Source organism: Taurulus bubalis (genome assembly GCF_910589615.1).
Source record: "Taurulus bubalis genome assembly, chromosome: 17".
Lineage (NCBI taxonomy): Eukaryota > Metazoa > Chordata > Actinopteri > Perciformes > Cottidae > Taurulus > Taurulus bubalis.
In genome coordinates this window covers 8,034,297-8,105,747 of record NC_136605.1, presented here as the reverse complement: position 1 = coordinate 8,105,747, position 71,451 = coordinate 8,034,297, and the positions used below count along the sequence as shown (strand labels likewise).

Genomic DNA, 71,451 nt, shown 5'->3' with positions numbered 1-71,451 from the left:
CCGGGGGGTTTTAAGTATTTGAGTTTAACTAAAATGAGCTTCATTCGAACCGTAAACCTTGCTATTTAGAGCTGTGAATGACTTCACATTAAAAATAAGAAAAAATATCAAGACAGTTCCAAAGCTTCCAAAATATTTTTAAACGTTAAGCTCAGGATTCAGCCAAATACCTAAAGACAGATCCAAGAATAGATATTCATGACTCATTTCTAAAAGTACACGTGTAATGATTTCATGAAAACAGATCTCTGATATAGCCTTGAATAAAACATGTGGCAACTGCAGACACAAACACACACACACACACACACACACACACACACACACACACACACACACACACACACACACACACACAGTCTGGGTTTACAGCGTATGTCAGTGTGTTTTATGGTTGAGCCATGATTAATTATTTACTCCTGTCTTTCTCAGGCCACAGTGGTGTCGTTTACCAGCACATTAACCCACCGCCTCCTCTCCTCAACTCCTCGTCCAGTTCAATACTACTAACCCTTTTCCCTCGGAGGCTTTGGGACATTTGCTGGATGGTTTAAGGGCCGCAGAGCCTCTCAAGGTTTCACCGACGGTTGCGTTGTTCTGGATACAAACATGTCGGGGATGAATAGTGAGCAGCTGCATCGCTCCACCTTGAGGATTTACTCGGTAAGCAACAGACACTTTGTGTGGGCTCCAGTTAGACAACAACGTACCCGAGTGACATGCTCTGTTTAGTCGTTGCTTTCCACAAGCTCCTGGGAAGTTGAAGAGTTTCTGGAAAACATAGAAACATGTCCTGGTTACTGAGGAGTGAAGCTCAGATAAACCTTCTTTTTTTTTTTACTACTTCTTTTTGCTATTCTGTGAATTCTGCCAAGAGAGCACGATGTGAATGCACAAAGTCATTTTCAATTTCAAGGATTAGTTCCCCTGCGCGAGTCAGAGGTTGTCTGTGCTCCGGTGTTGGGAGAGGGAGCCCGGACTCATAAATACAGATTAAATTAAAGATGGATTTGATTGATTCTCCTTTAGGCGGGTCTTAAAGCTCCTGTGACTTTTGAAAACTCAACGGAAACTGACGTGTGTGTGCGTGTGCGTGTGCGTGTGTGTGTGTGTGTGTGTGTGTGTGTGTGTGTGTGTGTGTGTGTTTCCCAAACAGAGCTTGGTGGATGAGTTCAACCCAAGCCTACAGACACTGGTCTCACTGGGTAACAGCTACGTCCAAGCTTTCCAGGGTAAGACTTAAAGCACACACACAACCTGCTGAAGAGACTCTCTCACTTTCCGGTGATTTGCGTGTGACGTTTACAGCTACTTTTAAGAGCGCAATAAACTAAACAAACTCAAATGTCTTTCCATGGAATATGGGCGCTGTCAGGCACATATTCTGGACCTAATTCTAAAGTCTATATGCTTTGGAGATATCCAGGTGCTGTTATATTCTGGTAATGAGCCCATAACCAAGGCCTGCAGAGGCGGTTATGACTATACTGCCACCAGACCAACACTATACGTTTTCATATGCAGAGGCAGGGATTTAGGACACTGAACATAGTCTTGAATTCATCTGACTGCGTGTCATTTGAGTCCTGTGAGGAAGAGAATATGTCAGGATGAATTCATATGAATCCGAAGGCACAGTAATTGCGTCTATATTCCATGTCTTAATTATCCACATCATAATCACCTCTAATCCCCGTGCAATGCATTAAATGTGAAAGGCTGACATGCAGATGAAATTCAGCAACAGAAGCAGTTTTTAACCACGTCGTATTCCACTACAGGTGTTTGTTTAATATATGCGAGCGCAGTAATGTTACATCCTCAACAAATGATTCAGTTGCAACCAAAAGTTCCTGCAATAGCCTTGCAGACTTAAAACAGATGATTATGTCTTATTAGTTCACTCTGTATGTTCAGGGGAGAGCAATAACCTCATGCCGTTAATGAGCTCAAAGAGCAAACACAGACCTAACGTTTAGATTCTGCTGATTCTCATACATTTTTAAATTCATCTATTTGTTAAATAGGTACTGGATGCAGCTCAGACTCTCCCTATATCCATTGTTAATGAAGCATCATCTCTTTCACTATTAAAATCAATTCGTCACACAGCCTCTGGGATTGTGCCGTCTGATTGGTTTATTCCAAAAGCAACTTGTCCTCACCTGCTGAAAAAAAAAGACCAGAAGGTCTCTGCACAGGGACCTAATTACATGCTCGACACCAGGCTGGAGATTTAATTGGGGTCAAGATGGGATTTGACCCCTTTTGGCTCCCACTGCCCTGCAATGGCAGGTAGCAGTAACTAGAGAAAGGCTGGGGGAAAGGGGTTGAAACTGTAGCTTTATACCAACCCTTAAATCAATATGATAATGTTATTTACACTCTAATGATGAATTACGCCTGAGATGTCGAAACATAGCTGTATTTATAGCTGGTGGTCAACGGGAGTGAAGAAGGATTTCATGGTCATTGCTAGGAAACTGAGCGATTGTTGTATAAAACTGTAAATCATAGGTTGTTTTATGAATTTTTTTTAAATAAAAGCCCCAAAACTGCTGTATTTGGATGTATTGAACACCATAAGTAATATACAAGTGAAATATATGGTTTGGTAAATTCAAATAGCATTCAAATATCCCAAATGGGCCCCAATGAGACATCGCCTGAATCTTCTGAACAAAAAAACCTCTCTAACTTTGTTCTGCTTCACTTTATCAAAGTCAACCTCTGCAGAGAGAATGTTCACACATTGTGCTATGATTTGGGAGAGCTTTAGACCTTACAGCTGCATCATTTCACATAAATAATCATTATGAAAGTGCTTTTTCTAGGCGGACCTGAAACCTTTTCATTTTTGATGTGTGTCATCTTCATTTACTCTTAACCAGTAACATATAGACTGATATTTACACATCTGAACAACATCTAACATGTGTAGACTTTTATTATAACACCACAATTATTCAAATAGCCCTAGTGGTTTAACTCTTTTTAGTTTGGGTATGCAATCTTCGAGGAAAAGCCAACCTAAAAATAGGTTGGTTTTTAAAAGGTTAAGAAAAATGTGATTTATCTCTGAACGAATGATTCCTTTTTTCGGTGAACATATTTCCATTTAATAACAGAAATATATGCGTGTCTGGAAATGTCTATTATTGAATAATTTCCTCTTTTTTTGTAATAAATGGCCCTGTTTACCTGCGCTTGTATTCCTATGCCAGGGAAAGGAATCGCACCAAATGAATTTGCATTTCAAATGACGACTGTGTTTGTGTTGTTTCAGCTCTGGCTGTAAAAGGCGAGGCCTACTTCACTGCACTTTCAAAGATCGGAGAGAATGCTTTCCACACCATATCTTCACGCTCCCTAGGTAGGCATGAACGCACAAACGATTACCGAGTGGAAGCACAAAGACGTTATTGCTGTACCTCCGATCCAGGATGTGAGCCTTTTGTCTTTGATGTGTTTATGGTCATTAAACTAATTCAACACTATAATTCAGCGTCATGAAGACCAAAGTGTACCTTCTGGCGGCCCTTTATTACTTTCACAATTTCCAGGACACAGTGCATGTGTAGCGAAAGTGTGTGCGTGCGTGTGTGCGTGTGTGTGTGTGTGTGTGTGTATGTGTGTATGTGTGTGATTAGCATACTCTTTGATGTGCAAGTGTGTTAAACATAACCTGCTTTGGTAAGTTGAATTAGTGTATTTTAGAGTGCTTTTAAAGGACTTAGAAACTTGAACCTGACCTGAAGCCTGTATTGGGCTCAAGTTAAGCCAAGAGTGTGGCAGAACTAACTAATTGGATTTCTACTTACTGTACGACAAAAGGAGGGTTCAAACACATGAATGTTTAAGACTGTTTTTCTGTGAGTTTGAGCCAAGAAGTGTTGGCAGAGTAGGGGTCCGATGCCAGCAGGGAGCATGAATAATCGACGACGACAGGCAGCGGGCCGTGCTCCGCTCACTTTCAGCCACTTAAAGGGGAGTCGTGTTCGCTTTAGTGGCTGGAGTAGAACATACAGTCCAAACTGTATATCATTAGTACTCCCACTGTACTGTTTCCTCAGTGAGGAAATGATTCCCAGCATGCATTTCAGGGACAGTGATAAGTTACTGAACAACGAGGGTGGATTTAATCAGCACAATGTCATTTTATTGTTTTATAGTTATATATTAAGTGATGATAATGATGTGACATGTAGCCAAATGAAATTGTTTTAAAGGAGATGTCCTGATTCAGATCTCTGACAGCCAACGACAACTCACGGGGGAGCTCCATGGAGTGGTGAGTTACATCCACACACTTATCATACATACTTAACTCTCAGGTGCTCCATTTCCTCTTGTGTTTAATAAGATTTTGTCCCTTTCCAGTTCCGCTGGTTCACTATGGAGGTCCTACAGGAGATGGATGCTAACGTTAGACTGGACACAGATTACATATCAGTGAGTGAGGGCCAAAGCAAAGGGCACAACATGATCAAAAGGGATTCTAACACATGGCGAGCCGTTATCTCATCGTCATTTCCAGGAAGCAACGTCAAATTAATAACCGCGGGGCGTAATTGCAATCTAGAATAATTGAGAAACACCTCATCAATTTAATTTCCACTGGATTTCTAATCGTGACCTGGGTGACTGGAATGATCGTGCACGGACGTGATGTGAATTGTCTCCAACAGGGCAGCAGGAAGCACTACGAGATGGAAGTCCACGACCAGGCAGCAGCTCTGGAGAGGCAGCTGAGGAGAGGAGGCAACCAGGTGTCCATCTGTCTCTACTTCTGCACCCTGGAGCAACCATTTATCACCGCTGTATACGAGTGTGTCCTTGTATAGTGTGTGTATGTATATATGAACTGCCTATCGTGTGTATCTGCAGGATTGTGGCGAGTATATGCAGTTCCTCAGGGAGAGCCACACCGAGGCTCTGAAGGAGGAGGAGAGGCGATATCGTTTCCTGTCGGAGAAACACTGCGGCCTGATCCAATCCATCGCCCGCCTCATGAATAAGGTATGCAACTTTCTTCAAATAGCATTTGTGAATTCAATATTTTATGGTTTGTTTTGGCTAATTGACTTCAGGTGCCAAGTGAGTCGGGTTTGTCTTACAACTCATTGCATTGGATCTCAGAGGAGCAATGATGGGAAGGCACTCAGATGAGAAGTCTCAATAACGTGTAATGATTATGAGACTTTATCTGTCCCTGTGGGGGAATTCCTCTCCTTCAGCAGGAGAGAAGCCACAGGGACAGTTGTGTTTAAACACAACTGTCTTAATAAAAATAGTATTAGAATAGCAGGCTGTCTGTTTGAACTCTGGACTCCCGTCTCAATCTTTATGACACCACTCCACTGACCCAATTATATAATCATGTTACTGTGACCGACACCTTTAGTGTCAGTTATCGTATTGAGGCTATCACCTTTGAGACTGCACCAGCGGTTCAGGAATGTTCTGACATGTGTTCCTGTTTGTTTCTCGCTGTACTCGTCAGCTAACTAGCAGCCCTCCAACCAAACTAGGTACTTAACATAATACATTAACAATGTAACTACAGGGTTGAAGTAAACAAATTCATAAAATAAACTACTTTAAAAGTCTGAAACACAAGATAAAAAGACAAAATAAAATAAAAAGTCAAGGTTATTAGATAAAAGCATCAACAGAGAGAAATAATCAGTAACCAGGTAAATCAAAATTCTAAGATACAAAAATTCAAAATGATGACCAAAAAATTATAATTATGAGAAACACAAATCCAAATTATTCAATAAAATTCCAGAATTTTGACTTAGTAGGTAGGAGTTTTGTCTCAGTCAAAAACAAAAATATTGGATTATAAATCTAAATAGGACAAATCTTAAATGAGTTTCCATATTTCCATAATCTCACATTTTTGATTCTGTAGCTTTAACACATTGATCAGACCGGACAAACACAAAGAGATGCCGGTCTAATAGAAATTGCACACTGGCGACTTCTTTCATTCAATATTTAAACAAAAACCTATATAACATGTATCATATGTATAAAGAGTTTACGTCTCTTGTCCTGAACATGAAATTATTCTATACATCTGTATGTGTGTGTGTGTGTGTGTGTGTGTGTGTGTGTGTGTGTGTGTGTGTGTGTGTGTGTGTGTGTGTGTGTGTGTGTGTGTGTGTGTGTGTGTGTGTGTGTGTGGCAGATCGGAGGATCCCTCCAGCAGACAGCTGAGGCCTGGACCCAGGAGGCCGATGCTACCAGAGGACCTGAGGCCAGACGACCCACTGCTGGAGTCAACTCTGTGAGTTCAGTTTATAGGAATCCGTCCTTTTCACTGAATTATTCAAGCACGGTCAGAGCTGAATGTTGCATTTGAATCTGTCAAAACTCCTGTTTTTGGAGAAAGGACTGAGGGAATATCTGTTTAATTCATGTTTTTTGGTTTAAAGTGAATTTGTGCAACAAAGAAAATGGACAATGCTCATGCACTCATGTGTTGTAGGGAAACTATTCTTCTTCCGATAACATTTGTGTTACTAGGGTGCCCTCTAGTGGTTTGAGCCTGATATACTTTTAAATCAGTTTCCTGTGAGAGGAAAGCCTTCTGAGGAGGATTAAACCTGAAGATGAAATAAGAAGACAGAGATTACAGATTGTCTGGCATGAAAGAAATGAATATGTGATTGTGATTGTGATGGGGCCTTTCTGTCCAAACACTAAGACTTTAATCAACATCTGAACCTCAACTGAATAAACGCATCAGTCCTTGAGTTACATCCACCTCTCTCTACAGTGGGATTAACTCTCGATAATCCCCAAAACTGAAACCATACGATTCTTTGTATGACGGCTGCAATTACCATTCAAGTAAACAACAGAGACGGCCCTGAGATAAACCCCGTCAGTTTCAGTGTTCCTCGTTGGAAGGCGACATGCCGACGAACCCCACAGATCCCACATCCTACTGTAATAACAATCGCAGGATTAACGTGGATTCCGTGTTTGTTTTGGTTTGACGTGGGATTTATCCTTCGCTTACAACAGAGAAAGAGAGAGAGAAGCCTGTGAGCTGCATAGGACAGATATTTGAGTTGTGCTTCTCGTCACACATGACATACATGACTTACATGACGGACAGGATATCGATGGCCGAAGTGCAAAACCTCCTATGCAAAATGATCCAGGAAAAGTGGAGGGAACCTCCTATCTGCACTTTGTGTATTTGTTTTTTTCTTTTGTTTTATGTATTGGGTATCCTTAACAAATAGCATTCTGAAAGAACACAACAAGTGTTGTTTAGTATTCTCAAAAAAGTAAATTTTTCAGATAGGAGTTTTTGCTCTTTGACCATCAATATCCGTCTCATCCTGGGCGCATGCTTTCTTTATTTTTTTGTTTGTTCACATAGGAATTGTGCCTTTGTGACTGCAGTGTTTCCTGAGATTTACAATAACTATTAGCATCAGGAAGAGATTACTGACAGGCTGTCTGTACCTGTGCCTATGCTTGTTTTACAGGTGGGGATGAAGGAGGAGGAGAGAAGGAGCAGAGAGGAGCTGCCGCTCGGCAACGTCCCGTCTAGGGGTGAGGGCGATGCAGCCCATTTAAGTTTGACTTCAGAGCCACATATTTCCTGTTATGTTTTTTCCTGCCTGTAATGCCTCCGTCAGTGCTCATTTTGATTTCCCTCCACCACCCGCTTTATCTTTCTTTAAGCCTTTTATCTATGTTTCTCTCTCTCCCTCTCTCTCTCTCTCATCCATCTTTCTCTCCCTCTTCATAATTTTGCACATCACACACTTTCATATCGCCCCATTTGGAAGTACCTGTGCATAAAGTTTGTCTAATTACTTGGCTTGCCTATCTATGGTAAAAAAAATAAAATAGATAAAGTATCAAAAACAGACAATAAATAATCGCCAGAATATTAAATAGCACTCATAATGTCTCAGAAGGGCAAAATCTGGATGTGCAGCAGGCTTGTTTGCCCAACCGACGCGAGAGAAAAACAAGGCCCCCGTCTTCGGTATAATTCATTGAAGTGCGTCTCTTGCCATCAAAGCAAAACATATTTTACAAAGAGAAAGATATTTAGTAGTCTGCTAGCCCCCTGAATTATGATTTCCAGGGCCATAATTAAAGAAATCAATCCTTATCGCTTATAGTTTTTAATGAATTACCATCTCACCAGAGATCCTTCTTGGCAATTTGCGCTGGGTTATCATCTAACTTGTGCTTTAACAAACTATCCTCAGTGAACTGAAACGTTTCATTTGTGATCTCTCCAGCTCCGTCTCCCCAGGGAAGCCTTTCTCGACCTCCAGCAGGCAGATCCACGAGGGCCCGGGTGGCCCACCAGCCTGGGGGCTCCAACCCCACCCTGCTGGCCTTCAGCAGGGGAGAGACCATCACTGTGCTGGTCCAACAGCCCCGAAACGGCTGGCTGTATGGCCGCGCTGACAGCAGTTCACGGTGAGTGTGTATGTGCCTGTTAAGGTGGGGTAACCACTGTCTATCTGTAGCCATTGTTAATATATCCGTTACAGAACAACATTGTAAATCAGTCTACTTTTTTTGGTTGTGCTTTCTGTTTTTCGCTGTCACAAACCTGGAGGTCTACTGACAGACATTTTACATTTAATGTTCTGGATACAGCTCCCTTTATAAGGACAAATAAAATGGGGAGAAAAAGTGATCGGAGCAACCATTTGTAAGGATTAAGAAACTGAGACAAAATGACTGGAGAGGCAATTAAAGAAGAATAACATATTAAAGGCTAAAAGGTAGCGACAGAAAAAGCAAAATAAAACATTATATAGCAACTCCAGCTGCTCCGGGACACTGTACTGAAGCACAAGGGTTATATGAGCTAATGCTAACATCAGTGTGCTAATAATACGCTGGCAATGATCATGCTAACATGCTCATATTTAGCATACTGCTTTCTATGTTAACCATCTGAGTTTAGCGTGCTAGCATGACACGTTTTCTTATTAGCCGTAGCGCTAAACTCAAGTGCTGATTTCATTAGTTTAGCAGGTATCTGGTAATAAACCAAAGTATTGGACGCGTTCAAATTTTGACCTTGAGTTAATTAGGATTCATCGTCTGGGGGCTGTGAATATCTGTACAAAATGTAATTGCCATGAACCGCCATTGCCCTTTACTTTGTGTCTCTTGTGTTTTCAGTGAGGGATGGTTTCCAGTCGCTTATGTAGAAGCATTGGATGATCCTCCAAAGATAACCAGCTCTGGGTAAACATCCATGAAAATGTATTAAACATGTACTCAGTGTGAAAAGTATGACAATAATGTCACACAAATTGCAGGTTGTTTGAGAAATTAATTGACATATTTTACTGCCATCATGGCGAAAGACAAGGTTTTCAGATGGTCTCCCATACTGTCAATATGAAGCCGGTTAGCTTAGCTTAGCTCAGAGCCTGGAAACAAGGGTAAACAGCTAGCCTGGCTCGGTCCAACAGGAACAAAGTTTGCACATCAGGACTTCTAAAGCCAACTAATCGACACAGGTAACGTCCGAAGCTTAAATGCAGACTGTTGTGGTTTTATGGAGGTTTGCTGGATTATACCCATGTTACTCTTTCTATGGAATATACTTGAAAATCATCTATTTGTGTTGTGATTTTTGAAGTGGGGTATTTCAAACGATGCTGCTTGTCTTGGTCCCACAAGGTTCAGCCTCATATTTGTATGTCTTACTTGCAGTTCCCACAATTCAAAGAAGTAATTCATTATTTATTTGCAGCCATTAAGAATGGATGGGGAGACTTTAAACCAAAAATGTGTGCCTTTCAAACACGATACAGGGCATATTTTGCTGCTCCCCAAGGCTGTTCTTATTTTATGGGTCCATAACTTTTAAAGAGGGTCAGTCCTGGAATAAAAACATTAACTATTTAAGATATTTGGGTGACCCATTGCTGTGAGCATAACAATAAGAAGTTTAAACTAACTCATTCACTCACTCATTCTGGACACATGCCACACATCTAAAAGCTTAAAATGTGAATTCACATGCACTGAGCTTATGAATTTAACAAGAAATGTGATATACTTCAAAATGGAAAACATGATTAAACTCATACTGTCTGTGTTCAAATCTAATATATTTTAAGTATGAAAGACAAGTATCATTTCAAGAGAGGAATGAGCGAAAAACAATCACTATACTTCTTTAATAAAGAAGACAACTGATTTGAAATTATAATCATTTTCTTTTTGTAACTTCACTAGCTCGTCTCTCCGAAGCAGCAGCAGCATGAGCAACCTGCTCGACCAACCAGGAAGCAGCAGCCACAGCGTAGCCCCGCCCCCTCCACCACCTTTATCTTCATATAAACAGTATGAGATGCGATCGATCACACCGACACCTGACAAAAGGGCCGAGTCTAATTCAGAAAAGAAGGTACATCAATATCAATAATTTCTCACTCTTTCCCTATTTCTCAAATTGATAACAATATGTGTCTTCTTCTGTGGTCTTTTTTAAAAGTTTTATGGGGACTAATTTTGAACGAGAAACCTTTTTCTATATTGTTTATATGACATAATTAATGTCTTCATGAATGAGTTTTAAATTAGCCATTAATAAGAACAACCTTAATGCAGTTTGAGACATTGGTAATCCATTTATCAGTGCTGATGGGTTTCTCACTTTCTCATTAACAATAAGTCAATATATCGTCAATAAGTAATCAGTCATAAAGAGTCCATCAAGTCTGCAGTTAAAGTGTTTATACGCTGTTAATAAAAGTTGTCACATGGTCACGATTTTTACTAACTGGCAACCCCAAATTTGCTCAATGTTATTGTCTTTTTTTATTGACCCATAGAGCATTAGTGAATGATTTTAAAGCCTCTCGTTTCAATTCACGATCCCTTCAGAGAAGGCACCTTATGCTGCAGTGCTGCAGTGCCACATTGATTTGTGCGTCCTTAACAAACGGTGACCTAAAGGGACAGCTCTGATAACTCATAGTTTGTATATCTTTGATGGTGTTTGCCAGTCTGTCCAGCAGGGGCACTGTGGCAAGGTGCTGTTCTCCACGGCTCCACTGCCATCCTTCTGGTGGATGCAGGGAGGAAGCTCCAGCTGCTGATGGTGTATGGCCGAGGAGGTCGTGTACGTGTGTGTGCGTGCGTGTGGATTTGTGTGTGTGTGTGTGTGCGCACGTGTGTGATGTTTTTTTTTGGCATGCTGTTACTTGAGACTATTAGACTGAGGACCTTTTTGAAGTACAGGTACATGACCTTTAGGTTGCTGCAGTGTGATAATACTTTGAATGTGTTTTCTCTTCGGTGATATTCAAGCACACAGTGGTTTGAATAGCGTTTCTGTTTCTGTTTGGGGACCTTTTTTGTTTTATAAAACCAAATCAGTATTCCAACAATGGTGGAGACAACAAGTGAGATAATTCTTTCACAAACGTTTAGGATGACCACAAATATCTGCTCATTGGTCAAAGCATTTTGATTATATTGCATTGTGGCATTGATGCATTGTCCTTGGTGTCTCTGCATGGTCTCTTCTGTTGCTCCGTTGTCAATCCCTATTGTAAAAATATGATTTAGCAGTGTGTGTCAACTGGACACACGCTGAGGTGTGTGTGTTTTTGTGTGTGTGTGTGTGTGTGTGTGTGTGTGTAGCTGACTGGCTCAACACATCAGCTTGTGGGAGGACCGACTGAAAGCAGAAGGGTGAAGGGGTCGAGGGCCTGAGCCCGCTGAGCCTCCATTAGTGCGTCTACGTTTTTTATGGTTTGGATTGGCCTTCACTCACCCATACCGTTCTCATATTTTTTTTCTGCAGAGATCAAAACCACACGGATCCCAGCCAGAACTCTTCCCGAGGTAAGATTGATGTCCCTTTGGCTCTCTCTCTCGGGTTGTAATATGTGTTAAATGGAACTCATGTTCTCTTCTTCAGAAAATAATGATATTTTTTGAAGAATATTATGAACCCATTAAATGAGAGAACAACAGATGAGGGCAGTGATCCAAATGGCACAGGAATGGTTTTCTTCCATTAGAGTTTGAAGTGCATTTTAGTGCTGAAGCCATTTCAGTCATGGCCATGTGGGAACCATGACAATCACTCTCACTCTCACTCTCACTTCAGGTGAACAGTTTGCTAGATGAGGCCTGAACAGTGTGAAATGAAGTCCTCATTTATCTCGCTATAACCTTCACCGTGAGACTCAAAGATGCTTTTCTCCACCTTCCTCCTCAAACGTCTACATCCCTCTCTCCCTCTTTTATTTTGAAGGGGCACCAACCCGTTTGCTACAGTTAAGCTGAAGCCGACGTCCACCGACGACAGATCGGCCCCGCATGTTTATCAACGATGAAATCTTCACCCCGAAACAAAAAGCTTTCGTTGAGCTTGACAGTTCATTCTTGACCTTTTGAAATGGCGAATGTGGAGTATGTGTGTGAGTGGAGGCTGTCTCGTGATTTCCTACTTTCCTAAACAACACTCCGTTTGCTAAGAGACACAAAGCTGGAGAAAGAGGACAGAAACATGGATGAATATTTTATCATTTTTGGGTTTGCATTAGGACTGTAGATGTATATTTTTAGATCTTGGTAAACTACAACAAACATTGTGTTTTTTTTAGGGTTATAATGGTTTTCATAATTGGCTCTGGTTTTAACATTTGTATGAAAGTAAGACTGAATCCCGATGAAACAATGTGTTCATGTAACATAAACTAATAGGTGCATTGATCGTACCTGGTTTTAAATCTTCATTCCTTCTCTGTGGTTTCTGACATTCTGACAATAGAAGATATGAGAACGACTTATATTGTCTATTTGTAAGTAAATGACTAGGATGTGTTAGTGTACAGTTGATGTTAGGATGTGTGTAATTTGTAATTTTCTTTTTGCGTGCTAAATAATCTTTTGTATTGTCATTGTATTGCATCTCAACCATTTTTCTCTGCATGGTCTGTATGCAGAGAAAATCCATTAATACATATTCATTGCATTACTAATTTACCTTGGAAAATGGCTTGTGGAAAAATTAAATGTAGTCTAGGCCAAAAACGTGATGAAAAATGCACTGTGTTCATGAATAATATAATACCGTCTTCATAGCGTCATATAATTACTTTAACCAATTTATTTAGCCTTTGCAGGTGGCATATTTTACTGATATCATAATGATGATATTGATCTGTCAAGAAATTGGCTTGAAAATAAGTTGTTACCTAATCAGAAATACTGACATTACATCATCAGTTTAAGTCCCTCATTATACTTGATTCCAAATATTTAGTATTTTGTCTGTAGCATTAAATATTGACAACTAAATAAGCGACTAAGTAACTTTTATTTTCTCTTCTTTGAGAACGACACCGAGCTGAGCAGTCTGGTGCCTCTCTGAGCTCAACAGTCTTTTAAGTGATACCCTCTAAGCTTCAGATCTGTGTTTATTTGCTCAGGCAGTAAAATGGCCTACTAAAGAGGATTCCCGTGTTGCCTGTTTGGGTCCACCGCTGGGGATACTTAACCCAAATTGAACCTCAGCGTGGATCCAATTCTGCTAATGGCTTGACAGCACGGCTCGGCTAAACTAGCACAGCACTTCTCAATAAAGACGCTTTCGCAAGTGGAATCATGTGGCCTCCGCCTCCTTTTCCTCTTTCAGTGAAGTGACATATATAATGCGCAGAAAGACGCTCCTCAGTGATCTGTTATGTGCAGAGTTTGTCTTCACTCAGTTTCCTTCTCTCTCATCACTGCTTCCACGACACAGCCGACGCTAATGAATACGAACAAATGACGCCGGAGGGTAATTTTGACCTTCTTTAAGAACATCCCTTTATACATTACTAGGTTGCTGTCAAGATACGCTTCGCTTGCTCTGCTTGATGCAAGTGGCGGAGAGATAGAGAGAGAAGGAGAGCTGGATTGAGTGTAGAAACAGATAAGAGCGTCACATCAAAAGGAGGGAATTAACAGAGGAGTCAGTGTTATCCAGGCTTTTTTTCTTCTCATTTGATTTTATTCTTTCACAGCTTGACCTCTTTCTTCTTTTGGTATGTTTTACAACAGCTCATTACCAGAGGAGAAAGGGATGGAAAGATAGATAGATGGATGGGTGGATGGGGTGATGGTGTGGGAGGGAGGGAGGGAGGGAGGGAAAGGTGCCAAGAGTGAAAACAACAGAGAGAAGAGAAAGACGGAAAAGAAAGAAAAAGAAGAAAGAGGGGAAGTGAGAAGTGTGTTGGCGAAGAAAAGAAAGAAGTGAAAGTCAGAAATACAGAAGGACGTTAGGGTCTTCCTTTATTTATCTCTATTTTCTTTAAATATCTACTTTATGCTTTAAAATGTGAGGTTTATTCCTGCAGGCATGTTTTATATCTATACATAAACAGAAACAAGAACAGTTTGTATAAAAAGGGAAAAATAAATAGGATGCCTATAGCTGCGGGGACAACTGAAGAGGAGTGTGGCGCGACACAGCTTACTTCCTATAGTGCAGCATTGCATTTCTAGCGAAGACAGCCGTGGGGGAGAGGCTGAGGAAGAGGAGGAAGAGGAGGGAGTGTAGCGGGAGGCGGCTGCAGTCCGGTGGGCTCGGAGTCAGGCTGGGGTGGTGAGGCTTGGGTGCAGGGGAGGAAAGGGGGTGCCAGCGGGTGTCGGGATGTAGCGGTGGCTGGGAGGCGAGTCAGTCACACCGGGTGACTTTCTATTCTTTCACCAGGGCAGCGAACTCTGCAAGAGAGGAAGAAACACAAATGTTATTTTCTCGCTAGATTTAAACAGTTGGCCACAGTAGGTGGATGTCCACATTATGTCAAGTCTAAAAATGTTATCCAAAAGTCACTGATGCTTTGGAAAATGCTAATAGTAATACATAAAGTGCACAGTTTGTAGTTAGGGACTTTTCACAAATTATTAGGCGTGAAAGTAGGTTAAAAAAGGGGAGGGTTATGTCTTTACTTTTTGCTTAACAAACGGTGATGTGAATTGTTTTCATGGTGCACCATTGATCATAAATGGTTTGTCATAATCCAGGCTTGTAATATATAAAAAGCACGTTATTTTTCAGTCACGCTAACTTTATTCCGATCTATGATGAAGTTAAACCCATCATAAAGAGTTAAACCTTTAATGTACATGCATGTTCGGCACAAGCCTAATGTGAAGTGAAAACACTGCAAGGCTGCGGCCTGTGTGTGCACCATTAGCTTATTCAGCACGGTGGTGATGATGGAGAGCATCTGCGATGAAGAGGACGCACCACTTGTTATGTTTACCATCATTTTGGCAGTTGCTAATTCCCCTCCCAACCCCAGTCATTATCACCATTCCGTCAGGTCTGTGTGTCTGTGTGTGTGTGTGTTGTCTCAACAATCATTTTTGCTTGCTGTCTGTTTGTGTGACCTTGTGACGCTCCCACTAATACAACAATGTTTACCATCGACTCCAATCTTGCCGTCACCATCCTTGTCGGCTGCTTTTAGAAATTCTTTGGTTTCCTTGTCTGTCAGGTCCCGGCCATCTTTGGCGAAACCCTTCAGGACGAATCTAACCAGGGACAGAAAAGCAGAATAGATACATGTCCAAGAACATTTGTTATATCCTTGTGTGTTGATGTGTGTTTTTGTTTGTCTCACTTGAGCTCCTCCTCCTCTATGAAGCCGCTGTTGTCGGCGTCCAGCACCAGGAAGACCTTCTTCACCTCGTCAAAAGACTTGGTCTTCAGACCCACCATCTCGAAAAACTTCTTATGGTCAAAAGAGCCAGCTACCTCACACACACACACACACACACACACACGGAGGCACACAGGCGTACAAACACAACGATGCTAATTGTCAATACTTTCCAAACATTTCTTAGTAATGCAAAAACACAGATTATCTGTCGGATACCAAAATGCTTGAAATGACAAAACATGATTTCTCCAAAGTGCAATTTCAATAATGTGCACTGTCGGCCATGACATAAACCCATATGATCGATATAGTACCTGGGAGAGTTACGTATTTCTTTGTTCTATAACAAAAGGGATATTGTTGAAAGTAGAAATATATATATATAATGGGAATACAGATTGGGGCAAAAAAAAAGAAGGAAACTTCTGGAACCAGCTGCCATTGGCCAGATCTGAAGGAATCAGCTCAGGTTGCCTTTACCTGCAAATGCATCGAGAGCTTTCTTGATGTCATCAGCGTTGAGAATGCTGCTCATTGCCATCTCAGCTGTTAAAGAAAATTGAGATGGAAAAAAAAGGACAGAGGAGAGAGAGAAGGAAGAGAAGGACAGAGGTTAAAAACAAGGTCGCCAGAGAGCAGAGACAGAACTCATTCTCCTGTTACACTGGTGCCACTCTAGAAATGGAGCAGGAAACCAGGACATGTGAGAAAGAGGTGACGAGCGACGGACTGAATCAGTGGCCGTCGAAGTGGAGCGACGAAAGAGAGAGCGAGAGAGAGAGGGGGGAAGGAGATGTGACAGAGCTGGAGAAAGGGGACGATACCGGAGCGGGACGGAGTTGAGAGCATAGGGGGGGGAGGAGGTTGTGGCGCTGTGGGACGTGTCAAAAATGAAGATACGGTGTCTTGCTTTTGATCCGCCTGATATCACTGAGCTGTTGCAGATGAAAGCAGGGCACCGAGTCAGCAGGGATTTAACAGGCCCTCAGAGTCTGCAGCTGTGTCTGAAATACCATCGGTGCCCGGGCCAGAGGGAGAACCGGCTTGTACACTATGAAAGGTGAGCTTAGCGGCCCTTTTGGCTTTTTTTACTCGGCGCGTGTGACCGAACTAGATAGATAGATAGATAAATCACCTGTCCCCCGACTTTGACCTCCTCTGTTGCTACTGCAAACACACGGCGACTTGAAGCTGAACACCGAGATGGACCAACACAAAAATAATCTACTGAGGCGCTAAGAAGGAGTGAGTGACGTGGATTTAGAGGATGCAGTGCTCCGATTTCACTTTGCTTTATTGTGGTCTGGCAAACCGTAATAGGGATTCGCTCGGGACACACATTATTTCAAGTATGCTGCTTGACAGATGATTGACACTTCACTCAGACTTCCACACAAACCGCACCTGCAACTAACTGAACACACACACACACACACACACACACACACACACACACACACACACACAGTGTTGAGCAGTCAGTCGTGTTTACTTTCATAAAAAAAAAGAAAATCCTTCTGGGAAGTAACATTTGCTCAAGCAAAATGTGCCAAAAGTGACATCTTCATATACATAGCCTGCTCCTTGGTCCAGCTGCCAGTCTCAATAGACTTTTTCCAGAGTAAAATTTCTTGACAAGACTAGAATCCATCTCTAAAGCGATGACATCAGCGGCACAGAAGCTGGTCTGAAGCGTCAAGTTCTTTCAACCAACTTGGACATAAATTTGACCGTTATTGTCCTCAGAACGGCCGTCCTGTCAACGGAGTCTTCAACAGACTGACTAATATCAGCCACACACATGTTTTTAAGTTGCTTATGAGGAGTATACAGGAAGAAAACCGTGTCACGTAGTGAGCTTGAAAAGACGAGAGTTCTCATTGTGAGTGTGGATGGATACGTTGATGGCATATCTGTTCTGTGAGTTGGGAGATTGATGGAAAAACACTCCTAAAAGGATTGCTATTTGGATTTCCTCCCCTCAGATATTTTAGTGGAGAACAAAGTGGTGCACTGACAGACATTGCCGTCCAGAGACGCACTTGTGCGACGTGGTCTGGCTTTTCAGGGCTACTGGAACCCTGTGAAGGAGAACGTAAACCCCGACGCCCCGAGCCATGGAAGAAGATAAGAAGTAGAAGGGACATGGAACTGTTCTCTGTAGACTCTGTAGGTTTGTTGTTAGTTGTTGCTGCGAAGTGTTGAAGCAGCGCCTTTTACTCCTTATAGTTCTATGCCCTGAGTTAAATTCACTTTAGTTTTTCTGCAGTGGACTCGAGAGGTCTTGGACAAAAACACACACACAAAAAACACGCTTACACCTTTCTGTTAGTGAGGGCCGCTTACTAGATAATAAATGAAACATCTTTCAATCTTTCATCTGTCATGTCTGCATAGCAGGGTTGGACTGAGATGTCTCATCGGTCACAGTAATGGCAGAGTATCATCCTTGTACCATCATCATTATGCTCCCTGTTTGCAGCCCATAATGCTGAGCTGGCCAATATCATCATCATCATCATTATCATCATCGCCCTGTCCTTCTCTGTGGAAATACAGTCCGAGTTGCCTGTACATTCCCCTGTTGTGTTTTGCTGAACTATTGTAATATCATCTGCTTCCTAGTCTGCAACACTGTGGATTTATGTGGCTGCATAATCACAAACACCCAAAGTTATTCATGTGGGTTCCATTCTACAACTGTTAAATAGTTACCACAGTGTGGGGAAATCAACAGAAATTAGGATATCACCTAAATGGTAAATATGTTATTAAAACAATGAAATGTATCCTGGATGGATCTTTAAGTGGTTTTGATATTAGATACCAACAGCTAAATGTAGTGTGCCTATTAGGAGTAGTTCAATGTTCTCTTCCATTGGTGTCAGACTCCCCTCCAGTGATGTATGAACTTCTTTATGGTGTTATCTAGTTCAGTAACATACTGCTACACACACAGATCAATACAGAACACTGCTTAACTTGTGTAGCCACACATCCAATCTTTTATCATTATAAAAGCACAACCTCCTTCTCTGACCTTTCCCACAAAAGGGGTCCGTGGGGAAAAGAGACAATTCGCCGTGAAATGAGGAGGATAAGATTGATTTACCGAGATATCTCAGTCAGAGTTCTGCCAGTGGAACTGTTTAAAGTACGGCACATTGATTTATTTAAAGGAAATTAGGTTTAAAGGACAATTGCATTTGCGCTGCTGTTCGTCTCTGCAGATATTTTAGGTCAGTCAGTCAATCCATCAATGGTTCAACTAGTTTAACTGCTAAATTCAGCGTCACGTGTCATTCAGTAGAACTCCGATTTAATATATCAGCAGTCACAAACAGAAAGTTCACTGACTTTACAGAGAACAACAATTCATACCAAAGTGTGTCAAATCACGTTGGCCGAATGAGTCAGTGTCTGTTTATATAATAAATCATGTACTATCTTTAAGCTTGAGTAGATGTTTACCAGTAGGCTTGGCTTCGTTTAATTTAATACTATTTCTACTGAGCTTTTACTCCGACAGTCGGGAACTGTTGAATACTTTATTTGCCTCGTTGTCATGCATATAAAATGTAAATTAACTTATTAAACAGACTTTTCACGATTCACAAATCTGTCTCCACAAAGCAGAACTCAAATTTAATGAAATCACATGTTATACAATTAGCGAAGTCGCGCCGGCTGACCATGTCTCGAGAAGAGTAACGTTATGCATCTTAAGTTTATTTAACTCAGTTCACTGAAGAGCTGTTAAAGTTGAATATATAGCAGTTATACAAAGTCATGTGTTATGATATAGCAGTATCATTTGTGACACGGGGACCCCAGATCTGTCAAATTAAGCATTGCGTTAATGTTTGTTTTAGGGCAGAGATCCGAACACTGATGTCAGATGTGGGTCATTTCCAGCCCTGTAACGTGAACGTAGCCTAAATAGACCAGAGAGGAAGGGTGTAACGAGGCACAGGTGACAGCAGGTCTAACGAGGGACAGGTGAAAACAATCAGGGAGAGGCAATTCATCACACAGGCGGGAAAACACACAAAGACAGGAAGTGTTCTGCAACGAGAGAGGTGGTGAGTATCAAAATAAAACAGGAAGCACTAAACAGGAGTGATTTACATGAAACAGGGAAAAAATAAACACCACTGATTGAATGTAGTGTGTTGAATTACAGAATAGGGTAATTTATATGGTATATATATATATATATATATATATATATATATATATCAGAGAATGCTAATATGGTCATATGTTAGTGCCAGTAATGTGTGGTTACAGTAGGTGTTATATTATGATATTAAGTCAAGATCAATGTTTAATGCCTCAAAGGTTACATGATTCTATAGATACACTGCGTTCTCTCTAAAAAAATTGCTGTCAATATTTTTCCAGCCCCAGATAGATAGGTTGACGTCTGCTGCACTGCTGATATGATGCATTTATTGTGTGCAGCCGTTGTCTCCAAGAACCATCTAGAACGTTCCAACGTTGTACTGGATGACCTTGCTTTTTCCCCTTCACTCTTTACTGCACTGACTTCTGCAGTCTTGAAACCCTGTCCCTGTAGTGTGTTGTTTACTTCGAGTTTAAACTCACAAGAAATCAACATTTTCATCGCTTAAGCAGAATGCTGAGGCTATAAATTATATAATGCCTGCTCAATACAAAAGGGAAAACAAAGAATGAAACAAAGCTTCTGTTGACAAACTCTGTATTCTTCAATACGGTCAAATTACTGATTTGTGTTTTTAATAGAATTACTCTTTATTAGTATGTGTCTTTATACATTTTTCATTAACAACAGTGAGGAAAGATCTGGTGATGAAACTGCCATTTTAGAGGGGTCATGTATGTGCTTCATACTGTATGGAGGGAAAAAAGGGAAGTAAGCGAACAATGTGTGACATGCAAAGCAAGTTATAAATGTTTCTGCGGATACTGATGGTATCTTTCCCTCTTGAGGCCTGTGAATGTACAGTATGAGAAACTGGGGTTTCCTTTGTGGGAAGTCCCATCACCCTGATGGCCTCTCTAGGTGTGGGAAACCTAACCATGCTGCTGGGCTGCCAACTGAAACAGCTGCATGAACGAGTAAATATGTATGTGTGTGTGTGTGTGTGTGTGTGTGTGTGTGTGTGTGTGTGTGTGTGTGTGTGTGTGTGTGTGTGTGTGTGTGTGTGTGTGTGTTACAGAGGGTGCCAAGCAGGCTAGGATGAAGAGGTGGAAGGCTTACAGAAGAATGTACTTGCATTTCAAGAAACCCGAGCCCCTTGTGTGCATTCGGCTGTTGTGTGTATGTTTGTGGGAGAGTCTGTAAAACTCAGAGACAAGGGTAGAAGGAGAAAGGAAAAAAATATGTTTATGTGTCTTTAGTATCGTTGTACGCTGTTTTTGAACGAGAAGTGAACTCTTGTCCTTTACACGAATGGGCTTTGAATATATTGTGTGTGGTGTTTTTCTCCCTCTATGCGGCTGCGTCAGTGTACTGTAATTGAGCATTGTGTTGTGGTTCATACACCACTGGAGCTTTATGCTGCATTAAGTTTAAATTGAGTTCACCAATATTGGGATTTCTTTGTAATGAAGGGCTGAAAAAGAACGTCTGTTCCTTTATATGTGTCTTTGGTCACTAATATAAAAAAACATTCAGCCTGGATACAATATTTAGAGTATTTTTAGAGATATAATAAGGTTTGGATTATTATAATATCAGTGGTCTCCATCAGAAATAGGCCTCCATCCATGGTGGAGTTGATAGAGAAGATGGAAATGACTGAAAGCTAGATTGTTCCCATTTAATAATAAAATAAATATTTTATTTAAATACCATTAACAGTGACACTCTGACATATTGCATATTTATCTAAATTTACACAGAGAGACCCAGCTCTCATAGATGCACCATTAATTAAACAATAGCTATAACATGCCATTTTCTAAATAAAACTGTTAAAGGTCGTACGTACATACATACATACACACATACAGGTACATATATGACATTTGGAAACAACTTGGGGTTCAGTGTCTCGCTCAAGGACACTTTGACATGCGGACAGTAGGAGCCCGGAATCAAACCGCCAACATCGTTAATCGTTAATGGACTACCCCGCTCTCTCCACTGAACCACAGACACCCCATCAAAGGTTCCCCAGTGATTTTCTTCCACCATAAAAGCTTTTTATCTGAATCGCTACTAATCTGCACAGTTGATCTTCGAATAAGCTTGATGGTTGAATGTAGCGAGAGCTACCTTTTCAGTGGCATTACATTGTCTATTGAGCCGTTGATAATGTACAATGGTGTTCATTCAAAAGCAAAAAGCAAACACACATGTGCATCCATGCACACACGAGCGCGCACATACTCACACACACACACACACACACACAGCGAGGAAAGACTGGATTTGATAAAAGTATTAAAGAGGCCTGAGGATCATCTGGCTATTATCACCACTGTCCACTGGCTAATCCTCTGGCAGGTACAGAACAGGATTAACCACACAGTTAGAGCTTGGCAACAACAGTGGTGCTGTGTCTGTGTGTGTGTGTGTGTGTGTGTGTGTGTGTGTGTGTGTGTGTGTGTGTGTGTGTGTGTGTGTGTGTGTGTGTGTGTGTGTGTGTGTTCATAACTGCACAGTACTTAATTGCCTTCCTGATTGACTGAATGTAAATGAGGTAATATACGATTTATTTGTGGAACAATTACATTTTACCGGCACCTCTCCTTCACATGATCATAGCCACATGGTTGTAGTAAACTGTAACTTTTTATGTTTTCATCGTTTCACATCAAAACTATTCGTATTGCCAGTGATACAAATTCGCAACAGTTGCATCACTTTTTCAATAAAAGCCTGGAATAGATGAGGACCAACTAGTGGGTCTGGTCTTCCTTTATCAAGTTTGAAAGGAGGAATAAAGTTTGCTGTCTGTGTTCGGACTACAGACCTCCGTGTTGTGGTGTGGTGTTCATGTCTTCGGCCATGGAGGCCTCTCTGTGTTCTTACAGCAGCGCTAACTGCTAATATCAGCATGCTAATATGTTAACAATGACAATGCTAAAGATGAAGAACAGCTGAAGCTGATCGGAATTTAATTAGTTTAAAAAATGTTTGGTCATGAACAACAGTACTGGAAAACAGTCGGGATCCCCAAAGTTATCTCAGTTCATCCTGAGGAGAACATGAATGTCTGTAGAAAATATCACGGCCGTCCATCTCTGGGGGTGTATGCAAGAAGCCTTGCCATGGTTACTCACTCCCACCAACCTACTGTGGGCACCACTAAGATTCATAATCTAATAAGGTCACAAACTCTATTGAGATGACTTTGCAAAACACACAAGCGTTGCGATGAAAGCGGTCTTTAGCGTACAGACTCGATACACATTTGCATAAAATATTACCAAACACATTATAGATGTAAATTCCATTTAATCTGCCATTAAAGCAACAGCGTCAAGAGTGTTAAAAAAGACAAAAAAAAACATACATATTTCATTGTGACACACAAAGAAAATATTATGTGTCCTCATTAATTAACTGAGACTGCACGCACTTAAAGTGTCGTATGAATATTCATCGTATATAATGCGTCTGCTGTATGCAAGATCTGTGATCAGCCGTGGTATCAGAGATTTATTCTCAAGAGGAGCTTCATGCCTTTCCCTGCATCAGCATTTTGACAAAGTTACACTTCCCTGGAGCACGGGCGGAGACTGTATTCAATCTCATTGGGTGCAATTCAAATTTGACCTTGAACGATAACGCAAAGCAAGCCCTGCAACGAAATGCTCTCTTATTTCGGAAGCCAACGGCTGCTATCAGAAAGTTATTACCTGGTTGATATACTGTCCCGATCTAAATCTCAACGCATACGATAAAGGAGCCTGAAAAAGAAGGTACATTGCATTTCTTCACACATTTCACGAGCTATCGCCTCCCTTATTGGTTTCATCTATCACTGCCTTTGATCACAGATTAACATCAAGAATAGATGTTGATCTCAACCACCCTCTACTTCTATGTCGTAATAACTCTTGTCCTAAAATGTGCCATCTGTCTGTCTGTCTGTTTCTTTCTGGCAAAGCTTTGCCCCTCTAAATAACATCTCACATATATATATATATTTGTCTTACCAGTTCACTTGATGACTGATGATGAGATGGGGGAAGGGCCAGAAAGGTGCAGGAGAGGACGTCCAGTAAAAAACTCAGAGGCTCCTTCTGTTTTATACATGTCCTCTACAACTATTTTGGAATGGCATGAAAAATAGGCGTCCAGTTCAGCACGGGGTCGCTGATGTTCGGCTGCTCAGGCCGGCCCCTTTCGTTTTCCTGACTGCAGTCATGCTAATCAAACATTACTATTAATAATGATCAATCTCCACCTCTGACACCAGCCACACTTCTTTTCTTATGCCCGCCCCTTCCTTTCTCCAACATTCCCTCCTTCCTCCACCTCCTTTTCTCCCACCTCCCACCCTCTGTCCTCTAATCCCCCTCTGATCTGTTTCTCCTCCCTTCTCAATCTCTTTGCCTCTCTCTCTCTGTCTCTCTCTCTTCTCTTCAACTTTTCATTTGCACTTTTAATTCTCATCTACCACTTCCTCCTCTAAGGCATTTAATATCGTCAGTGACAAATGAGGAGGCCCTGACCTCCTCTACCTTTATCATTAGTCTCTACCTTCTTACCCTTATATTATATTTTGCATGATCATTTGCAGTATTGTGGCTGTGGGTCCTTACTTTCAAGATGTTAATAGCTAAAATGACAATTGTTGCTTCTAGATTGTATCAGCTGCAGCTAGCCAGCTAATGAAGCTAACGCTAAAGTCGTGTGGACATGATGACTACATATATTTCATCATGTTAAAACACATCTGGGACACCGGCTTCTACACAGTAGCAAGTTGTTATTTTTAATGACCCCACAAATGGATGCAACCTGGTTGATAATGATGTGCTCCCCGAGCTTTAGCTGGGTTACTACTGTAAACATTAAGCTAATGGACATGTTCACTCACGGTCTGTGCCCATTTTGCCTCAAGGGTTGAATTAAAGTGTGTTGGCTTCGAGTGTGGGAAATCAATAGCTTGACTAAGATGAGCCGAGATCCAGAAAAACTCCCTGGTCCATTATGCAGGATGCAGTGGCTCTGCAGAGAAAAATAATCTGCAAGGGGCCCCGATACGCTTCATTGCGGACCTAAACAATAAACCCCTCTGGCATTGCCAGACTATACTTCCCTCTGGGACAGTGCAGCACTGCCTTCCCCGGAGTCCTTCCTGAGGCTCACTTAGACGTGAAGTGATCATACATCACAGCAACATCAGCTGTTTCCACCAGTGGTATTACAGAAGAGCCGCTCACGCTGACCTTTAGGAAGGGTTGGTCGGGAGAGGCTGATGAGAGACTTAACGGCTACTGTCCTGTACGTGGAAGCCATAAACAAGTTTTCTTGGGAGGGATGGGCTTGTATTGATTCTCTGCGTTGGTGCTGTGAATGTGGACTCAAAGGAGTGGGCGTTCTCCGCTGTGGAGCGACTTTGCAGAACGGGATGAGCTCAATTAATGTCAAGGTATTAATTCACGAGACAGCTATCAATTTTTAGGATAGACGTTTTATTGACATTGGATGTTTTTTTTAAGCCAGAATCATTTTGAAGGTGGCAGAGATTTATTATCTTTGCAATTTAATCATGAAATGTTCTGCAGAAGTTGACCAAACACTTAAAATTACTTCTGGTCACTTACAAAGAACGTTTAATTGTGTGTGGCTTCTCTCAGGTATCTGGACCACAACATATTTTGTGAAAGAATGACATGGGTTGATCTGCACAGCTCTATTAAACTTGCCGTTTACTCTCTCTTTCTGTACTTTGCTCTGTATTCCCTTTGGCATAACTGCGTAGGGACATCACTCCCTGTCCAATTCACAAACCTTCCCCTCAAAGTTCTCAATCTTTTCAACCATTAGAGGCCCCCCACTCTTTCATCTGGTGTTTCATTTTGGTGCAGCCTTGTGATAAGTTTTCTCTCAGCTCGTTCTGTTCATTTGCTGCGAGATCCCTCTAAATGTATCGGAGGGGGTCGCCTTGGTCCCGTGATGCACCATGGTGCGTCAGGAGGGGGGAGGGAGGAATGAGAGGAGAAGGTGAGTCCTGACAAGCGAAGCCAGCAGGGAGATATAAAGTGGATGATGAAAGAGGAGGAATTAAAAAGAGGGATAGCAAAAGGAGAGATTAAAAAGAGAAAAAGAGAGAAGTAAAGAGGGAGGGTTGAGGCCAGTGAAGTGGCAGAGGTTGACAATGGATCTCATCAGGGAATGCTGGTGTTCGATGACGCATAGACGGGGTGGAGGGCAGGGAGAGAGAGAGAGAGAGAGACAGAGAGAGAGTGAGACGGCCAAATGACTGAAAATGAGGACGAGAAATTCACATCATGGGTGTCTCACCCACAGCAAAGAAAACCATCAGGGTTGCTGCCAGAGACAAAATCGAAACCTTTTATTTATTTTTCCTCTATTCTCTTATCAATGGCAACATGGAACACAACACCGCATCAGAACAGTTGTCCCACTGCTTCATAGAAAACAAACTCCTGGTCTAGCCTTGTTTTCAATCACAGGTTCTGAGTAACACATGAGATTACATTTATATTACATTCTCTAGCTGAGAACAAAGGAGTTATTCTCGAGATCAACGATGAGGATGAAACAAAGTCCCAGGAGGAGAAGAGAGAACAAGTGATGGGAATAAGAAAAGGCAGTAGACAGCAGAGAGATGCTTTTGAACCTGAGTCCAGGTAAGCCAACATAATACAGACACATTGGGAACCTATTTTGAGAGTAACTTCAAGAGACAGAGAGAGGAGTGGGATGCCAGCCATCTGGTTTCTGCACAGTTTGAACACAATGTCACATTTCTGCATTACAATGTCTAAAAACAACTAGACCTAAGTAGTATATGTTGTTGAGTTGTGTCCTTACATTATCCCAAATGTTTCTAACCATTTCCAAACCTAGAGACCCATCAGTAACCTATAACTTTGATCAAGGTCACGGTGCGTTTCATTTGGTCGCCATGCAATGTGCTCATAGTCCCTTTGTACATGCGTCAGAGCTACAACCTCTGTGGATAACAAATTATATGTTGTGTTTTTAATACTTTGCCCGAAGGTGATAAAGGAAATTGTTAAATTTGCTGTCATGTCTTTGACATTCTTACATTCATGGGTCTTTTACAATCCGAGCAATGGAGTTTGGTAGAAAAGGTGTCTTTCTTTACTGCATGTGCTCTCCCTGAGGGCTTCAAACCTTTGCTTACCCCTGTTCTCAATATAAACCAGGTCCCTTGGCCTTGACATAACATCTCAGGAATCATCCTACCATGTTGTTGCCATCTGTCTCATACCATCTTTCCAGCTGATATTCTTGTAGGTATGACAAGCTGTACTGCTATGCAGATGATACTCAACTCTAATCCTTGTGTAGGATGATAAACATACTGTATCCAGACTAGGGCCTCATTAAGAAGTCTACATAACTATGTTTTACTCCCATCCATAACAGTGATATTAGCGTGTACTACCATTCCTCTTCACTGAATCAACTCTCCATTTGCTCCGCGCCGTGTCTTTGGTTATTACACACACATTACTGAGGCAACTGGACTAAGTCACTGGATAAGAACGTGTGCTAAATGCTGAAATTGCAAATATCGGAAACTGATGTTGCAGGTCTTTGACTTCACTTGTCATCAACACTGTGAAGGTCGTCTTCACTCGGTAAGAAGGCTTTCTTTTTCTAACATCTAGTCAAATTATGCTTTTAGAACAAAGTCAGCATCTTTTTGACAATCTTTTACATTCAGAGAAAGTCAGCCTGCTGGATTTATTTTGGTCGGAGTGCCGGAGTTTGTGCAAAGTGACAGGCGTCATAGACACAAACATGATAGAGGGAGGAAGACATGATAAAAGAAAACGATAGCATGGAACAAATGCTGAAGGAGAGTCTGACTTCAGCACAAGTGTCATCCGCAACAATAGCAAAGTACTTCTGAAAGAAAAATTATTTAGATTTGATGCTAGTGGATAAATAATGCCATGGGCCATTTGGGTTGCTTCAGTATGCCAATACTGTGAGGAAATATAATATTTTACTTTAAGCCATCAACAAATCAACTCTATGTGTCGTGTCAGCCATTGCGAGGGCCATAAAATCCATGAAAAAAGAAAACTCAAGGAATATGTGACTCATGACAGGTAAGTGTTTGTGAGAGACAGAGAAAAAAAGAGCTGTTATAAGGTATCATCTCTATATTACTCTGTCCCAGCAGTTATCTTTCCATCTGTCTCTCTCACTCTGAAGAAGGTGCAGATTGAAATAAATGTGTGGAATAAGAAAGGCAGAGATGGATGAAAAAATAAAGAGGGAGAGAATAGAAGAAAAGTGATGGATGGATAGATAGATAGATAGATAGATAGATAGATAGATAGATAGATAGATAGATAGATAGATAGAGGGGGGGACATGGTACTTGACAGCAAAAATGAGAATGAGACAGGCGAGGAGAGGAATGATTTGCCTGTTAATAGGAAATCCAATCCAATCTCGTTTGCTGTCTGTTTCTGTGTAAGTGTGTCCGATGTGTGTATGTTTGCCTGATGCGTGTGCAGCAGGATCCACCTGCTTAAACATTGTTCTTTTTGCATAAAGATTAGAGCATCTCGACATATACCCCCCTCTTACACTGTATAATCAGACCCTTTAGATGCAAACGAGGCAGTCCTCGCTGTGGGGCCTGCAGATATCAGATGTGCAAAGATACCACAGAGGACAGAAAGACTGATTGACCTGTCCGTATACACGCAGAGGAGTGACGCATCGAAAGAGAGAGGGGAGATAAAGGGAAAAAGAGGGGGCGAAAGGCTGCCCAGGGGGAGAGAAGACTCGTTGAAAGTGCTTTAGGGAGGAAGATGTAGGGAGGAAGTGCCAGACGTCTTTCTATGCGTCTGTCCGTTTCTCTGGACGATGAGATCTCTATCAAAGCCATCAACAGCACCTTTATCACCTCCAACTTCATCACTATCATCACTTTATCTCGGCCTTCAACGTTGATGTGTCAATGTTTGAACGCTGGCTTAGCAGGCCAAGGCTGCAGGCTACACACATAATAAGGAACAGCGACACTAGAAGATCAAGAGCTTCCAATTCAAGGGACGTCTTTGACAACTTATGTTGTCAAATGTTTTATACATTTTACCATCTGTCTTACGGTGCTTAAGTATGTCTCATGAGATCTCGGGATGTGGTGACACTGGTACATACATGTTACACTCTAGGGCGAATGGCATGAGAAGTCAGATCAAGTCATCCAAACAGGTCTGTAATTGAATATGCTCGCTCAATCATGTCCATTCAGGTGGAAAAATCTTAAATCAACATGTCTACAGCCATTAGCGGTGCTGTGAGGCTAGCACCTTGAGCTAAATGCTATTTGCGGCACGCGAACATACTCACAAAGGCAATGCTAACATTTTTTAGGAGGCATAGTGTTTACGATATTAGCGCAACAGAGACTACTGGGGACGTGATTGGTTCGCAGGTGTTTTGTCATAAACCCCAGATTAAAATGTTCGACCTGATGATGAAGTTGAGGGGTCACCAGATATATTACATTTGATACAGAGGGCGATATGAACGTGTCTACCAAATTCCACGGCAATCCATCCCATTGTCAACACATTTCACTCAAAACCACAATGTCAACCGAGGGATGGCGGATATACAGAGCAGAAACAAAGAAGATAATCAGCTGAAAAACACAGTTATGATGGCATGAATACAGACACATATAGAGCCAAAATAAATCTAAAATTCACCATCCAAATGGATTTAAAGCACAAACGTGCCAATACATGGACAAACACACACAGCAGGAATGGTGAGCGGAGCTACAGCCTATGAAGTGCAGATTCTAGATGAGAAATGGAGGGGGGGTGATTGTGTTATTCACACAGTATCTGGTGCCGGCCTTGGCTGTCAGAACAGTGTGAACCCCGACAACAGGTGTCAGAGAATAGTTGAAACCGACTTCAGAAGTAATATGAGCTCCAGCACCTTGTGATGAGAGTTGGTGAGAATTCAAAGACCCAGAAAGAGAGGAGGACAACTTTTTAACTGAGTTTGAGAAAAGTTTTCCACCAAAGTAATACATGAAGTTAGAGTTAAGGTTGGGGTAGATATTGATGTTGATGATAAATATCAATATGATAACTTGATAAAAAATACACTTAATACCTTTTATTTAATTCCTTCAACGTCTTCACTACATATATGGAAACTACAAGTTGACTGGTTGGCAGAAGAATACAACTGGAGATGAGATTTGAGAGCTATACGTGAAAGGAGTTTATGAGGGCCATGGCGGCCATTTTGCAAACCTAGAATTTAAAAGGCATGCTATGCAGGAATTGTTGCTAACTGTTAGAAAACACAACATTCAAAGTTGGCCCCTCCCGGCTAAGAGAGACCAGAAGCGCACATCCCTTCACCGAGGATGCCAGAACATAGACGAGTGTACCATCTGCAACATCTCGTTTTGGAGCCAACTTATTTGTCACATATTGTAACCGGAGGATTTCCTTCATCTGTATTCACATGTGAAGTAATCTAAATGACAGTACCGGTAAATGTTTTTATAAGCAACTGCATGGAAAGAAAAATTACTTTACTGCATTTAAAGAAAAATAGCCGATGGGGGAAAGGAATTCGCACATGCAACACACACTCACAGAAACTTTGCATACATACATACAACATGTGACCCACTCCTCTCAGTTGTAAACACCTACACAGCATATACGTGCAAGTATGCCATTATATACAAACGGCACGCAAGCTACACACACACGTATTCTAAAAATGAACAAAAGAGCGTTTGACCTTGAAGTTCGGTGTGCACGTGGAAATGTGTTCGCTATGGTATGTGTGGGAAGTGAGCAGTAAAGTATATTGAATTCCAACAAATAGCTAATGTCAGGCAATAAAAATAAAAAAAGAGAAAATCTCTTAAGATTATCCAACCCTTAAATCCTCTCAAACTTGAATCACGCCAGCAGCACATGGCCACATCTGCACAATATGATAAACACCAACGACGACTGTCTGCCTGACGTTTACGTGTTCCTTTTGTTAATCCAAGGGCGACTTGCTGTCACCACACTACTAGATGCTGCACATTATAAAAACATTAGGACGATAACAGGACCGGGGTTCGTGGAGAAAACAGCACCTGCTCTGCTCTCTCATCCTGCAGATGTCTGAGTTTATTTACTCTTTATGGCCAGCATAGGTTTCAGAGTCATTCCTAAGTGGATGGGCCATTAACACGCATTATGCTAACTGGCTAACCGTGTGCTGTGAAAGCCAGCCGCATTGCAGTTGAAATCTAATTTAAGTCAAGGACTCGCTCGGGTGAAGGATTCTCCTGGACAACACTCAGTTTCAAGACAGAGAGGAGGGTCTTCGATCATTATATCCATCAATCAGCTGAACAGCAGATTAAAGCCATTAGTGAACATTAAATGGGGGTCGTGTGTTACTGTGTGTGTGTGTGTGTGTGTGTGTGTGTGTGTGTGTGTGTGTGTGTGTGTGTGTGTGTGTGTGTGTGTGTGTGCGTTTCTGTATGTGTGGCCCCAGATTATTCTGAGCTCTTTTATTCATGTCCATAAGGCGCTCACATTTGTGAATGTACATCAACGCATGCGTGTGTGTGTGTTGCTGTTAATGTGTGTGTGTTCATTCCATTGATGTGTAAAGAGAACTGGATTCAGTGTTGGAGGCAGCTTCCAGCTCATTCCTATGAAAGTTGCTCAGTCAGTGGTGCATGAAGCCAAAATGGCTCAACTGCATAGTGATGAAATAAACGGATCTTCCCCCGCGCTCTTCTGCTTTAAATGGTGCCCATAGAGCAAGCGCCCTAGTGCTTCCTTTAACCCCGCCTCCTGGCCCTCGTTCTCTGGCTCATTTGAATGAATAGATAACCACTCTGGATTTGGCTATTCCTGCTACCAACTTAGAGGACCTAATGATTTACATTGACAAGTTGGGTCACCTAAAAAAAATATAAATCGACGAATTTACAGAAGTCTCTTTCCCAATATAAGGCTATGGGAAAAGACCCGGGCGCAATGCCTTCGCGTGAGAAACCCGGAAGACGTTAAGTTTCAATGTTTGGCCAGAACGAAAATCAAATGTTAATTCAAAGCCCGGTGCTCTTCCTGGCTTGGTTCATATTACTACCACGTTTAGCCAGCTAGAGCAGAAATACAAGTAATTCTGAATAAACCTGTCAATAAACACAGTGCAGAATATAGTACAATAACCAACTTCTGTTAGCATTGTCACCTTGGCAGCATTTCAATTTAAAAAAATTTCAGAGAAAGATATATCACTAAAAAAAACACAACGCAACCCCCCCCCCTCAAAAAAAAAACGTACGCTCTAGCGAATAGGAGCTAGCAAACCCTGCTAACTACGGCACAAAGAGGAAACGCCTGTCATTGATATGAATGGATTGACATTCAACTCTTACCTCCAAAATGAACATAAACTTGAATAAACACCTCTAAAACTAAGCAGTACAACAATGACTGATTAGCGTTAGCTAGGTGTAGACCTACATGTGTATCCGTGTGTATCCGAGTGGAGGGTTTGACCCTTGAGAGACACCATGATTAAGTCAAGTTAATGCACTGGCATCTCATGTGCATCGATCCAATCCCTGCTAATGTCCCATAGTGGCTTTACTTGTTAGACTTATTAAGTGCACACCTACAACTACAGTATGATCTGATTAGATCGGCTCAGAGGGCATTCACCCAACCTGCACGCTGAGTCATTGGTGCTGTCATTGAATGCAGCAGCAGCAACATTAAAGACGGTTTAATGAAGTCACGCAAATGATGGATTTTTTTTCTCCTGTGCAGCCCAGAAATGCAAAGTCTTCTCATCTTAGTGCAACGAGAAAAACGTCACGCTGCATTTCATTTCATGCCCTGCGAAAAGAGAAATTGGTTTAATTTTAATTCCTGGATTAAACAGAGTTCATTCACAACTAGCTGCAGTGTGTTTTATAGAGGCGATAGAAGCAGAGGGGAGTTATAATCGAGCAATTCTGGTGAAGTGTCTCCAAGCCTTTGAACAAACTATCGTTCATGACTTCTCGGGAAGCACACATAGTATATCTTTCGAAAGAAGGGCTCGCTCTCACCGTTCCCCCCTCGGAAAGACATTAAAGTCTTGATCAACAAAGGCTGCACGACTCAGCTGCATCAGCTTGGATGTTAGAACACTACAGACCATATTAGAACATATTTGTTAGAATGAATATGTGAAACATTAACTTCAGGCCAAGTTATTACGGTGGCGGAGTGTTGGTCACCACTGAAAGCGGTTAGTGCCGATATTATTGATGTTTGACAGCTAATGGAAAGTTTTAAAATCCACAACAAACAAGTTGTCCAGTGGACACTTTAAATATTTAGACAACGCCGTGTGTTTTAATAGAAATATAATTAATTATTTCATTTCATTTTTTTTAAAGAAGAAGAAAAGAGGGGATGAAATAAGGGGAGTTGTTTAAGAAAACTGTTTGATCTTCTCTTTGAAAAATCATCAAGCACCTCAAGAACAATTGCATGTTCAGCTTCTTTTCTCCGGCTCCAATGCAGAGCTCACCTTGGATCAAACAGCCTCCTCCAAACACGACTTTTTCCACCACTGGTTTACCCTTTGGCCGGCCCATCCCTCCAAAACACACTCACATCCACCAACCTACCTTTGCATTAACCTCTCTGGCCTGTAAACTGCTACATCTGCAGTAGCGCACATGAAGCCTGGAGACGCAAATAAAACAGCCACAAACAAAGTGACCATCCAGGGACCGGCCTTGGGGAAGCGTTACATAATGCACATCATAAAGGGTTTGAGTGTTTATGTGTAGGCATGTATGTATGAACATATTCATACAGCGATGTGAGTGGGATCTGTTTGTGCATATTTTATATGTAGGCTGAACATTATCATTAATGGAGTCCATCACTGTATAGCCCAAAGTGCAACGACAATGTAGGAGTGTTTTTCAGTAACATCACACCACAGTCCTTCCCCTGCAGAAGAATAATGTGTGTATGTGTGTGTGTAAGAGGAAAAAAAAAGACAGAAAGTACTTGTTCACTAACTCACAGAGCTCGTGAGAATGAATAATGATCGATACTTTGACCTTTGTTGCTGCCACCTGAAGGGTAGCTGCTGCACCCACGGGAGCCAGCGCTCAGCAGCCCGCATCAAAACTTAAACACCCCACTAGTGCGTGTCAGCATGTCAGTGTGTGTGTGTGTGTGTGTGTGTGTTTAGGTGCAGCACACATACAGCTGCAGGGGTCACAGTGCTTCCTACATACTGCATCGTATTTTAGAGTAGATTCTTTGCCCGTGTCATCTTGTAGAACATAAAGAAATGGAGGGAAGTCTGATCCAGTGAGACGATACGTAAGAGAGAGAGAGAGAGAAAGAGAGAGAGAGAGAGAGAATAAAGGGAGTGAATGGCAGGAAGAGAAGGAGCAGAAGGTGCGTTTGAGTAAGAGTGATTTCCTCCAATCCCCTCGCTGGGCTTTGGTTTACCAGGCATTCAACAGCGGTTTGTATGTGTCCCCTGCGTGCTTGGCAACATTAACAACACCTGCCAGGAGTTGGGACACACACGCATCAGGTCACAATCTCTCAAATCACATCTCACACACACACTTGCAGAGACACGCACACACTTGCGCGCAAACGGAGGATTTCGGTTGTAGTAGTTGTTGATCCAGGCCTGCCAATAAATGCTGCTGACATGGAATCGGAGGTGACAGATGAGGCAGGTGAGTCGCTGAGCGGGGAGGTGGGGGGAGGGAGAGGGAGACAAGGAGACGGACAGGGGGAGTAATTAGGAGAGGCAGGGGGATGTGGGGAGGAGACTGCAGAGATGAGACGGCTGGCTCAGAGTGGAAAGGTAGGGTGAAGGAGGGAATCTAACAGGACTGATGTCCCCCCCATTTAGTGGCAAGTGTGATTCGACTGCTGTGATGAGATGGCTGAGAGGCCAAACTATTGACGGTCCTTCTTCTTCTTCTTCTTCTTCTTCTTCTTCTTCTTCTTCTTCTTCTTCTTCTTCGGAGCCGCCTGGCTCCAGGGATGGCAGCGGCGGTCAGTTGGTCGGTCCAGCGCTTTGGATCAACTACTGGATAGAGTGACAAAACATTCTCACTCCCAACACGACGGATACTGACGCTTGGTTATGAGACAATGGGCCCCTGGGGCCCTGCTGGGCACAGACCACCATCTGAGCGGGACACACACTTTTTGTTGTTCTTTTTTGGTCTCTTTGTAGGCGTTTGTGGTTTAGTGTCTCTTTGTAGACATTTTGTATGACTTTGTGTTTTTTTTGTCCCTTTCCATTGTCTTTGCATGTCTCTTTGCAGCTTTTTTTGCATCTCATTGTGTCTTTTCGTCTTTTTGTGTCTCTTTTGTCGTTCATACTTCTTTGTGGTCATTTTGAATGTCTTCCTTGTTGGTGCGTGTCTCTTTAAAAGTCTGTAGGTGAAGGCCAGGGGGTGCCCTGACACAGGGGCCTAAAGTGGCCCTATAGTTCATACTATGATGTTCTTGGGTACTAGTTTTGGACGCGTCGTCACTTCCCGCTTATTACAATCTGTCTTTTTGAAATAAACTTTGGTTTTCACAGGAAACCGACAGTTTCCATCAGTGACATGCAAACAGTCTCTTATAAACATAGGTTTACCTCCTTTTTGGGGTTTATTTGACTCTCTTCCTTATAACTTTTTTCTTTCATCCCATGTCTTCTCTTGTCTTGCATTCCTGTCACGGTAACATCTAACTCCAGGCCACAGGAGTGTGTTCTTTCTTTGGTCCTTCTGGGAGAAACATCTGTCTCTCTGCTGAGCGTTGCCATCTGTCGGTTTCATCAAGGTCTCTGATGGTTTCCTCATCTCTCTCGTTTCATCATCACGCCATTCCCTATTCAGGTGAGACGAGTCCAGATCAGATGCTGTGCTTCCATGGGTAGGTGTGTCGTTGCATCTCAGGTAGCTACCGAATGCTACATATCAAGCAGACATCACCAAACAGCTTAAAGCGAGAACAAGAGAATTCTTAATTGGTCTTTTTTTTTTACTGACTTACAGTTTGACAGAAAAAGTATGGAAACTTATCCTGAGAGGAAGCTTTGAAAAGCGCTGTTACAATCCAAACTTCCATCAACCTTATGCATGTGTATATTATGGATATAAAAGGGCTCATTCTAAGCAGGACAATTGTCAATTTGACACACGCAACCTCGTGAACAGGTGACATTCATCCGGTTGGAACCAACACTTTACTTGTGCAATTAAGATAATTTGGTGATACACAAAATGTTCTTCTCCCACACGTCATTAGTTTCCATTTCACACCAAAGTAAATGAATCAACCTGAAGAAAAACTGGGAATCCAACAGCATTCTCCATCCAGTGGCGAGTGCGATTCAACTGCTGTGATGAGACGGATGAGGGGCCAAACTGTTGATGGCCCTCTTGAAATCATTCGTTTCCATTTCACACCAAAGTTAAAAGGATCAACGTGAAGACAAACTTTCAACAACGACTGTTGATGGGCTGCTTATTACAGAGGGATTACACACTGCATCAGCCTGTCTCTGCCAGCCTCACAATTTAAAAGATGCTTTTTTTCAGGGTGAGTGAGTTTGTGAGTGGGGGAGGGGGGCTGTCCTTGGAGCTTGGAGCTGTTATTCATTTAAAGCCAGAGTGATGATAGAGTAGCTCCAAAGTAGTGCTCTGAAATCAAATTGGGACTGGAGCCAGACTGGACAGCCAGAGCTAAACGCTGACAAGCAACACTATGACGCTTCATACCTGTTCTTTCTATTGTCTGTTTTCTATCTTATTTAAATTACAGTGTGCTCTCATTCTCTCTTCCATTCTTGGTTTTTCTTTTGTTGATTTTGTTTTGTTTTTTTAATATTTAATTTCCCCTCATTTGTCTGTGTGGCTCCTCTCCATCCTCTTGAAGCTGCAGAGACAATATGTCCCTGCAACCCAAATTAACACTGCCATCCATCTCGTTGCCTCTCCATCCATCTCCTCCCTCTCATTTGGCCGTCTTTCCCTGACTCCCTCTCACACACACTCCTTCCTATCTCCCCTTATATATTCATTGTACACATATCATTTCTTTCTTTCCAACACACATCTATGTTTTGGCATCGTCCTCTTCTCCTGGCACATATTGCATCCCCCATTCTCTCACCCTTAAGTCCTTGATTTCCCCTCCCCCTTCCTGAAGTTTATCTCTTTCCCTCCATTCCTGTGTCCCTGCATCCGTCTGGCAGGATCATTTGGCCGCAGCAGAGGCACTCTTGTGCTCCAGGTGCGGTGCATGTGAATGATGACCACTGGAGGACCAGGAAGTGGGACACACACACACACACACACACACACACACACACACACACACACACACACACACACACACACACACACACACACACACATACACCAGTATTTTTCCTTTTTTCCCCTTTCTTCTCTTTCCAGGAATCTCATCTGTCATGTTTTGCCAGTCAGCCTTTGCTTTAATGCCTGATTCAGATAATAGTGTTGTCACACTGTGACTAATGCATGGGCGTAGATAATATATAACTATATATATTTGGTCTGTCAATAAGCGTGGTTCAGTCCTTTTGAGCTCCATGTGACAAATGTGTCTCCATGCCATCTCCTCGTCTCCTGGGTCCTCATCCAGGCCATTACTCTCTCCTCTCCTCTCATTCCACTCTCATTCCAAATGGATTAATTCATCCAGCCGATTAAATAGGCAGCAGCATCAATAGTTTTCCAAGACTGTGCTATCATAATTTTGCCTCGAGGCTCAATGAGGTGTAAAAATGGCTATTATAACTTGTTGGGAGAGACAGACGAGTCATTGTGTCTCAATAGGAGTTTGTGAATGGAAGTCATCTTTCACGCTCGAAATCAGAAAGACATTTTCAACAGCCGAGGAGAATTTCTGAATTAATCACTTTTCCTATTGATATTTGTGTGAGCTCGACTTGAGGGACAGATTTATGCCTTTCTGCGTTTATCACAAAAATGGAAATAGCTCCATTGTTAGCAAGCTCAAATCATGCAAAGTAGATAAAAGGGTTTGAAATGCTGCAAAACAACGCAGACATGATGAATTAAATGTCTAACCAGTCCGCACCTCTACAAAAAAAAGAAAATATATTTACTCCCAACTGGATGTGTCAAGTATACAAGGTGTTATTGCATCAAGTTATTTGGTATTCAGGAGAACGTTGTACTTAACTAGCGGTGCAAGGAGGCTCCGTTTGAGTCGTAGCATAAACTTGCACTGGCCTTTTATCCTGGGGCAAAGAACAAGAGACATGGGCTCTTCTGTGTCTCCACAAGCAGAGAAAAGAACGAGTTTAGGACGTACTGTGTGGGAAGTTGACAGTCAACCGTCTCCTAGGGAATTATACATGACCGCCTCATCTTCTCCAATGCAACTGTTTTAATAATGGAAGTAATTCCATCCCCATTGGCCTGCCCACAAACATTTTAAACCCGTTTTTATTTGCCTATTTACTTGTTGGAGCTGCAGGAAAAGATGTGCTGCTGAGGTTGAGTCTCTGCAAAGCATGAAAGTATTGATCATAAAACCGCTTTTACAGAGTTGGGTTTCATTCATCTTTTATACTCGCTTTCAGGGGCACTGGAGCCAATCCCAGCATGCATTGGGTGAGAAGCAAATTATCCTGAACAGGTTTGAGAGTCCATCATTTTTTGGACTGTGGATGAAGGAAACCCGCTCTGACCCGAGGGATACCACCAAACAACATCAAGTCATTAACCTTGCATTTTGTTACCCGCTTTGAATACTGATCCGAATATGTGCACATTGAGAGTAGGATGTGATGCTTTCCCCAAAAGAGTTTAAATGATACACATGCCGTTGACTTGGACTAATTCTCTGTGAGCTCTGTCACCGTCCTGCAGGCTCTTTACTGCGCCGCCTCATCCTTTTTACTGTGTTCTCGTTTTATTCGTCAGAATTGCAAGAACCTGAAGACCAGGGTGCTGCCATCACACACACACACACACACTCATGCATGCATGCACCCTGAGAGAGCAGTTACTGCACATGTGCACACATAAAACACACACTTAACTGGACGAGGCGGTGACCAAGTCAAAGCACTGTCATACAAAGTTAATTTCAACATATCTTATCAAGATATATACTTATCTTTGGCACTGATGGATTCATGCAAAGGAAGAAGAAGAAGAAGAAAAAAGAATCAAAGTACCTTTAACCTTCACCAGAAGGAGACATTCATGCTTTTTCTAACCAATTTACACTCTCCGAGATAAGCATCTTTGTCACTGAAGGTGCGGCATTATAGAGATGTTGTTTACTGTAGTTTCTATAAAAAGTATCGGGGCCATAGTGTGTGTGTGTGTGTGTGTGTGTGTGTGTGTGTGTGTGTGTGTGTGTGTGTGTGTGTGTGTGTGTGTGTGTGTGTGTGTGTGTGAGAGAGAGTTTGTGTCTGCCAGCCTGAAAATACTGCAGTCTTCGTCATGCCTGGCTGCCTCACAGCAGTGTGATGTAAGGGCATATTCTCTCCTTGGCTGCTTTAAAGTGATGGAGTCCAGTGGCGCTGTGCTTTGTTTAGGGAAGACACTAAATCAAATGAGACAGACATTGATCGTGTGTGTGCTGCTGTGGCACTTAGGGCAAGACAACACAAAAAGTGTGTAAGCCCTGAGAAAATGGGGAGCACCCAATGTCTCCTTCTTGAAACATACAGTGGTTTGGACACACACTGAAACATAGGCGTCCACAATCACACAAACAAAACACCACTGGCCTTTGGGTGCCGATCATCCCTTCTCCCTGCACCCACTTTGTTTTCTCTAATGTAGTAATGTTGCTCTCTGCCAGCCGCCCCAGCAGAAAAGCCAGATTGAAGCGTGGACAGTGTTAACCCTTCCTTCCATCCAGCGGACAAAGCGAGGGGTCCTCCGAGGTGAGTGGCCCCCGCTCGTGGCCCTCGCTTGAGGCGGATGAGTGTTTGTGCAGAAGAACAGTCACTATTCCCCACGGGTGCCTCTCCGTCCTGCACAGGGGTTACCTTCACGTTCAGTTTGAGTTCTCCATTTGCTCGAAGGCACTGAAGGACACGCAGACCACCGTTTACACACACGGTGTTCAATTTACTCGTCAACAGGAGGACTACTCAGGCAGGGAAAACCGCCAGCTCATAATGCAGCTTTCGGCACAGTGATGGGGAGACTTTGTATCATTGTTGCTTGGAACAAACAATGAGCCACATCTTTTGAAGACTATTCAAGAGCCCGTCCTTTATTAAACACATCTCAAGTGCACCCTCCTTTGTCATCATTTTACCTTAAGTCTTTGTGTCTTTTTACCCTGCTCTTGTATCTTCCATTCATCTCAACATATTCTCTCTCACTCTGCATTTCTCTATTTCTACCTCTCTTTGTCTTTTTTTGCCTGTCGAGCAGCTTTGCCGCCTCATTGTCGCCTCCCTTTTCTTATGGTGGGACGCATTCACTCCCGTCTCTCATTTTCCTCTGGCCCCGCAGCATTATGGGCCACCCAAATAAAGAAAGGAAAACACAATTTGTATTCTGGACCACGTCTGTGATGTGAGAGGAAAGCGGAGAGGGTAAGAGAGAGAGGAGGCAGCGAGGAGAGGAGGGATTGTTAAAGTCACAGTTTGAAGTTGGTTAAATTCATCGGACATAGAGTATCTGGGGGAGCGTTCGCCGACATTGTTTGCGGATTTCTTTCTTCTCAAGGAGCGAAGTTTGACCTTGAGTCATCGAGGCAAAATACATGTCAGGGACCTCACTGTCATCCACTTTAAATCATAATTATGAATCCCACTTCTGCTGCTACTTGCAATTAGACATCCATCTATGAGAGTATTATTCATCCAACTAATGTAGTGCATCATTACACCAGTGGTTTGTATATTGATACATGACTTGACTGCACTGCGCTTGGTGGTGGTTCAGCGTCGCCTGAATCTAGATGGTGTGCCCTCACAGTTGGATAATGATGCGTTTAGCGGCGTGCAAGAGTCTGCGAGATCCACGCATCAACTCAAGCGCTCGTCAATACCCTTTCCTCGGCGCCGCAACACGGCATGGTGTGCATACATGCATTCGAATCTGCGTCCGCTCGAGTGAGCGACGCCGGGCCGCACGCGTGAGCGTGCACATGGGTGCCAATGTATGCCAGTATGTGTGTGTTGCCCTGTATCCCTAACCCCGGCAGTGATGCCTGGTCAGCAGCAGCAGCTGACACTCTCTTGTCACTGGCAGCAACTCCTGCAGGGAAAGAGAGCGATTGAGGAGGTGGGATGGTGTGGGGGGGGGGGGGGGGGGGGGGGAATTGCACTCCATTGACCTTGCAGCAGAAAACCCTAACAGCCACAGCAGCAGTAGCGCACTCTCGACTGCTCCCGCACAATGACAAGCACTCCAAGAGAGGACACGCACATCGACACACGCACTCTCCCTGTGTCTTGTGTTCATTCTGGCACTCGGGCCACACTCTAGCGCTGAGGACTCGCCTCGGGCCCGGTTGCCGAGGCCGGCCTTCTTACAAAGCAAGAGAAAGAGTCGAGAGCCGGACGGAAAATGGGGCGGAAGGCGAGAGGGTTGAGGAGGGAATATGCACGCTCACACTAAAGGAAAGAAATGTGCAGCCATTCATGAAGCCACAAAAGACAGAGACAGTATAAACGAGGAATATCTTCAGGGGAAGACATGAATAGAGACAACACAGAGTCCTGCATACTTATGTGACTGTATGCGTTAGGGTAACACACAGCTTCTTAACATGTCAGGAAATGTGTATTATCATTTCCTCAGAAAAGCATACGCACACAAACAAACTTCCAAAGTGTTTTCTCCATCGAAGGGCAATTTGAAGCCTCGTAGAAGTATCGTCTGTTTCCAAACTAACGCCTCTCTCTGATGACACCGCGGGCCTCAGCCTGGAGTCACTAGATTGAATATGACGCTGAAGTGAATGGGAGTGCAATATGGGATAAACCGCATAATCGGGTGCTGCTTCTGCTGCTGCTGCCTTTTGTTCATCCTGCTGGATCAGATCATATGAATTTCTGTATGAAAACATCATAATGTTTAAACTCTTGAGACGTGTTTTATTGCTCGTGACCCACAGAAATATACAAGGCCGAGTTCAATCATGTTCTTTGGTTGTTTTTCGCAGCGGTATGGAGCTTTTGTGTTCCATATTGATCCGTGACAATGAGACAGAATGTTCACTTTTCACCTGTGCAGACTTTCGGCAGGTCTGTTAATGCAAATGGATACTTTGAAATAACACTTTAGACATCTAGATGAATCCAGAACGGTAATAAAAGACTCCGCCGCTAACAATGACGAACTACTATGTAGAGAGGATGTTTCAGAATGGCTATTGCTGTAAAGAAATGTTTGTGAGCATTGTAGGTAATGTAGGCACCAGGCTACGAAGAAAAGAAGAATGGGTGGAATCAGACGGATGAAAGTGTTATTCAGTAATTCTTCTTGTGCTTCTCTGTTTAGGAAGTACATCGTACATCATGGCACGTGCACAAAGATGTGTCCTCAGCTTCAGGTCGGATTTGAAGCCTAAAGCTTTGATCCAAAGTCCTGACCAGGCTCTGGCCCGGATGAATCAGACCAGCTTCAGAGTCTCCGTTGGGAATGTTTCAGCATTGAGCCTGAGTACAAAGTACTGTATAGGCCAGTGGTTCTCAAATGGGGGGTTGTGTACCCCTGGGGGTACGTGAAGGATTTAAAAAAATATATATATGTGAAAGTAACATTCATTAAAAAATCATTTAAAATGTGTTGTTTAATAAATATTCAATACAATATAAGGGTAAATTCCTAAACTGATTTGTATATATTCTATATTAAATCAGACATTGATGGCACAGTGCTGTGTATTACATCTATTTTTCAACAAAGAATGCTTTGCACTGGTTAGGGGGTACTTGACTGAAAAAAGGTTGAACCAAGGAGAACCACTGGTATAGGTGATAATGCAGAGATTGCGCCTGTAGAGAGAGGGTGTTGGGAAAAGGATTGCAGATCACATTAAATGTAGAGTCAGGCAACTGGAAGTAAAGGTCAGAAGAAAAGGGGAATACGGGAAGAGGAGGAAGCGATGAATGATGGAGAAACTTCCCCTGGTCTTTGTTCCTGAGGGGCGGGAGTGATGGATATTGTTCGCAATGAACGCTGCTTTCCACAACGGCGGCTCATCTCGCCTAATCTCCACTATTGAGATGAGCTGTCGTTCACTTCAGGAGTGTACGATGTAACTCCATCTGACCGTTGACAGTTCGTTGCTCCACATTAGCTTGAGCTGTTTCAAGATAGCGTTGCTTTGCATATAGTGCACTTCCTTTTCCCACTTGGGCTGCGCTGGGAGGCAAACACTTCTTTCCCACTTTGAATAATCCTACTTTGAAAACATTAAATGTCGAACAGGGAACAGGTGAAGAATTTAAAGTGGTGCTCCATTTTCAGAAAGTTATTTAGTGGATTTAAACTTTTAAGAACACAACTAAAGATTAACCACTGGGAAAGGGATGCAGCCTTATTGAGGTTGGGGTTTTTCTAAAATTTTAAATAAATGATTTACTTAAAATACTTCTATGTTATGGACTTTATTCGAAGGGTTTATGAATATTTCACCATTTTAGTTTAGTTTAGTTTAGTTAGACGAGTTAAAATAAGAGTTAAATGAGATTATTGATACCACTCAATCAATCTACTCGTGTTTTATTCTATATGTATATATATGTATATATTATATTCAAGAATATTTGCATGAATAATGGGAGGATTGTTTTACGCTTTGAACGAAGATCGTAGCGTGTGTGTGCGTGTCAAGTTAACTCCTCCATAGTAGTTTAATTGAATTAATATTATAAAACCAGCTAAGAAGTTGCCTTAAAGTAAGAACCAATTAGGAAGCACATTGAATAATTCAGCACTGATGTTACAACCCAACACAGAACAAACCTGTGTTGAGCTGGTAAACGTTTAACCTTAGGACTGTAACAACGTAAGTCTAAAAATACTTGACTTTGTTCCCAAAAGATCAAGGCTTTAAGTGGCTTTGATAAAATAGGTCTCATCATCATCCCATTAAATTTGTCTTAAAAAAAAAAAAGATCAAGCTCTAAAATAAGAAAAGTCTCAATCCCCTTTTGCTCACGCTCTCTCCCATATGACCACGGGTTCGTTAATGATCTCATTTAAGAGGTCACAGGTTTTCTAATTGGAAGCGGGCTGACCTGTGACAGTCTAAAGTTACTTTCGACCTTTTGACCTTATTAAAAATTACTCCCGCTTCTGCCACCGGCGTCCTTAGAAACAACCCTTCAAATAGCTCAAACCGCCTTTTGGACCCGAGTTCCCCCTCAAGGAGAAGAAGTGCTTTGCTTGAAGAACATTTGACAAAAGGTGAGTGACTCCAGTGTGCATGTGTGGTTTTTTAAGTGGGAGCGCAAATTAGCAACAGCACAGAACCCAATCAAAGGAAAAAGGTATTTATAGTAATGCAGGTATTGCCATGGATCCAACCATAGGGCGGCACGACACCCGAGAGCTTTCCATTCGTTGGGATTGGGTGCGGCACCTTCACATGACCTCACACAATCCATCTGAGCAACTGTCTGGCAGAACACCGCGCTCCATCCATCCCATCACGTATTCAAATATTAGCCAAAACGCAACATCTGATGTTTCAATAGATGCTGTTCACTTCATGCTCATAATTCCTTATTAGCAGGTGGCTCAGTTCCAGCGTCGCTGACACTCACTCAAACAATGACTCGATGAGCACAACATTACGCCAGTGTCTGCAGGCACACACACACACACACACACACACACACTAATAAGCCCCAAACCGGCTGCGGCGGGCACGTTTTTCGCTGATCATCTCGCGTATCAACGCGACCATCAAGCGCTCTCCAGATGCCAGCCGCCTCGCACAGCATCTGCCCTTGACCTTGGCGGGCCTGTCTGTCCTTCTGTCTAGGCCCATTACGATATCATTTCTAAATGTGTGTGTGTGTGTGTGTGTGTGTTATGTGTGTGTGATTGGGTGGTTGGTGGGTGAGATTTGCGTCGTTATCTGTGACCTGCTCTGCATCAGTTCACAGTTTGTGTGTGTGTGTGTGTGTGTGTGAGTGTGTGTGTGTGTGTGTGTGTGTGTGTGTGAGTGTGTGTGTGTGTGTGTGTGTGTGTGTGTGTGTGTGTGTGTGTGTGTGTGTGGGCACCTGCGTGAGCCGATTTGTATCAGTTTGCATCTGCGGGATGAGGTCCAGTGACCCGTGCTGCCACGGCATATCAAAACCTGTGTGTGTTATCAACCTAGATGACTTTGCATGCAGCCCGATAAGCAAATGCAGCATAAAATACACTCTGCATGCTCAAGCTGTACAAGATGACTCTGAGTGTTTCTGATTGCAGCCAAACCCCGAGGTTCCCTTTCTTTTCTTAAATCTGTCACCTCAGCAAAAAACTAAAAACTTCCTCATTCTCTTTTATCAAAACAAGTGTTTTAATTAATGCCTTTTAACTAGGGCCCTGAACACCGGGTTAATTGTGCTTTTCATGACAATAACAGCCCAAATGCAAATTGTCTCTGGGCGAGCGTTGCGCCGTGGCTGGAAACAGTGTTTTAATTATCCAGAAAAGCTCTTAGGTGGTGGACAGATTGTAGTGACCATATGCTCAGCAGTCACAGTGTATCTTACGGCTGCGTTTCAGCTCACAGGTGGTGGAGGATGTGGAGAAAAAGGAGGAAAAGATCACAACTGATTTAAACAAGGGTTAAATGAGGAGAAGTAGGGAATGCAAAGAAGGAAGGAGAGAAAAGGAAGAAATAAAAGTCAAGATGAAAAAACAAGATCAAAAGAAACGCACTGATAATCATATATATTTTTTTAATTTACCAGGATGCATCTTTCCATGGATGTTTTGCCTACATGAGAACCGTGCTGCTGCCTGACTACTCACAATTAACGGACCTCTCTCACCTATGATAACAAGCCCACACAAACAACCATCCCTCTATCTTTCCCGGTAAAATGGCATTTCCCTCTCCAGTCCGCCCACTGGTGGTCTTCCACACTCACTCACGTTCACCGCTGTGTTTCTACACAGCGGTGAACAGTAGAGGAGAGAAAATAGACAACCAGAGGGCATTTGGCAATGCAGGACAAATGATAGGCTCGCAGACAATACGCATGAATACTCACACACTCACACACTCACGCACACACACGCCTACACACCATCACCTCAACTGCTTGTAGTGTCTTTTTTTTCATTGTGCGTGGTTTTGCATCAGGTCTGTTTGCAGGTCTGCACAATGCGTCCCGAGGTATTAACAGATAAGGAATACATTTCTATGTGCGGCTTGAAAATACAAGTTGCTGCTTGTGTGCGTTTCTGTTCCTTTGAATGCGTCTGAAATCAAACCAGTTGAGATTCTTACATTTGAAATGACCACACCTAATAGTATTTTAAATGATTTCACACTTTTCGATTGATTTTTAATTTGCGCTAACATCTGGGCAGATGACTGCATGCCTCATTAATGATAATCATTAAGTGTAAGGACTTTTAAAACAAACCGTTGAAGCAAGCCATCTCTGGATGATTCACCTCATTATAGACTCAATCATTATCCATTATGCAGCAGCACAGACAAAAGAACAGCTTATCACCCGCGACATGAAATGTCAAGGGAGAACATATCCCAGTAGTAGAAAAATGACTGTGTGAATTTAGTTTAAACTTCCATTCAGTTCAGCAGATGTGTTGACATCAATGTTGGTGGTTTGCCCAAGAACAAAGCACAACATGGATATGCAAGAATGGATACTGCGTTAGTGTGAAGAAGACTTTCATCTCAATTCACAGTCCACGAGAGCCTCCTCAAACCAGCATCCAGCAGCACTTAGAGTAATTGTAGTATATCAGAGCGCTTAATAGGACCCACTAGGGCACGGGTTGTCGATACAAACACACACGTACAAACAATGAATGAATCCACAGTCTGACTGTTATGCAGCTTTAATGCCTTTCCCAGTCGAACGGGCCCAATCCCACTGAAACCGGTCGGAAAGTTCTCCTATACTGGTTCTCCACGCTTCTCTAAAAGCCCCAGCATCAGTACTGCACAGCTCCACACACACACACACACACACACACACACACACACACACACCTTTCTTTCTTTCTCTCATTGTCCTTCTTACACACACTCATTCCCACTTCCACCTGTCTGTCCCTATTCTTGTCTTCCTCACGCAACTGATACACATACAAAACCATTCTCTCTCTCTCTCTCTCTCTCTCTCACACACACACACACACACACACACACACACACACACACACACACACACACGTCCCATAGCTAGGCTTCCTCCCCCAGGAGCATTATATCACACCTGGGTATTTCACACTCCACAGAGCTCCACGCTCGTTAAATCACTGATTTCCCATGAAATCAGGTGAGGATATGCCGTGATGCATCACGCCTGACTTTTATATAAAATGGAGAAGTGGTGATAAAGTTTAAGGGGAGGTATAATGCGTGGGTTTGAGAGAGAGAGAGAGAGAGAGAAAAAGAGAGAGAGAGAGAGAAAGAGAGAGAGAGAGAGAGAAAGAGAGAGAGAGAGAGAGAGCACAACGGGCAGAAGTGAATGTCCAGAGAGGTGGGTGGATGGTTAAAGCAGAGCCTGTTTGTCATCTATAGTATCCTGCTTGTGGGAAATGAGGAAAATAATGGCTACTTAATTGTATTCTCTCCTTTGTAGTGAGGCTGATAAAAAACATTTGCTTTTCTTCTTGCCTCTCTGAACTCTGTTTCACCCTTATCTCTTGAGTGGTTCAAATTATATGAGTCCGATTCCTCATCTATGAAACGTACTTGCGGTGTACCTCAGGGATCGATTATGGACCCCATTACTTTTTCTATTTACCTTCTTCCCCAAGCTATATAGTATTATATAGTTTCATAAATATGCAGATGATACACAATTGTGTCATCATGTTAGCCCTGCCGATTATTGAAGTTTGCCTGCCCCAAAGGACTGATTTAAAGATGTTGCATGACGGACAAGATTAAAATTACATTTTAAATCCCCCCACCTCGCCTGGATCAAACCATTTCTATCTGCCATTGACACAGACAAAGTTATTCATCTCATCTAGATTATAGTGTGAATGACTCCCTCCAGCGTCAACAGCAGGTCAAATTGTCCCTTTACTCTGGGAGATATCTCTGCATTTACTTCCTGAACTAAAAAGTCAAATAGCGTCTTTATTCTCCCCATCTCTCTTCCTGTCTATCTGTCTCTATACTGTGACTTGAGAAGGAATCTCTCCTCCTCCCTGCCTCAACTCTGTCTCTCTCCCATCTCCATCACCTATCTAGCGCAACAACAGCTCCTCCCCCCCTCCCCAAACAAATGTCACTTTCTAAGTGGCCTGCATCGGCGAGGCAGGAGAGCATTATTGTTTGGACAGCTGTTAATCTAAGAGGGTTGCCGGTGGCAGTGAGATTGCGACGGTGGCGGGGAGAGGGATGACAATCTGGAGCGGCACTGAGAATGACGCAATGAGGGAGAAAGACGAAGTTTGGGTCTGGGGGAGAAAAAAAAAAAAATCATCACTCATGCCACAGTCTGTCCACACATATGTCCCTGCGACACTGTGGTGTTGTGCCAATGTTGTTTCAGTATACATCCCTCACCTTCTCCACATTCCTGTGTAGTATGGACTATGTGAGGGTAATGTACAAGCGCATACTCTGCAGTTTCATTCAAGCATCTGCTCGGAAGCCTCAGCATCACCCGCATAGGAATGTAACGGGTATTCATCCCTCTCCTCCCCTTCTTTCTTTCGCACATACACACACATTGATGCACACACAGACCCACAGCGCTCGCGGGGAACCAATCACCATCTCCTGTTCTCAGGTCCTGTTTGTGAATGGGATTGTTACGGGAGAGGAGGAGGCTGGCACCGCTGCGTTTGTAGGCATGCAGCTGCTTCACCGGGAAACATCAGCATCCCATTCTCATTTCTGAATTATTTCTCCCACTCTCTTCTGGCTGCTCTATAATTCATTCTCTTTTTCTTTGGTTGGTTCATTTTTTCCCTCATGCCCTGATTTCCATCTTTATGAACTCTCTTTTTTTGGTCTTTTTTTTTATGCAGCAGTCGATTGTGACTGCCTCTCTTATTCCTTTCATCTCTCCCCTAATACACCATTACAGTCATCATCATAATCATCATCGTCGTCAAATAGCACTGTTTGTCTTTTTTTCCCTGTCCTGTCATGTCAGTCTGCCATATACTGCAGAACAGTTGGCTTTCTCCACTACCTTTTTTATTCTTTTCTTTTCACTCCACCTGCTTCCTAAAGCAGCAGCTGATGCATGTAAGGTTAATGACCACCAACAACCACACACACACACACACACACACACACACACACACACACACACACACACACACACACACTGACAGGCAGACATGCTGTGAACACTTACCTACAGTGACAGGGTCTTCGTCCCGAGTGCTTCTGAATCCTCAGTTGTTGAAGGAAGAGCGACGAGCCTGCGAGCTTCTGGCGGCTGGAGAGAAGTGGAGGACAGAAAGACAGAAAGAGACAGAAAGAGAGATAAAAGACAAGAGAAAGCCAGAAAAGAGACAAAGAGAGAGCGAGAGAAAGTGGACGAGAGCAGGCGGGCTGTGGGATCCAAGAGGAAGAGGAGGAGGGTGCTCTGGCTGGCTGGAGGTGAGATGAAGGGGAGAAAGAGAGAGGGAGGGAGAGATAAAGGAAGAGGGAGGGAGAGAGAGAGGGTGCGCTGGATTGGGATAGGAGGGGATTGTGTGATGTTTGAGAAGGAGGAGGAGGAGGGATTGCAGGGAATGGAGGGAGAGGAAAGTTAGAGAGAAGGGGGAGGAAGGAATGGTAAAGATGCAGAGACAGAAGAAAGAGGAGGAAAGCTGGTTAGAGGAGACGGAGAGAGAGAGAAGGGGAAGAATGCAAAAAAAAAAGTCTTTGATTTGAACTCCTAACTCCATCACAACGGTAACCTTTCAGAGCCACAGAAAAGCAGTACAACTCATGTCAAGCCGTCACATGCCGCCGGTCGCTGGAGACAATCAATTTCAGAGTGAAGAAAATGTCCTTCCATCCATTAAATCACACTTTAATCCAATCCTGTGTTTGGTGTGTTGCAGTACGGATACTGCAATTAACTTTGGAGCAATAACTTATCGGGGCCGGCGGACAAAGGGCTGGGTAGGTGGGGGGGATCTTGAGATGGTGAAGGAGGAAGAGCTTTTGTGAGAGCTGATGACAAAAATGAAAATTGGTGAGCATAGCAGCCTAAGAAAGGGATGGAGTGATAATGACGGAGGGCATTAGCCAGGACATGTGAAGAGCAGAGGAAGAGAAGCAGATTGGCCTCTGGCTAAATGCACTCAGGGATGAAAGGATGCTGAAGGAGAGAAGAAGAGAGGAAAGAAAGGAGGAGGCTGAATGAAGGATGATGATATTGTGAAAATCCACTGATCTGTCATGTGCCTTTCAGAGAGTTTCAGAGAGGTGATTTGAATGGTAACATACAGTGTCAGTGACCGCATGCGACCTAGAAGAACACGGATTATGAAACAACAGGCCCCTGGGCACAGACGAGTAGAAGACCCCCACTATGTGGTCCCACCAATGTAGCGCTTATAGAGTCTATAAGCGCTACATTGGTGGGACTCGCTGATTGCAATATCTTCGTTCACGTAAAAGGTCAAACGATGAGAGCTCAGGAGTTGTGTGCATAATTAACGTTAAAAACTATGGAAACATTTTTAATAATGTAATAAATTCAGTGTAAAGTACACTGGAACCCTTCTAGTTTTTACATGTCACAACTGGAGTCTTTAAACTGACGAAGGAAGGAAGGAAAGCTGGCAATCAATCCTCGACTCTGTGAATGTGTTTAAATTAGCAGATTTGTAACATCACTGCTTCATATTAAACAATAGGAGATAAGGAATATAATTACATGTGCATATTCAGTTATGTCAATGTATTGAAGATATAATTTTATGGCGTGTATTACAATATCTTCACCTTATTCTTTCAGCTGCAACATATTCAGTGTGAAACGGACTTGGGGGCAAATAATAAATATGAAAAAATCATTTTAATCAGTAAGTCCGTGACTGTAAGACACGGCACGTCACACTGCAACACACGCATTAGATAGACCGAAGGAAACGTGTTTTTTCCCTGTAATTAGTTATAAATTCTACAATCCAAAATCTACAGTGCATTTACAAATGTGATATATGTATGTGAACCAAAAATGTAACTTGTTATTTCATTTTAAGTCCAGAAAAAATTAAATAACAGCTGAGGATATTGTGCTGGTCATCAAAAACCTTCAGGCTAAACATGCTGAGGATGACTCAGCTTGTGCCTAAATCTGCGAATTGGTAATGTGAATAAAAATAGAAAAGAGTCTTGAACATGCTTTCAATCGACATTGAATCGACCATTGAAATATTTATTAAAATCAGACACAACATCTATTTTGTTTTATAACCAATACATCCATGTGGTGTGCAGATGAAAATTCAGAAGATCACTCCAAAAGGTCCAGTGCCCCCACAGCCAGGCGCTCAGACCGCTGCTAGACTACTGCCTTGTCTCCCTTGTTATTTTTTTAGTTGCCTGTTCCTAATAGTATTCAGTATTTAGATGTTAACCAAGCTATGAACAGCTAACGGCTTAGCTAGCTAACGTACATGCAAACCACATGGAGAAACATGTGCTACATGTTAGCAAAGGTGTTCGAAAACTTAGGGTTAGCTAAAGTTGAAACTGGACTTACAGTGAGGTAGTTGGCTCATAGTCGTCCTTCTTGCGCTTTTTGTCTGATCTGAAGATCGAAACTGAAAAGAATGAATCCACGTTGTTCCTGCACGTTAATGAGGCTAGTACTGCCCCCACGCAAGTGCACTCTTTAACTATTTTCTTCCAGGTTGAGGCAAAATAAATTCACTGGACGACCCAAACCTGGCGGTGGTGAAAATAAAAGATATATATATATATATATATATATATATATATATATATATATATATATATATATATATATATATATATATATATATATATATATCCTAACAATGTTAGGTGTTGTGTCTCTTCCACTTGGACTTGCACTGAAAGGGAATGGGCTTACTGCTGCCGTGACGAGAGCGAAACAATCAAATGACCTTGCGAGTAAGGGTGAGTACACAGTCATACATTGCACATGTCATTTTCCATTTTCTCCCCCCCCAGTAACCACATCACCAACCGGTGAGCCGGCTATCCGTCGGTCATAGAAGGCTTTTGCTTCTTCTTCTTCTTCTTCTTCATTTTTTGTTAACTGTAAAAAAGGGTCACCGGGGATGTAGGCCGCCATCGGTGGGGAATGGTTACATATCCGATGGCAAACGAAGGCGCTTTGCACCCATATCCTTTGTAGATGTTGATAAGCACTATGATTGTGTCAACCTGGGACCGGAATGCTGAGATGGCCAAGATGGGAGCCTTGGGCACAACCACGTGGTTGCAGACCATCTGGAAGCCCGTCAAGCCAGCCGTCTTAGCCCCCCAGCCAGTTTTCTCAAAAATTCTGAATGGTTTGCATACCCATACTAAATACAGAATATCTCCTCAACCACAAGGGCTATTTGAATAATTTCAAAAAGTATAATATACAGAAAACACTTGTGAGACCAGTTAAGAGGTTCATATAGCAGTATATGCGTTACTCGTTTATTAGTTGATGATAGAACACAGGAAAGAAGAAAAATGTATTTCCTCTTTTTAATTATGCATATCATCGCTTTTTTGATTGACTGATGTTAAATATTTGTAGTAATTAATTTAGTGCAGATTTCGTGAACCCTAGGTTTAGGTTAGCTGAAAGCAAAAATGCCCTAACTTTCTTCCTGGACCTTGGACGGCACTGGTTCCACAATAGAGGGGCTCTGCTCAAGCAGATGCACCAGTACATACCGAGCAAGTGTCGTTTCTTCCATAAGTAAGTCATATTTCAGTTTTTTGGCTGGGAAAAAATGCAATGTGGTTGATATCATGCTGAGGCTTTGTCTGACAGTGGTTTTTGAGCAATTGGTGGATTACGTAGGTGGCAAGCTTTCCAGAAAGGTGCGCCAATCATGTGTGGCTACAAGCAAAGGATATACAAATTTATATTTTCATAACTTGGGGAGACATGTAAATTGGACCTATATGCTCTTGTAGGGCCAGGCTTTGGAGTTTCCTTGCTCCTCGATTAAACGGGAAGTTCTTCCTGTTTCTTCTCGTATCGGAATCTGCAACATAAAAAAAAATCACAATAAAACAAAGCATTGGCATGTTAGGAAGGAGTTTCAGTCAAAACACTGTCGTTCGGTTAAAAAAATGCAAAAAATATTTATTTCATGGCAAAACATTGGCCGATTTGGGTCATGCTCGGTACCCAGCATGGATCATGCTGGGAACCAAAATGTTCATCAGCTTCCGCACTTGCTGTATGATGCGGTTTTAGAAATGTGGGCGGACCAGAGAGGCTCCAGGACTTAGAAATGTGCGCCAGATAAAAGCTACGGCTGTTTTGTGACTTTAAATGTACTAATAGGGGGTTTATAAGGATTTAGATTGCTTTGTTTGACTCCCACAAGCCCGTAGGGTTACAGAGATGTGTGTTCTATTGAAATCCGACTTTGTAAGGGATACTTTTTAAGGATTTAGTGAAACGTTACGATCACCGCGGCAAGTTACGTCGTTTACGTAAATATTTTTTTAAACCACAGGTCTCTTCTCACAAGGGTTACGGTATTGTGGCAATTTAAATGAAGTTAAACAACCCTTTGGTTGCGGAGATAATTAAGTTTCAGTTTTTAAAAACAAGATTATTTCTTTTGCAAAAAAGAGGCGCTGGGCTTGGGGATAAAAAGGTTAAAACATATTTCCTCATTTCCTCTCTCCTCACATGGTGTCATCGCGTCTCTCCATGCATCCCTGGTGGGAGGGATGCAAGGAAAAAATGCAAGTGAGGAAACAGGGATGGAATTAAGAGACTTGGCATGCACCCTCCGTCTTTGTTCTTATGAATGTTTTTTTGTAGTAATTTGCATCTCGTCAAGTGTGAAGTAATTTTTCTTGTCCTCGTTTGTTTTTTGCAGTCATGTAGCATTTTTTTGGGGTCATTTTTTCTTGCGGCTCTTTGTGGCCATTTTGCGTCCATCTTAAGTCGTTCTACAGCTTTCACATTTGATTGACTTTTCAACAAGAAATGTTCAAAGTCACTTCACTCAGAGGCTCTGCCTGCCAAATGCCCAATAGGCCCAGTCAGTAATGCATCCATGATTACAGTGTGGCAAAATAAATCCAGTGAGGTGTTGAACTTTGTGCAAGCTTGAGTGTTTTCTTTGTGTGTGTGTGTGTGTGTGTGTGTGTGTGTGTGTGTGTGTGTGTGTGTGTGTGTGTGTGTGACCGTTTTGCAGATGAATGAATCAATCGCTGGATGGTAGAATGGCTTCAGGACATGGTTTATGAAAAAAGGTACTGATTTACAGGTCAAGTCTTATCAGCGTAGTGGGACCCAAGGGCCATAAAGGGACCTGTGGTAATGCAGGTGTGATGCATTTGAAAATCTCTTCTTTTATCCCGTGTCAGAGGTCCGTGTCAGCTACAGTTCTCCGGAGTCTACAATGCGAGGATTCATTTTCTCAAGGTGAGGCTTCATTTGCTCAAGGACACTTCAGCACGGTGGATGCTGGCCAACACAGAGCTTAATCCTGGAACGTCTGATCTGCCGTTAAAAAATAGCTCTCCTGAGCTGTTTAAACACATTACTGGCAGTGGCAGTCCATTTCAACAAAACCAACCATACAATGCGTCAAAAAAGAAAATCTAAAATGTCCCAAGGCTTGCCTGGAATGTGTTGTTTTCCACACTAATGTGCTGTACTATGCTGAACTCCTGACTTGTATTCCTCTTCTTTGCTGTTTTTTTGCTATTGTAACATCCCAGATCAGACTCTGGACAAGCACCACTGGCAATACAAGAGGCACAATCAGGAGTTTATTTTTCCATACCACAGGCAACTCAGGTAATTCCTATAAATCAAAAAGTCAATCAATAAACATAAAACATCCCGGAGGAGAAAGTGATTCCTTAAACAAAACAAAAAAACTCAACACAGCAAAGTCCAGGTTATGAGGTCCGTCCTTCTTAGTCTTTTCCTCCACGTAGGTGTCCATTCTCATACTGCTTATCCCTTCTTCTCCACGTTCCCTCTGCTTGCCAGCCCTGCCTCAATAAGGTACCTCGAGCACCTGCAGCTGAGTGAGTGATGAGGCAGTCTGGGAGATGTAGTGTCGACCACAGCGGACATTTTGTGGTGTGGCCGTCGATCATGAGTGGGAATGTAGCACCCTTCGCTATTTAAAACACGTAAGCATAGTGTACTTGCACAGATGTGTAGGGTGCCTGTACAAGCCTGAGACTATTTAAACAGAAGTGTTTTAAATAGTAAGCAGGCGGCAACCTCCGGTTCTGGAAAGTGAAGCCAATGCGTAAGTGCCTTAAACTGGCATTCTGTCTAATGGCCAGCAGGGGGCGACTCCTGGTTGCAAAAATAAGTCAGATTCTAAAGAAGTCTATGAGAAAATGGCTCTACTTCACACTTGATGTATTCCCTCAGTGAACATTGTAAACATGTGTCTATGGTCTCAATCGCTGGTTTGAGTCCTTTTCAATACAGCATGATGTTTATTTAGTAAATGATGGTCCCATTTAAAGTAAAATGGTCCATTAAGCAGGTATGCTTTTGGGTGTGGCTATCTTGTGATTGACAGGTTGCTACGGCGTTGTCCGGTCTGGGAGTTGTCTGTATTTTCGTCTTACAACTTTAACCCTTTTCACAGTGTGTTTTTAGTTCATGAGAGTTAATTGAAACCATTTGTGTTACCTAAAACCGTCTCATTCAGCATTCGGTTGTACGCAGCTCCACTCTCTTGTGTCACCTCTTTTTGCAAAAAAACTCGAGTCTTCCAAACTGCAGTCCACAAACCAATGGGTGACGTCACGGCGACTACATTTCTTATTCACAGTCTGATAGTAAGGTTTTAGATGCATGTGATTGGGAAGTAGTGCTGCAAGAGTGGTTTTGATTTAGTTTAGCTAAACACGGCCTCCATTCACTCTAATTCATCAAGACCCTCAAGAACACAAGGTGAGTCATTTATATACAAATATGCATTATGGAGGTGAGGTGTTCCTTTAAGTGAAAGCTTTTGGGTGCTTCATTGCAATAACATTCACACCTGCAGAAGTTTCTAGTCTTGCTTTTCATTTGTTCTCAAGTTAGTGAGTGTGTGTGTGTGTGTGTGTGTGTGTGTGTGTGTGTGTGTGTGTGTGTGTGTGTGTGTGTGTGTGTGTGTGTGTGTGTGTGTGTGTCCTGTGACAGAAAGAGAATGAACCAAATTAATTGAGACAGGAGAAGGAGAGCAAGACTCATGTCCTCCAGCTGTTTATCAGCCCAGAGCACTCTGCTCAGATTAAACTACAACTACTTTATAATTACTATAATGTATTCTTATTGGGCAATATGGCTTCCTAATAAAGAGTCCAGTAATTGACTCTCTCCCTTCTCTCTCCTGCTACAGTCCTCTTCTCTCCCTCTGAAACTCTCACTATTGATCTCATTAATTTACATTACATTCTCATTAGCCTCAAAGAGTATTTCATTTTACACCAGCAGGATGATGGCTGTGCAATGGTGAAAGCAGCACTATTACTCAACAATAGCAGAAGGGTCCAATCATTGGGGTCATGCTGTGTATGAATGCCATTAGCATGGATTTGGATTAATTCAAATTAAAAGTTATTTTTCAGGATTTTTTTCCCCATTTTACGTGTAAAATATTCCCCCAAAACAATCATTTCCGATACAGGATACAACCCTTTAATGTGATTTGTCTGTGTGGAAATAAAACTGCTGCCTTTTTTCAATTGCAATGCTTGTTTATGCGGTGAGAGTTGTGTGTCTTCATGAATGAGATCCCTTTCCCGGAGCTGAAAGCAGAATTCCACCCTAAAATTGCATTTTGAAGGTGACGGTAAAATCCCTGACTGTGTAAAGCTAAATGTAAATATTTTACATGCAAAAGAGCTTTTACTTAACTGTTGCATGGATGACCAAAGGAACGAAGACATCTCTGTGAATGTCGGCCTAATTGAGATCATCAATTCATGCTCTGCACTGTTGAAGCTGCACAAGGCAAGATTTACAACGGCACATCTTTCTTATCAGTATCACAAAGCAGCAGAGAAGCACCGCATCCCACGGAAATGGCTGTAATTTAAAAGCAGTGCGTAATCTGTCACCTCATCCATATTGTTCCTTTAGTGGAAAAAAAATATATATATGATAAATAATAAACAGTCTAATCAGATTTTCTGTACATTCGCCCACATGGCTGAACAGGATGCAGAGTGTAAACTTGTACTGTATTAGAAATTTGGTTTCCACTTTAACATTAAAGCTAATATTGTTCCTTAAACTGTATTCACCACACAATGTCTGGCCCTTTCATTTTGATTTTCTTTTTTAAATATGGACTTAATAGTGCGTTTCCTGCCTGGATTATACGTGACAAGCACTGTTTAGTTTGCTTCATAAGTGTATAGGAGCAAACAACAATCTAATTTATTGTAGTCCTGGAATTCAAAGTATATAAACAAGGTGCATGAATGTGTTTCCTCTGTCCGTGCTGTGGCGTGTGCATCTGTGTGGAATCACACCGTCGCTGTTGACTTTTCATTTGGAGATGATGGACTCTGGGCCGGATGTTATTTACCGCTCTCAGAAACAGAGATAAAATAATTCAAACAGAAACCCGTTTGAACCGTGAGAGGTGGCTGCAGCGTTACAACCCAAACCTGCTGGATGTTTGTTTTTGTCAAACTCACTCCCGTTTGTAGGAATTAAAGGCTTTGTTCACTCCAGAATGAGAACAAAGACCGAAATTAAGCTTGACAAGCATGTCATTGTGTTCATTCATAAGCACCAGCAAGCTTCTACCGCAGGCTGTGAGTAAAGTACAGAGCAGTGGGAGTGTGCGATCACTAGGTGGCACGGTTGAGGTTTGTTCAGAGGTCAGAGGGAGAGTTCATGACTGAATGATGTGGAGATAACGGCGTGCACACTGGAGGAAATACAAGAGTGACCCAGGGGCCTCATAAAGACATGACACAACATGACCTGTAACTAAACTGTTACCGCTCTACACCGCTGTTGGCCTCATTTTAAGGACTTCATCAGCTCACGTTCTATTTTTTTAGGCAGCGCAAAGAAGATTCATTGAGTTTTTCTTTTGCAGAATACCACTCCGATGCGTTTCCACACATCATTCGGCCGCGCCCCGTTTTGACCACATGACACATCTTTGCACAAATAAACCTCAAGTAGCTGATACAGTATGTTCACATCAGCAGGTTGATTGGCGAGTTCCTCGTTGTTTCTGAGAACCAGAGGAAGTTTTTTTTTTGTTCTTGAGATAAAGAAGCTCTAGTCTCCCCAACGTGTCTGGACTCACTCTGAAGTATGAACACTGACAGCTCTGGAGCGACAGTTCCCTCTGGTTCTAGATCTGTTTGAGATGAAAGAGATTGACGACCTGTGCATGTTGAGAGAAATAGAGGGTAGTTCATTATTGTGCACACGGCATAACAATATGTTTTGCATATTGAGATTTAATGGATAGTTAATGAGGGGATTGCAACACCACCGCTCAGCTGACACTGCTCGGCGGCGGCCATTAGATTTAAAAATGGAAACGGAGAGCAAATGTGAATCTCTTGAGTCGCAGTCAAGTGGCAGCAGCTGAAATGAGGAATTGGTCGAGCTGCATCTTCACTCATCATCAACTTTTCTCAGGCTGTGGCGTTCAGAAGTTTGTTAGCAGGAAGTCAAAGGGCGAGAGTGAGAGAGAGAGAGAGAGAGAGCTTTGAATGACAAGTACTGCGAATAATGAAGTTGACTTGACATGAACTGGCTTTTCAATCAGAAAGTATAATCAGTAAACTCATTGGTTTTTTTTCCCTTCTTTTTTAAACAAAGATGTATTTCTAGTCATAAACATCTAATGCAGTGAATGCATTTTGTTTATGTTGCTTTCCCAACATGGCCTTAAAATGTCCTTTACATTTTTCATCTTTGTCACGTTAATTTTTTGCTTCATTCTTTTCTTTATTTTCTCGCTCTTTCGATTCGAGACGAGTGAACCGTAGGATCTGTCCCACGACGTCCAGACTTATTGAAACGACAAGTGCAGCCGCAGCTTCAACGTATACACGGCGTGCGGCTGTTATTGCAGGGCAGTGTGGGGGCTTTGCTTCAGGTATAGAAGATCTGCATGTTGATGTTCAGGAATTATTGAGAAAGTGAAAAGGGCTCCAAGTGCTGATGCAAACTGAGCAAAAGCTCATTTTCTATGATGAAATGGCAGTTTACGACCCGTTTTTAAATTCTCAACTGGTCGAAACAGGTGAAAAAAGAGAACGCTTAATTTATTCTATTGGTGTAAAGAAAGTACTGCATGTGATGAATGTGCGTATATTTGGAGTGTAAAGGTCAGTAAAGGTCTGATTTAGTGGTTGTGTGACCAGCTTGTGGTTGAGACTCAACATTACTTTTTTGGATTAGAAAGCGTCCAACCCAAATGACTTAGTATCATAACAGGAGAGCAGAGAAATATTAGAGCGCTTATTGAAACATATTATGGTTAACAAACAATCACATATAAACATGTCGCATTCGCTATATTTTAATTCTAACTCGTCCTTTGTACAACATACTCTACATTTAACTCCTACTGTGATATTACACAAGTTATGTGTTTAAACAAGTCTTCATTTGGACAAATTGCCAAAGTTTTTGGTAGAACGTTATCATGAAACAAATTAAATACATTATTAGATACATGAATCAAATCTCAGACTGTTTAAAAAAGTCTTTGCCTTTCCTTCTGTGTGCAGCAGTGGAAGAATTCAGATCCTTACTCAGTAAAATAGCAATAGAACCGTATAAATGTACGCTATTACAACTAAAGCTCCTGGATTTAAAGTCTCAAATTAAAGGAAAAATACAGAAGCCCATGCAGAATATACTTACATGTGTATATGGCTTTTCAGAGTGTTGCATTATTAGACATAATATTATTAAACGTGCACGTGCCCATCCCTGTTTATTACTTCATATACTTCATATCCTGTGTATTAGTCAAACTCTTATTTTAGAAGCTGATCATATGTTCTGTTTGTAAAATCAGCTAAATAATAACTAAATGGAGTAAAAAGTGCAGTATTTTCCACTGAAAGGTATGAAATAGGCCCACAGTAGAATAAAAAGTACAGCTACCTCATGATCATATAAAGCAGTTCTCCAGAGTACAGATAGGGGCCGTTCACGCCAGACGCGACTCTCAAAAACTCGTTGCTAGCAAAACCATTGTTTTCCTATGGTACGGCGCGCCTTTCATGCACGCTTTTTAAATGCCGCGAGACGCGTTTGTATAGCGTTTTTTCGGCGTGCTTAAAAGTTAAAATATTCTCAACTTTAAGCGCCTTGCGCGGAGTCGCACAGCTCATCAATGTCACACTCGGCTAGGGCAGCCAATCGGATGAAGCAAGAGGCGGGCTTTATTACTTCACCACTTCCTTCCTGTTTTCGTGTGGTATGAACTCCGAGGAGGCATTAATATTAGCGATGTTTAACTACCGCCTGGCAGTTAAAGATCGCCCGGTTGTGCACGCAGACCCGCTCCACAGGCGCACCGGGCTGTTTTTTGTTTTTTGGCCGGTGCGTTTTTGCCAAGGCGTTTTTGAAACGACAGCGCTTTTAAAAGTCGCGTCTGGTGTGAACGGCCCCTTACACATGTACTTATACTTACCAAATACGCTCTATTCATTCTTTGTTGCATTTAAACAGAAAATGTAAAGTAATGTAAGGGGCCGTTCACACCAGACGCGACTTTTAAAAGCGCAGCCGCTTCAAAAACGCCTTGGCAAAAACGCACCAGCCAAAAAACAAAAAACAGCCCGGTGCGCCGATTGGCTGCCCTGGCCGAGCGTGACATTGATGAGCTGTGCGACTCCGCGCAAGGCGCTTAAAGTTGAGAATATTTCAACTTTTAAGCGCGGCGAAAAAACGCTAGAAAAACGCGTCGCGCGGCATTTAAAAAGCGTGCATGAAAGGCGCGCCGTACCATAGGAAAACAATGGTTTTGCTAGCGACGCGTTTTTGAGAGTCGCGTCTGGTGTGAACGGCCCCTAAGACAACGAGCACGTTAGTCAGTTCAAACACACTGTAGCAGGTTTCCTGATTCAGCAGAGCATGAACATTAATTATTACAACTTTCTATTTGCTTTGTCGTTGATGTTTTTCCACCTTTTACGTCAAACAGTGCCGGCAACATATCCTCATCTTATTACGTGTGTTTTAGGCCCCAACGTGTGTCTTTTACTGCGTCTCCAGTAACAAAAGGAAGTGCACTGAAGGGAACATGACATTCAGAGGACAGAAAGGGGAAACTGAACTCGTCACAGAGGAAACTCCCACAGAGTTCTCGACAGTGTTGACGAGGAGCCGTCTGACGAGAAGGAAGCAGCGGTGGCGGACGGACAAAGACAAATGTTGCAGGCCTTCATCGTGAGAGGTAGGTGACCGGAACACTACCTGCACCTGCTGTACGAAGACCTTAAGGGAGGGTTGTTGTACTTTGAGCCAACGTCTCATTTCACAGCTTGAAACTGTCTGAATGCTGACTGAATATTGATTTCATGTTAATAATACACATATGATAATGTGGAGTAAATAATTCAGCACCTCTAAAATAATTTCGGACACAATTATCGTTACAAACCCAATAAACAAAAGGCAAAGAACGTATTATTATTTGAGTTTTCTTTTCAAATTTTCACCAGATATCAGTAATATTGCCACTATGAATTCTCAGTGAAAATCTGATATTATGACAGCCCCGAGTTATTAATGTCTAGTGATATTCATATCCAGTGTTGGGGGTAACGAGTTACAAAGTAACGGATTACAGTGACGATATTACTATTATTAGTAATTAGGTAACGGAGTAAAGTAACGCATTACACCCAAAATATTGGCAACTACACTACTTTACTAGACCTCAGTAATGCGTTTTCCTGCGTTACTCAAGACATTTTTACCAGTCCGAAAAGTTCTCTTTTAGAGGCGCGCGAGTCACACGACACTTCCTGATGAACAACCTACGGACCAGTAATACAACTGATAAAGCATTGAGAACGCGCTCTTGCACCCGACATGTGTATGTTTTCCACACGTAACATCAACATTAGTTAGCGTCAACAAGCACGTATTATTGTACTTTCTGCCTTCAAAGTAAAAGCACTTCCTGTTTACATGCTCTTCACAATAAGAGTAAATCATGTAATAAAACAAGTTACAACACTGTGGCAGTATTGTTCTGACCCCAAGGAGGAACAGGCTGTCGGATAAAAGATTCAAGAGACTTTTACTCATGCGATACAATCGCTATTTTGAAGAATAGAGAAAAATGATAAACTTCATAGGATATAGTGCACTTTCTGTTTATTTAGGCAATGATGAACTGGATTTTCTGTTTATTTAATTGCATTTTCTGTTTCTATTTTTTGGGAAAAAGTGCCATTTATTTTTCTATCTTTCTTAAACCACTACAATGATTCCTATAACAAGCTGGTTTTGTTTTTAGGAGTCGGCCCCCATTTGGTTTAGTGGGGTCTCATGTTTCCAAAAGCCTGTTTTCAATGTGTTATGCTGTTTGACCTGAATGTCCACCATACACAGCCTCTTGTATCCTGTTTGTGGATTTTAAAGTGAGGCACATTTCTTTGGTCAGACGGTGTGAACAGGGTTAATGTTCGTTCAAGTTAGTGGCTGAGTTTTATATGCCATTTTGTTTTACATGTTTACAATTACAATACACTATGTGGAAAGGCTAAGAGATGCCCTTTATTGAACATTGAAAATAAAGTGATGAAAGGGCCATGATGTTTGTCCAGGTATCTTTGCGGTTAATTTGGACATTTGCTTAAAAAAATGGAAAGTAAAGTAACTAGTAGTGAAGTTGCTTTTCAAATGCAGTAACTAGTAAAGTAATCTAGTTACAATTAATTAATACAGAGTATTAATTTAGGAATTAAATTAAATTAAACTTAAACAGTAGAAGTGCAAAAGTGCAAGTATGTATGTATGTGTACATTAAGTGTGTGAGATGTAAATAAACAAACAATAACAAATAATAGGAGAGTGCAAAAATGCAAGTTATGTATGTAATGTGTGAAGTGTGGATGAACATAAACATGATTAATCAGTCAGAGGATCTGGCAAGCGGTGACTTATAAGTCGTAATGCTGTTCATGTTAAATTATCTGAAAGGAGGAAGTCAAAGGCACAAGTTCTGCATTAGAATGTTAAAATGTGTCGAGTGGCAACATGAAATTTTACACATTGACATCCTGTGTCTCACATATGACTTACTTGTGAATTCCAGTGAATTTTCATAATCAAACAATAATGTTGTAGTACAGGAAGACATATTTATAATGTAAAAGCATGTCTTATCGTCCAAAGAGCAGAATCTGCTTCATATCCTCTCAGATGCTTCATGCATGCTGGTATTTGTCTGCATATGCAGGTTTCCCGTGTATCTGCTTGTTTTCGGGTTACCTTTGATCTCACCAGGTTCTTCACGCATCAGACCTGCTGCACCACGTTATTTGGTTTTAAAGTCAGCGTTGGTTTGGGGGAAAGGGGCTTTCCCCCAAACCCGCTACTGTCAACAGCAGCTAGAGTCTGTTACGCCTGAGTGGCCTTAACCTTAGCTTTAGCATTATCCTACTTAAACCTTGTTATAGATTCAGGTTATTTTTCGTTAATTGCTTATTTATCGCTTCGTTTGATGATATTATGGAAACAGAACTTGCATCAGGCTGGAGAATAATTTGAATTTAATTTTGATTTCCTTTTCATAGAGATGCTGCAGTTAGAAAGTTGTATGTATTTTCTCCACAGTGTACCAGGCTATATATATATATATATATATATATATATATATATATACAGTATATATATAGTATATATATATACAGTAGAACATAACAGACGCGGTACTATAAAAACATTCTATACACAGTATATTAAAGCAGTGTGGTAAAACACTCATCTGTGTACCCAGTAGTTGGTACCATATATGTATGATGTGTTTGGACCAGTGGCTGCATGTGTTTGTGGTTCATCACATGTGAGGGAGAGATAAGAGGCAGGCAGATGTGTGGCGGCAACCCACAACAAGCAGACGCTCAAAGCAGAAGTGAGTGCTGCTTGTGTGGTCATGACTCATTTCTTCATTAGTTCTAGTAAATGCACTAATTCTCTCACTCCCTCTGCCCACTTTATCTGTATGCGCCTGACTTCTCATTTCATTTACAGACTTCTGCATGATGTGAATACACACAGGAATGTTTCCAGAGACAAAATAAGAACAAGGGGCTGCCTCCCTGTCTGTCCCCAGGAATGATGCCTCTTTTCTGGGTTGTGCTTTGGTCAGTGCTCCCTCCTCTGGTTCTCTCCTGTGGTCCAGACTGCTGTATGGTCCACGACAGCAGCGGCTTAAAGAACAGTAAGTCTCCGCAGTATTCACCTGGCACCATCAGGATGCTTTAGGAATTAAATCCAAATCAATTTCAGATTCTAAATTGGATCATTGTTCCGTTAATTCTGTACATCTTGGGATGTTTTTTGTTCGACACGTCATACAATCACAAGGGGTGGTTACAGTCAGTGATGATGTACATTTACTTCAGTGCTCTGCTTGACTACTAGTTACTAGTTTCAAAGCATATCCTAAATATCAATAAATATTGGAACTTCTTCTCCACCACATCTCAGAGGAACATGTTGTTCATTTGACATATTTTGTAAATCATAATAGCATCTTATCAGCCTCTTAAACGTGTTCAATTGTGTTGTATGAATAATGGACAAAAACGTGTGTTGTTGTAATTGTTCAACCTATTTTAAATGTGAATCAACTTTTTTCAATAGTTTTCTAAAGTCAACGTGTTCATTGTTGTAGTGCAGCTTTAATATTTTATGTTGTAAGATGCATAAGCTCTTTTATAGAACATCATTAAATGTTGATTTAAATTAAAAACAAGTTGAAGTATTCTTACTGCAAAAAAAAATGTTATTAGGACAGAAATACCTTAAGATAAGATTGAGTTGTTTTTTTAAGACTTAATTGCCCAAAACTAAAGTAGTTGCCTGCACCAAAAAAACCTGTTCACACATTACGACACATTAATCAAATATAATATGTATAAATACTTATAATACCTCTATATTTTTTGTTTGAGAACGATTTTAAAGAACAGACTTATTTTTATTCTAGCGGCGTATTTTTACATTGATTTATAAACTAAAGAATCTCAATACTTTTTGTTACAATATCTATTCTACACAAAACAAAAGCCAGTCATAGTAACTGAACATAGTTACTGAGCAACTGTCTTCAAACGACTCGTCTCCCCACACCAGCGTCTCCATTGCTGACGTCTCTACGCTGCCACAACGACTACGAGTCCTACGTCCACTGCAAGTGGAGGGAGCACGGAAACCAAACACTGCAGCTGTGGTTCAAGATAGGAAACCACAGGTGAGAACAAGAGCAGGGGGGACCATGTTTGCTGAGGATGTGGGATCATGGGAAACATGTCATTGTGGCACCAACGTCTCCCGTCCCACAGCTCTGTGTCCGTGTCCTTGCAGGAAGCCGTGTGCGCCTCCCGTTGCTGAAGTGCAGCATGCAAGTGAGCACCGGACCGCCCAGTGTAGATATCAAACTCGTGTGTTTTCCATTGGCATCAAACACACCGTCTTCTTCCTCGAGAACCAAGCGAAGACCCCCTGCTCGTCCGTCCCTCACAAGCTCCTGGACCTTTCTTTGTACTGTGAGTTCACCTGTCTGTCGTAGCTTTGACTGCGAGGATAACGATAGAAACGATGGGGTTTTATTAGGGTGTGTGTGTGTGTGTGTGTGTGTGTGTTGTACAGTGAGAGCCCGCCCACCGGGGAATCTGTCCACACATGAGGCAGGTGACGGAGGCAGACGGCTCACTTGGTCAAGCCCCTACCCCTCCTCCTCCTCCCTGAACAACCCCATCACCTATCAGCTCAGCTACAGGACAGGCAGACAGGACAACTGGACGGTGAGCACATGTCTTACTCAACACAATCTGCTGCCGGCTCCCTGTCGTGATAAACGTTTTACAAATCAGTGACTGAGTATTTAAAAGTCAGGAAATATGAAGTGACTTTTTAACTGACAAATCCACTTCCTCCATTTATCTGTCTAACGCCAACTTATTAGTTACATATACAAAAGGGAACACAAATAAAGAGAAGAAAAACGAAACACTTGAGTTTCTGCTTTCAGTATACTTTGGGTTATGGGGCTGGGGTTAAAGATCTATAAAAATAATTAAAGCAGTAACGGTTTGGATTGCGTTTTGATGGCGAGAGTGTTGAATTGAGTGAAGAATGTGTTGTTTAAACTCACTGCTAAATGCAATAAAGCATGTTGAATGTACATTCATTTATATATAGTTTGGCCAATATAATAATAAGAGTAGTTTTTGCCAATCTTCACAATGGCAAAATAAATGCCCAAACTCTCACGCGTCTCTTTTCCTCCTGTACAGACTGAGGAGGTCACAAACACCAGCGTGAAACTAGAGAAGCAGCTGTTGCTCCCGGGTCGCAGGTATGAGTCCCGGGTGAGGGCCCGGGCCAGCGTGGGTCAGTGGAGCGACTGGAGTCCTGTGGTGACCTGGCGCACTAAGGAAGGCGAGTCAAAGAATGCATTCAAAACCTGAAAGCAACGCATTAAGCCGACTGTGCATATACTGTCCCCCTTCTCTGTTGGTGTATGAATTAGCTTCGGCTCTGACATTTCTGAGTGAAACCATTTGGCTCGGATATTTAATGTCCTGCACCATTTCACTCCAGACGAGTCTTTTCCTCTGATGCAGACCCTGCTCCTTATCTCCCTTCCTCACATTTCTAATCTTCTCCCTCTGTCCATTTTTCATGGGCGCACTCAGATGCTCTGCAGCTGTTGTTATTAGCTCTCTTTCTCTCTGGCTCTAGGCTCTGGGCAGTCTCCCAGTTTGCATTGTGTGCTGGAAGGAGAGAAGGAGGTGGTGTGCAGCTGGGAGGTGAGCAGAGAGCTGGACCACTTCATCACCTATCAGCTGGCATATCGACACAACCAGTAAGTGGACAATACCACAGAGGTTGAGGCTGAAAAAAAAAAGCATCCCGTTATCATCCATCCATTCCTTTTTACTCCCTGGCCTTCAGGTCTGAGAGATACTGTGTGGACTCAACTGTCACCTCTGACCTCGGCGGGGCTGTGCTGAGGTACAGCTGCTCCATGACAGTCGCAGACCCTGCACGCCTGCTCGTGGGGCTCCTTCCAGCACGCGCAGCCAAGATCTTTAAGGCCGACAAGCACAGTGAGTCATAGTGAGAAGCAGGGCAGAGCAGCTGTGACGTGACTGAGTGACCCCACCTAGTGTTTGATTGGCACTACTGCATCCCAGTCTGCTCACAGCCAGACAATAAGATATGATCGGATTGTTTCGGTTTTATTATGTCATAAAGCAACTTGCACATCTCACACTTGTCAACATATTCCCCACAAAGCAAAACTTTAAAACTTAAAAACTTGAATAGATTCAGAGACTCATCTGGCATGCTGTTCCCCTACACACTGACAGGGTGTTGATCTTAAAGAGACACATTTTATTTGACCTACGCCGGTCTGGTGCCTCACCATTTAGGTATTTACATGACTTACTGCTCAATACTGAACCCTCTTTAAAGTGTTCTATGATTATGGAGTTTCATTGTCATCTAGAGTGTAAACAATCATTGTATTCCCTACATTCTTTAAATTAGGCCTGGTGTTGTGTAGGAAGACCATGACAGTAGAAAGAACATGCACAGTCACTTCTTGATTGTATCAAAGCCATAAAACAACTTTACATTAAGAAACCTTTTTTTTCTATTCAATTTTAATTGTTTTTTAAACACTACAAGGTCATCTCATTTGCTAGATAATATCAGATACAATGGGGGACATTATATTGTTGCAGCACTGGAAATTATGTTTTTTTTCTAGATATTTTTCTAGATATTTTCTATCAAATGCTATACAAAACGAATACAAGAAGAATACAAAACGTTCTTCTTGTGCAGTTCGTCCCGCCCCACCGCGGCAGGTGAAGGTGAGGCAGAAGGACACCAACTGGATGGTGGAATGGACTGATCCCAGCACAGCTTCAAAGCTCAAACTGTATTATCAGGTGCACTATTACAGGGTACAGGATCAGGTGAGCTTCATGAGTGCTTTCTCCCTGTATTGCAATCCCTTCACGCTGACTGTGAGCACCCATTTAATGGACTCTATACGCATTTCTTTCCCAGGGATCTTCTGTCCTGCAGAACATCCCAGCGGGGTCCACGTCGCTGTGCATCCTGGGAGCCTCTCTGGACTCATCCCAGCAGTACCAGGTCAGGGTCAGGTCGCTGGTTGTCCCAAACCACTATGAAGGAACCCCCTCTGAGTGGACGGATCCTGTGGACTGGACCTCTCAAGAGGGTACGTTACAGTCGCAGCACAGGCACTACCAACATATTCCACGTCTCAAACCTAAAGAAACAGATTTCACCTATTTCCTGCAGGAATTACATTCCATTATTGTGTTTTATTTATGTCCAGTTGATTCAAAAGTAAAAAAAACAACAACATAATAATACATATCATGAGTGATTATCATCAGTATCATCATTAATTCAGTTTACTGTCCCTTGACAGCCATCTGGTCCCCAACCGCGCTGATCTATTTCACCATTGGTGTGTCCGTGGCCGCTGTTTTCCTCACGCTCTACTGCACCATTCCAGCTTGTCAAAGGTACTTTATGTGTGTAAAACTGCATGTGTGCTTCTTCAGTCCAGAAAAATACCTGAAAACCTGAGAGGAACTACAGCCAGGATCAGAGTGCATGCACATCCATACCAAAGTCTATTTGGAGGGGCGAATAATGTTTTTTTTTCAGGTTTCATTTTAAACATTACTACATAGTAATGGTTGTCGTTTTTAATAAAACTTTCTTTTTACATGGAATATTTTGAACAAGCAGAAGGGCAATTATGTGGGTGGACTCAGTCCCTTCTCCAGGAAAAAGCAAAATCCTGTCCGAGATCGAGGTGATACTTCTACAGATTGATTGAATCATCGACATTTCTGGTGCATAATGGAATGTTGTATTGTATAAAACATGATGTATTTTTTTGTGATCCAGTCTGGCACCAACCGGATCCTGGTGCAGAGTGAGAGCATGACTATCTGCAAAGTGATGTGTTTGGACAGCGTGTCGACATGGTAACGCATTTCACACTCGAGACAGATAATAATAATAACAAAGGCTGCCATCATGGAAGAAAAGATGTGTGAAATACAGCTGTAATGATTCAGGAAAGGCATGAACGGATAAATTGTTTTTTTTTCTCTCTCTCTCTCTCTCTCTCTCTCTCTCTCTCTCAGCTCTTCAGACGCTTTGCTGTCCAAGGACCCTGAACAAAAGTGTCTGGAGCGTCTGGAGCAGGACCCGGGCTTCTGGAGGTGTGATGACCTGCCGCCCCCGGCTGAGAAGGACACATCCTCCATGAGCTTCAGCGGTCCGTACATCTTCTGTCAGGTCAGTTACTCACAACCAGTGTCTTTTGTCAGATGAATCAACGATGCAATAACTGCTGAAATACTGTCCAATAACTTATTCCTAAAATTGCATCAGAGTTTGTTGTTAGTCGTGTCGGCACTGTTATCTGTGAGGTAGCCGATTCCTTCTTCTGGTCTGATAGACGAGTTGACCAGAAGAAGGAACCGGCTACCTCTAGATGATGAGATATCTCCTGGTATTACCAATATAAGAAATTGTCACGCTAAAAGGAAAATAGTAAACACGTAAAAATGTGTGTGTTATGTCCTATTTATTGCCGTTATTGTAACTCCACGTTCCAGGAAAAGAAGGAGTGCGTCACATAACCCTCATATAGATATAATGTGTTGTTTTTACACATTGCACAAATTAAACAAACAAGATTAGTGAGGTTTAGTGGGGCTGTTACATTTAGACAGTCTCTCCCTGTTTAAAGTCTTTATGCTAAGCTAAGCTAAGCGGCTGCTGGATGTGGCGTCAATCCTCTCATCTAACTCTCGACAATAAAGTGATAATTACAAACTTTCCCTTTAATTAAAAAATATATCACATAACACGTTATATTATGACTTGAGTATTAATAAAACTAAAAGATCACCACTTGCACATAATGTATAGCGGTTTATAGATTCATCAAAGAAATGTTATTAATCTGTAAACTAAATTAAGCGTCACACTGAACAGCATTGCTTCTATCCGACAGGCGTCAGAGCGAAGACGCAAGCCAGCGGCTGTGGAGTGTGAGGAGAAAGAGAGGGAACAGGAAACCCCCTCGGACGACTCTCCATCTCCTCCCCCGGGGATCTTCTCCCTCTACGGGAAAGGTTACGTGTGTCTGCCCGGCCGCAGCATCTCCCAGTCCACACAGGACCTTGTGTCTCACAGCGGCGCCGACGCCAACACACACAGGCACGACAGCGCGGCGCAGGACCAACTGCGTCCAGAAGAGATGGACGCGCAGCCGGGCCTCGGCGAGGCCGCCGGCAGCCGCCGACCTCCAGCCTCCACCTCGGGACCTTTCGCCCCCTGGCCTCAGGGGGGCAGCGCAGAGGCCTCTGGGTATTGCCACCTCCCTGCATCGTTCACGAGCAGCACAGTGAACTGAAGGGGCACCTTCGAGGCTTTGTCAGCACATATAACAATGAATCAATGTGATTTCTTGTTTCCACTTCATTTTAAGCTACATATGCTTCTATGGGGAAACATGCGCATTCACTGAATTTGATTTTATACACTTTCGCTGGTCTTGTCAGGCTAGGTGTCTGGACAATGGAGGGCAGTAGTGAGCTGAGTGCAAGTATATCTCAGGGATGGACTCCAGTATGTCTTCAGGCTTTTTTCTTTATTTTTTTCTTTTGGGAAGCTTCCTAACACATTCCAGGTCAGAATGAAATAACAGAAGCACCTTACACTCATATAATACAATACAACTCCCCCCTTAAAATAAATACCTTTGTGAAGTTCAGAACGTTTCATTTGGTGGTCAGAGAGATTTGTCAACACCTCATTCACTTCCTTCCTTGTATACTTTCCCAGACATGCAAATATGTTACTTACAGAATGTATGCACATGTCGAACACACACACAGATTC

At 42.3% G+C, this 71,451-nt stretch overlaps 3 protein-coding genes across 3 annotated transcripts; 2 read left to right on the top strand and 1 right to left on the bottom strand.

Annotated features, from left to right (window-relative positions):
- Positions 1-609: 609 nt before the first annotated feature.
- baiap2l2a (BAR/IMD domain containing adaptor protein 2 like 2a) lies at positions 610-12,365 on the top strand (the record flags this gene model as incomplete). Its single annotated transcript, XM_079233570.1, has 13 exons — positions 610-663; positions 1,157-1,232; positions 3,287-3,373; positions 4,230-4,291; positions 4,381-4,452; positions 4,689-4,769; positions 4,888-5,019; positions 6,197-6,295; positions 7,512-7,578; positions 8,283-8,466; positions 10,252-10,423; positions 11,828-11,868; positions 12,284-12,365. The coding sequence occupies 13 exons, from the start codon at positions 610-612 to the stop codon at positions 12,363-12,365; spliced, it is 1,209 nt and encodes a 402-aa protein (XP_079089696.1).
- A 1,645-nt stretch (positions 12,366-14,010) lies between these two features.
- pvalb6 (parvalbumin 6) lies at positions 14,011-49,489 on the bottom strand. The gene is made up of 5 exons (XM_079232553.1): positions 49,459-49,489; positions 16,167-16,232; positions 15,645-15,774; positions 15,446-15,555; positions 14,011-14,739 (listed from the first exon to the last, which is right to left on the bottom strand). The coding sequence occupies exons 2-5, from the start codon at positions 16,225-16,227 to the stop codon at positions 14,714-14,716; spliced, it is 327 nt and encodes a 108-aa protein (XP_079088679.1). The 5' UTR covers positions 16,228-16,232; positions 49,459-49,489; the 3' UTR covers positions 14,011-14,713.
- On the top strand, positions 34,600-70,963 carry csf2rb (colony stimulating factor 2 receptor subunit beta; the record flags this gene model as incomplete). The annotated part of the gene is made up of 14 exons (XM_079233569.1): positions 34,600-34,627; positions 65,611-65,728; positions 65,842-66,023; positions 66,127-66,281; positions 66,774-66,918; positions 67,222-67,345; positions 67,435-67,589; positions 68,335-68,468; positions 68,563-68,737; positions 68,954-69,050; positions 69,280-69,346; positions 69,442-69,521; positions 69,684-69,837; positions 70,562-70,963. The coding sequence occupies 14 exons, from the start codon at positions 34,600-34,602 to the stop codon at positions 70,961-70,963; spliced, it is 2,016 nt and encodes a 671-aa protein (XP_079089695.1).
- Positions 70,964-71,451: the final 488 nt, after the last annotated feature.

Bases quoted from the DNA above. Each gene is read 5' to 3' on its own strand.
- pvalb6 (XM_079232553.1), bottom strand. From the start codon at position 16,227: ATGGCAATGAGCAGCATTCTCAACGCTGATGACATCAAGAAAGCTCTC. The intron at 15,556-15,644 runs GTGAGACAAACA...GTCCCTGGTTAG, and splicing joins ATAGAGGAGGAGGAGCTCAA to ATTCGTCCTGAAGGGTTTCG. The intron at 14,740-15,445 runs GTAAACATTGTT...CCTCTCTTGCAG, and splicing joins CGGCAAGATTGGAGTCGATG to AGTTCGCTGCCCTGGTGAAA.